The sequence below is a fragment of the Schistocerca cancellata genome, chromosome 6 (genome assembly GCF_023864275.1).
Source record: "Schistocerca cancellata isolate TAMUIC-IGC-003103 chromosome 6, iqSchCanc2.1, whole genome shotgun sequence".
NCBI classification, from domain to species: domain Eukaryota; kingdom Metazoa; phylum Arthropoda; class Insecta; order Orthoptera; family Acrididae; genus Schistocerca; species Schistocerca cancellata.
The window spans coordinates 306,533,303-306,605,391 of NC_064631.1; the positions used below are offsets into that span (position 1 = coordinate 306,533,303).

Genomic DNA, 72,089 nt, shown 5'->3' on the forward strand with positions numbered 1-72,089 from the left:
ACAGTAACATGCCTTTCTATGTTCAAATGTGTGTGAATTCCTAAGGGACCAAACTGCTGAGGTCATCAGTCCCTAGACTTACACACTACTTAAACTAACTTATGCTAAGAACAACACATACACCCATACCCGAGGGAGAACTCGAACCTCTGGCAGGAGGGGCCACACAGACCATGACATGGTGCCTCTAACTACACGGCCACTTTGTGCAGCTCCTTTGTATCAGTGGACACCATACTGAGCATCTCTTTTAGCAATGGCTCACTATTGCAGGTTGTATGCAACAGCAAGCAGATTACATTAGAAGCTCTGCTGTTTCACAATAACAGATCAATGAAATGGATGAAAAAGGGGGAAACATGATGAAATCTGGAGACGTCAACAATAGCGAAATGCAAAACCTCACTAAAATTGGCGAGAAGTCACAAGGAAAAAAGAAAAGAATAAATAATAAAAAATATATTTATTATTGTGGGTAGCAGGTCTGAGGGTTGATAAGTGTGAAGAAGGGGGACGGCAGATTTGACTGGATGAGGTGGAATTATAGGGTGCAAGCCAGTGACAGATACAGAAAAACTTTGAGGAGGGTGCGGTAAAGGTATCTTGAGCTACCTTTACTTTTACCACAATAAAAAATAATCAAGTCTCTAGCAAAGTTTAAGAAAGTTTTATTTAAACTGATTATTCACATATACAAGACAGTGTCATCTTATGATATAAAAAATGTTACAATTGTGGTTCTCTTCCTTAAATGATGAATTCTATGTGCCTATTCTTCCTGGAAAATTGGTTAATTATGTTGTCAATAGGACAATCAATGTCAGGATGAGTGTTCAACAGAGCTAAGCCATTAAGTCGAGCGTCCTACAGTGTTGACCTCAGCCATATTGTTGTACGCTGCAATGTTGAAAAACTTCTTTCTACTGTAGCAATAAATGCAAGTAGACAAGCAAATATTTTGTAAAGCATGTGCAAAGTAGGATAGTCAGATCTGGGACAAACAGACAACGCTTGCATAACAGAATTACAATCATTAAGGGCATTTATGATCCTTTCCTTGTATTGATGATTGTCTCCCATTAGTCTCTTTTAATCACAAAGAGTGATTCTTCTTCAAAGAATGGTAGTTCAGTTAAGCACTGATTCAATTTGTGTGCCAGATCATTACTGTCATGTTTCAGTAATTGTGAGGGCACAAGTATGTTGAATTTTAAATGATAAATATTTCCCAAAATGTTCTCTCATGTCAGTCACAACATGGTACAATGTTGGAATAAAAACAGTTCTTTTCCAATATGTCATAGCATCATCATTGTGATCACAGTTTTCCCTGCATCTTTGCCTGCTAGTAAGACAAGGAATACTCATCTCAACATCTAACTCTTCCATAACTGCCTTTGCCTCTTCAACAATACGAGAAAAGTGGCCATCAGCATTAGCTCTCATGCTGTCATACACCTTGAGTGTCAAACATAATTTTGCTTTTGTCGGCTGCGGTGGTCTCGCGGTTCTAGGCGCTCAGTCCGGAACCGCGCGACTGCTACGGTCGCAGGTTCGAATCCTGCCTCGGGCATGGATGTGTGTGATGTCCTTAGGTTAGTTAGGTTTAAGTAGTTCTAAGTTCTAGGGGACTGATGACCACAGATGTTAAGTCTCATAGTTCTCAGAGCCATTTGAACCATTTTTTTTTTTTTTTTGCTTTTGCGATCGCAATGTCCAAGCTAGGGTCTTGTAAGATTTTGCTGACTGGATATGTTATGCTCATAGTGTCACTCAGTGTAAACAGAGTGATAATAAACTTGCAATTAGAGAGAGCTTGAAGGAGAATATTGGCTTTGGCAGCCGTTGTTCTATCTCTCCAACACTGTATTTCTTTAAGAACTTTGCAAACTGTTCCGAGATCAGATCAGCTGCGAATTGAATAACATCATCATGTCACTCAACCCATCTCGTTTGACAATGTGACTGAAGCGAGTGCTACATAGTAAAGTACAACTACTCTAGAACTTGATTCAGTTGAGTCGACTGATGGAAGAAACAAACGAGTGGGCAGACTGGCAAGGGCAGTGTGGGGGTAATGCGGGCAGCCCGCAACGGGGTGGGGGGGGGGGGGCACACACCCCATATGTATCTGCTACTGGTGCGAAATGGGATGAGTGGAGAAAGTGTGTGAGGGGGGGGGGGGGGGGGGCGGGGTCATAGGATGAGATATAAGATCGTGTGGCACCAGAAAGGTGCAGGAAATAACATACAAAAATATGGGAGGTTGACACAGGGAGAGCGATCAATTTGAAAGCATAGGATTAATTATATCAGTGGAAGTAATGTAGTACATAAGATGCTGCACCAACTATGAGCATGGTATTGCAGCCTTCTGTTGTGCGCTGCCAAGACAGTTGATACAGTGTGATCATAAGTAGAGCATGCAGTGCAGTTTGTAGGCGAAAAGAGAAACATAGGAAAGAAGAGAAAGGACAGACATTGAGTATAGTGATGCATCAGAATATAGTGACAAAGGAAAACAGCATTGGGTTAGGTTTGAAGAAAAGCTGTCAGGCAAAAATCAAACAGTGGAAAATCCAGAATGGAATGTAACAACATTATGAAAAGGAAAGTTGCTATTCACCAAATAGTGCATATGCTGAGTCGCAGATAGGCACAACAAAAAGAGTGCAACAAATAAAGCTTTCAAAAGCTTTCAACCATTAAGACTCTCTCTCTCTCTCTCTCTCTCTCTCTCTCTCTCTCTCTCTCAATCTCTCTCTCTCTCACACACACACACACACACACACACACACACACACACACCTCTCACGCAAATAAAACTCACACACATGACTGACATGACTGCAGTCTCAGGCAGCTGAAGCCACACACTGCAAGCAGCAGCAGCACCAGTGCATGATGAGAGTGGCGACTGGGTGGAGGTAACGAGGAGTCTGGTAGAGGGAGGGGGGGGGGGGCGGGCGGGATAGTATAGTGGGGGTGGCAGACAGTGAAGTGCTGCAGGTTACACAGCGGGCCAGGGAGATGTGGGAAAGGGGGAGGGGAGGGGAAGTAGTGGAAAAGGAGAGGAGTAAAACGATTGGGTGTGATGGTGGAATGACAGTTGTGTAGTGCTGGAATGGGAACAGGGAAGGGGCTAAGGGGCTGGGTGGGTGAGGACAGTCCCTAACGAAGTTGAGGCTAGGAGAGTTACGGGAACATAGGATGTACTGCAGGGGAAGTTCCCACCTGCGCTATTCGGAAAAGCTGGTGTTGGTGGGAAGGATCCATATGGCATTGTCTGTGAAACACCATTGAAATGAAGGATGTCATGTTTAGCAGCATGTTCAGCAACAGGGTGGTCCACTTGTTTCTTGGCCACATTTTGCCGGTGGCCATTCATGCGGACAGACAGCTTGTTGGTTGTCATGCCCACATAGAATGCAGCAGAGTGGTTGTTCAACTCGTAGATCACATGACTGATTTCACAGGTAGCCCTGCTTTTGATGGGATATGTGATGTTAATGACCAGACTGGAGTGGGTACTGGTGGGAGGATGTATGGGACAGGTCTCACATCTAGGTCTATTACAGGGGTATGAGCCATGAGGTAAGGGGTTGGGAGCAGGGGTTGTGTAAGGATGGACAAGTATATTGCATAGGTTTGGTGGACGGCGGAATACCATTGTGGTAGGATAGTGGGCAGGACATTTCTCATTTCAGGGCACGATGAGAGATAGTCAAAACCCTGGCAGAGAATGCAATTCAGTTGCTCCACTCCTGGGTGGTTATGAGGGGAATGTGCCTCTGTGGCCGGATGGTGGGACTTTGGGGTGTGGTGGGAGAATGGAAAGATATGGCACGGGAGATTTGTTTTTGTACAAGGTTGGGAGGATACTTACGGTCTATGAAGGCTTCAGTGAGACCCTTGGTATATTTTTAGAGGGAACGCTTGTCACTGTAAATGTGATTATCATTGGTGGCTAGGCTGTACGGAAGGGACTTCTTAGTATGGAATGGGTGGTAGCTGTCAAAGTGGATGTATCGCTGATGGTTAGTAGGTTCAATATGGACAGAGGTACTCATGTAGCCATCTTTGAGGTGGAGGTCAACATCTATGAAGGGGGCTTCTTGGTCTGAGTAGAACCAAGTGAAGCAAATGGAGGAGAAGTTGTTGAGGTTCTGGAGGAATGTGGATAGGGTGTCCTGACCCTCGATCCAGATCACAAAGATGTCATCAATGAATCTGAACCAGTTGAGGGGTTTAGGATTCTGGTTTTTTTTATAGATGGCCCATGAATAGGTTGGCATAAGATGTACCATGCGGGTGCTCATAGCCGTACCCTGAATTTGTTTGTAGGTAATGCCTTCAAAGGAGAAGTAATTGTGAATGAGGATATAGTTGTCATGGTGATTAGGAAAGAGGTTGTTGATTTGGAATCCATCAAGCATTGGGAAAGGTAGTGATCAATAGTGGTAATGCCATGGGCATTAGGAATGTTAGTGTAAGGGGAGGTGGCATCAATAGTGATGAGCAAGGCACAATGTGGTAAAAGGGCAGAAACTGTGGAGAGTTGTTGGAGGAAATGGTTGTTATCTTTGATATAGGAGGATAGGTTCTGGGTAATTGTTGAAGGTGTTGGTTTACAGGAGCAGATATTCTCTCAGTTGGAGTACAGTAACTGGTCACATTGGGATGACCTGGATGGTTCAGTTTAGTGGTAGAGGTGAGTAGAGAGATGGACTCCTGGGAGAGGTTATGGGATGGGCCTAAGGATCTGAGTAGTGACTGGAGATCCTGCCAGATTTCATCCACAAAAAGAACAGTAGTCCACCATCTAAAACAAACCTTGCCACAGTGACTCCATTCCACAAATCCAGCAGGATCTCCAGTCACTATTCAAATCCTTAGGCCTATCCTAGAACCTCTCCCTGGAGTCCATCTCTCAACTCACCCCTACCACTCCCTGCACTCATAACTTCTTCATGCTTCCCGAAGTCCATAAATCAAACCACTCAGCTTGCCCCATTGTGGCCAGTTACTGTGCCCCCACTGAGAGAATCTCTGCTCTCATAGACCAACCCCTTCAACCTATTACCCGGAACCTACCCTCCTATATAAAAGATACCAATCATTTCCTTCACCAACCCTCCACAGTTCCTGTCCCTTTACCACATGGTGCCCTGCTCATCACTATTCATGCCACCTCCCTTTACACTAACATTCTTAATGCCCATGGCATTATTTATGACAGCCTTTTTGTTGTGCCTATCTGTGACTCAGCATCTCAGCTATATGGTGAGTAGCAACATTCCTTTTCATAATATTGTTACATTCCATCCAGGATTTTCCATTGTGGAAGACATAAAGAATATGGTTTTGGAAAATCACCAGTTCACCATCAGAAAGGTTGCTAATGATGTTGGCACATCCTTTGACTCAGGCTAAGCAATATTTTTGAATGTTTTGGGTATGAAACATGTAGCAGCAAAGTTTGTTCAGAAATTGTTGAATTTCAACCAAAAACAATGTTGTGTAGGCATTACTCATGATCCTGAACTTCTGAAGGAGTACAGTTTTTATGTTGAAACCATGTCCTAATTGTCCTAATGGGAACTGCCTGAAAAGCCAAGACTGAAAAAAATCAACAAGTTCGATCACTTATGATGGTTCTTCTCATTGTTTTCTTCACTTACAATGGGATAGTGCTTCATGACTTACTGCCTTAAGGTCGTTTGGTAAATAAGGAATACTACCTGGAAGTTATGCACCATTTTCTTGAAGAAATTTTCTGAAGAAATGACCAAAATCGTGGCAAAATCACTCATGGAAATTGCATCATGATAATGCTCCTGTTGACACCTCAATGCTTGTTCATGATTTTTGGGAAAAAACAAAACCGTTATGTTGCCTCAGCCACCACATTTGCCATACATGGCCCCCTGCAACTTCTTTTATTTCCAAGGTTGAAGAGAACCGTAAAAGGATGTCATTTTGCCACCAAGAGTGCCAGAATTGCTTCCATGATTGGGAAGGCACTTGCACAAGTGTATTATACCTGAGGGAGGTTCCTCTGAATGGGACAAAGTTGATGCTGATGAATAAATAAAGATTCTTTAAGAAAAATAAACATTCCCGTTACTTTTTGATCATACTTTGTATGACTTCATTTTGCTAGTATTGCAGTGTCTATCTTTTTGGAAGACATTTCACCCACATTATAGGTGTAAATTGTTTCCAAGGTTTCAGAAGCAAAATAGACTCATACCAGCTCATCATCATAGCCACCATCACCAAATTTCAGTGTAAGCACAATGCTGTATGTCTGTGTCTTGGCACACCTTATGTTGTCTCGCATTTATTTAAGTGCCACATCATCTGTGGTTCTTCACTTACCATATATATACATTTTAGATCATTCTGCTGTTGACATATTTATCTGAACTGCAAAAATATAAACATTTATGTTACTTCTGACAATGATTCTGTGTTTGGAAGACCTACAGAAAGTTTATTTCTAGGTGTTCCTGTATGTGTTGACAGGTTTTGGAAACAGTATACATTTCTGCTTTTGCATGCTATGTACAGTCAGACCCTGATATATTGAAGACCTAGCTACACCAATTTTTTTCTTCATTCCCTTTTCTTGGAAGCCAAAAACCTTAATATTTTGAAGAAAACCCACCATTATATCGAAGTTTTTGGTAGGCTTGAGAAGGGCAGATTTTACTTCTATACAGGGTGTACATAAATTCTGGGAACACTTTCAATTATTTATTATACAGGAACCAAACATTGTACAGATATCATACATATGTCATTTTGAAGAGAAACCCTGAAAGTTTTTTTTCGTGTATACTACCACAGTGTAGTTTGTTAATTTGCCAATAGTCAGCACTAGTCACAAACCTGCTCCACATTCACTTCACTCACACTGGGATGTCCGCTTCTCATTTGCCGGGCACTAGCAACCTGTCATAATGAATATTGTTGTGCCAGTAGTAAATGGCCTTCCTTGTTGGTGGCTTCTTGGTTATAAACATCCAGTGGACAGCTGTAGCACACTTGTTTTTGTTGAACTGCAACACACAGAAAGCTCGCTCCGCACCTGAACTTGTCATGTTTGTGACTAGCACTGACTATCAGCAAATTATCAAACCAATCTGTGGCAGTATACATGGAAAAAAAATCAGGGTTTCTCTTCAAAATGACATATGTATGAAATCTGTACAATGTTTGGTTCTTGTGCAATAAATAATTGAAAGTGTTCCTAGACTTCATGTACATCCTGTACATATCGAAGTTTAGTGGACAAAAAAAATAAAAAGTCACCTCTATACATCAAAGTCTTTCATATGATACCTCTGTATAGTGAAGTGTGCACTAATACAGAACTCCCAGTCCCTCCTCTGATCTGCATTGCATTGCAGTGTGAGGCATAAGTGTCAGCTATGGCCCCTAAGAAAAAGTGCCTGATGAATGCTGAAAAGAAAAATTTAATTGACAAAGTGAAAGCAGGAATTAAGAAAAAGAAAGACATAGCTGCAGAGTCTGGCAAGCACACTGTTGACAGTAATTAAGAAGGAAGATTGTGTGCTTACCACAGATGAAGGGACAGATTGGAAGTGACAACAAAAAGCTGAGTTTCCAGATTTAGAAGTGTGTTTAGTACAGCAGTTCCGACAACAGAGGAACAACACTGTGAACATTGGGGGACCTATTTTGAAAGATTATTTTGCAGCAGTGTTGGGATAAAATACATTTTGTGCGAGAAATAGGTTGTTAGAAATATTCAGGAAAAGATGCAGTATTGTTTTTTGAAGAGTGAATGGGAAAAATGTCAGTGTAGATAACAAAATTTGTGATGAATGGAAGTTAGAATTGCAGAGGATCCTTCAATACTATAAACCAAATGAAGTTTTTAACACAAATGAACTTGGGCTTTTTTACAGACGTCTTCCAGACAAAAATTTTGACTTTTCAAAGAGAGGAAATGTCGTGGGGGCAAGCTACGCAAAGATTTCGTTACCATTCTGTTAGTAGCAAATATGACTGGCACAGAAAAACTAAAGCTGATTATGACTGGAAAACTAAGACACCACAATGTTTTTTGGATTGCAAGTCATTCCCTGTGGAGTACACTGTGAACAAGAAAGATGGATAACTTCAGAAGTGTTTTCCAACTACTTAAAGGATTTTGACAGGAAAATGACTCATGAAACTCATAAAATTTTGTTGTTTGTAACAACTGAAGTGCTCACAATTCTATCCCTTCATTAAAATACATAACTGTGCAATTTTTACCACATAACACTATGTCGAAATTGCAAAATCAAGGAATAATCGAGAATGCCAAATAAAACTACAGGTATGAAACGGTCCAAATGATGCTCCATAGTAATGATGACATTTTAGATCAGTGGTGCCCAATCTTTCTGGGATTATTACCCCTAAGTTCAATCAGATGCAAGCTATAAGCTAGTATGCTGCCCCCCCCCCCTCTCCCCCGCCCCGGCGGGAGGAGGGCGGAGACAAATGGAACTGTTTATTTCTAACAACCCTTGTTTACATGACGATGAAGCAATTCTTGGTGCATCGTGAGTGCTACCGAGAATTCCTTTTTGGAAAAGGAAGCTAACTCTCCACATTGAAGCTAGACGACACTTGTTATAAAACCTGATCCCTTGGCACCACTCCTCTCCTCACTGACACTTGCTTCACCCACACCCTGCATATCCACTTAAAATCCTCCAAATTAAAGTTTATGCTCTACATTTGTTGTTTGTAAATCACTTGATTGCAGGGCTCTTTACTTCAGAACTGGCAGAAATTTGAAGTCTTCAAGCTGTGAATGCTAGGTGTTTCACTGCTGCCACTAATAATAATAATAATGTATATGCAATACTGCAGTGTAATAGCTGTTACATACACTGAGGTGCCAAAAGTCATGGGACAATGCCTAATATTGTGTCTGACCTTCTCTTGCCTTAGTGCAGCAACTCAACATGGTATGGACCCAACAAGTCGGAAGTCCCCTGTAGAAATACTGAGCCATATTGCCGCTATATCCATCTGTAATTGCAAAAGTGTTGCCAGTGCAGAATTTTGTGCGTGAGCTGACCTCTCAGTTATGTCCCATAAATGTTCAATGGAATTCATGTTGGCTGATGTGGGTGGCAAATCATTAGCTTGAATTGTCCAGAATGGTTTTCAAACCAATCGCAAACAACTGTGGCCAGGTGATGTACTGCATTGTCATGCATAAAAATTCCATAATTTTTTAGACCATGAATGGCTTCAAATAGTCTCCAAGTAGCCGAACACAGCCATTTCCTCAATGGTCGGTTCAGCTGGACCAGAGGATCCACCCCATTTCATGTAAACACAGCCCACACCATTATGGAGTGACTACCAGCTAGCAGAGTGGCTTGTTGACTTGAAACGTACCATTAGCTCTTACCAATTGATATTTAGACTCATCTGACCAAACCATGCTTTTCCAGTCACCTAGGGCCCAACTGATATGATCACGAGCCCAAGAGAGGTGCTACAGGTGATGATGTGTTGTTAGCGAAGGCATTCGCGTTAGTCATCTGCTGCCACAGCCCATTAATGCCAAATTTCACTGTACTGTCCTAATGGATACATTACAGCGCGATCCGCTGCGAAAGGGTACTTCCGGTGCCGCGCCCAGGAAGTTGCGTCACGATAAGGCTTATCGCTGTGACGTAGGGGCCTGTATATCTCGCTCGTGAGGCAACAGCATGCTCATTCTACTTGAGGCAGCTGCACGTAACACACAGCCACATTGATTTCTTTGGTTACTTCACGTACTGTTGCTTGTGTGTTAGCACTGACAACTATACGCAAACGCCTCTTACCTTGGTCGTCAAGTGAAGGCCGCCAGCCACCGTGTTGTCCATGGCAAGAGGTAATGCCTCAGATTTGGTATTCTTGGCACACTCTTGACACTGTGGACCTCAGAATATTGAACTCCCTAATGATTTCCGAAATGGAATGATCCATGCGTCTATCACTATCATTCCACATTCAAAGGCTGTTAATTCCCACTGTGTGGTCATAATCACATTGGAAACCCTTTCACATGTATCAGCTGAGTACAAATGACAGCTCCACCAATGCACTTCTGTTTTACACCTTGTGTATGTAATACTACTGCTATCTGTTTATATGCATATCAATATCCCTTGACTTTGACACCGTAGTGCAGTTTACTTCGTGCTGCCCTGCCAGTTAGTTCTTTTATTTTCACAAAGTGCACAATGAAGCAATTACTGGTCTATTCCAGGAACTAGCAACAACTCTGAAAACACATTTTAATAAGATTTTTCTATATATGTGATTTATATTACAAAGAACAAGGTATGTGTTTGGTGGTTTGCCTATGTGAGGAAAATGTTGTTCACAAATTTGTTTGGCAAAGTATAATGTCCAGCACACTGCATCCTTTTGTAAACACTTGTATTTTAAAATAAATTGCAATTATTGGTGACTTATGTAATCAGTTTTACAAAACAGTGTTAATAGCAATCATCTTTAAAGATTATTTAGCTCCATGACTGAAACATAATTGCACCGCTATGTTTTTACCCCTCAGAAAATTTCATTTTACGTCTTAGGGGGTAATTACCCCCAGCTCAGGAACCACTGTTTGAGATGCTATGAGAATGCTGGATAAAGCATGGAGAAATGTGGGGGAGCAAATGATCACCAATTGTTTTCAAACCTGTGGATTTTCGACGACAAATGAAAATGAATAGGTGGTGAGTTTAATACTTATGTATGTTAAATATTAGTTTGATTCTGACATTGGGTTTTGGGAATTTTTATTAAATAGCCCCAATACTAATGGGAGATATCCCCTGTCAGTATACTGGAGTCCAAATGGACAAAAGTGGTGACTCAATTTAACACCATTCACATTCATTTTTAAGATTTCATGGATGTGGACAATGATGTCACAGTTGCAGTATCACTAACAGAAGCTGAGATTGTTGACTCTGTGAGGACAGAAAATGAAAAAGAAGGTGGCATTAAGACGAAGATATGGAGGAGGAGGGCAAAGCAGTACCGCCAGTGACAGCCAGGCAGGCCAAAGCAGCTCTCAAGACAATCAGAGCATAAGTGGAGAAGTGTGAGGAGGTAGAGGATAATGTGTTCTCAGCCACTGTAATAATAGACAATGAAACAGCCTCACAGGTGATCAAAAATTTAAAGCGAGCCAAAGTTATGGATCACTTTTAAAGCCAATGATTTCTGGAAATTTTTATGTACATACTGTGCATTCTTTTACTGAATTTAATTTTTTTATGTTGAAAGTATTTTGTTTTAAACTTATAAATTGTTGTCTATTCCGAAAGAAATAAAGCAGAAAGCATAATTTTTTTTTTTTTTATTTATGTTACTGAAACTCAACATAGGCCTATATCACACACAAATGTGAAAAAAATCACAGTACAGGAATAAAAGGTCGTGGGTTGTAAACTTTTTTTTCCTTTGTTATATTGAACCCTTGATATAACGAATGACTTTTGCCTTCCCTAGAGATCTGATATATAGAGGTTTGACTGTAATTATGTTACAGTAACACTAGCTTTCAGTAACACTAGCTGCTGAACTGGGCTTGTTGCAAGGGAATCACTTACTATGAAAGCAGTTTTGATAAGAACTGGAAGGAAAATTATGCCAGCTGTGAATTCATAGCCCTCTTCCGAGTGGAACCATAGAAATTTGTTTTGTACATATTTGGTAATATGCTTGACTAATGCCTACAACAAAGAGAAAGAGCCAGTTCCTGTTCAACTAGATTAGTGTGAACATGTGGATCATGTCATGCTGCTTGAATATTTAGCAGTAATATATGATGCAATATGAAATGGAATGAAAGTGTAAAATCAATATTTGAGAATGTGAATGCAAAACTTTTATCATCGGAAGGGTCCAAGCAGTGTGTCTGTAAAGGAAAACGCATACAAGCTACTAGTGTACTTATTTCTGAAGCGTTGCTCCACAATTTGGAGTCTCTATCAAAAGTGTATGACAGCAATTACTAACAAATTCAAGACAGGACCGTAACACATTGGTACAGGTCATACTAAAATGTAACTGAGATGTTCAGGTGACTTTAAAGAGAGTAATTTTTTCATCATTCAACACACAAATTGTATAGGACAGAATGTTGCTAATATTGGTACAACGTGCCCTCTTCACTGATCAGGCTTGCTTAGTCTATGTAGATGTAGATTCTATCACTGAAATGAAAACGAGAAATAATATATGTAGTTAACAGTCTTGGACCACATGAAAGCTTTTAGAAAATTAGGCTTAGGTTATCAAATCTGCACATACCTGACAGTTCAGTATCAATGAGGCTTTGTACAGAGAGAGAATATTTGGGTAAGTGCTCATTCACTATATATGAACAATCTATGCATTGTACATAAACAATTATTCATTTGACTTGTTTCTATTATGCTAAAGAGAAGAATGACATTAGAAAGAATGATATCATTTCTAAAATAAAAAAAGCTGCTGCTGATTAGAAAAACAGTTGGTTTTTGGGGACATAATTCCCAGTCTCAAGTGTTTTCATTATGTTATGAAATTTTCTAGTGATATTTGCTCTGTCTGAGTACCTGCACAATTTTGGTAACCTCTGGAATTTTGAAATTGTTGTTGTGAAGAAACAAGCAGATATCCAGTACTCTTCATGAGCAGTTTTCTTTATGCTTCCCTACCCATAACAAACTTGTTGGTTGTTGAGGTATGATAACAGTGGATACATGGAGAATTCATATGTGTCTGCAGTCACCTGTCATTGCGTTATCCTATGTCACATCCCCTACCAGAAAAGACATCTTTGTGCCCCAATTCTATACTGATACTGTTTTGCATGTTGGTGAAAAATACGTGACTAATCACTGCCCATATCTTGGACTGAAGTTCAAGCTCCGAATCTTCCCTTAACTAATGTCTAGTGCATTTTTAAAAATAAAATTCTAATATATATTCTTCTTAGAAGAGTCCTCTCTTGCTTCCTCCTTCACCTTTGTCATCCTCCTGCTTTACATGAGGTAGATCCCTCTCTTTCTCATGTCTGAGTGACCTGCCCTTCCCTTTTAACTTTCCCACTGATAGGAAAGCACTAATAGCTCTGAAATTCAGAATAGTTTCATGTACTTTAACATGTGTCATCGGCAGTACTAAAAATTTGACCTCCAGTATGTTAGTACTGGCCAGGAACTGTGTCATATGTTTATAGTTTTCTCAATTTTTTGTCTGTAAATTTTTTCTCTCATTTACTAATTTCAAACCAAATGAATGGCAATGTTTTTATATATCATATCCATTTTGGAGAGCACTAATAGTTGGATGGTTTGATGATCAACAAGGGTGATTTAGGACTCATATGACACAAGCTGCTTCTTGAGGCACCACACTTAAGAGGGGAGTCTGAGGTGTTCAGGTGCAAGAATTGTATTCCATGTGTATCACAATTAGTTTTGAAAACTGATACACATGGAAGTGTACAACGGAAAAGTTGCTTGTGTGGAAAAATGTCTCGAATTGGCTCGGGTGACTAAGAGTTACAACTATCTATGTCACCCCTTGGATTTTTTTTTAAATTTTTTATACTTTTCTCATCTGTCATCTATGGCATTATTTTCTTTACATGGAGAATGTCAAGTCGCTCCAAGTTTAGTATTCTACATTAAGTTATACAGTACCTCCTCGTGTTAGTAGCTGGGTAAGTTAGTTCAGGAGTAGATCTCAATACAACTAAGCCTTCTGCAGAGCTGTGGTATTCAGACAAACCTTTTATTGAAGCGCAGAGTTTAAACACAAATTAACAATAAATAGCTGCAGTGAGAAACATTTTAATGGCAGTCCTTTGAGGAACGTATGATATTTGGTGTTAATGAAAGTGAGCTGTGCTGCGGCTCAAATTGATGCTGTTTGTTGGTTTCCACCCTCTGTTGGGGGCCAGACTGTATCCTTTAGTTGGCAGGGTTGCGGTTGTTTGTCTTCTTCTCGTCTTGACTGGCGATAGTCGTTTCACAAGCATTGCCTGTCTGCTAGTGGCAGCAGAGGCGGTTATCAATATGTAGTAACTGTTGCCATACCTTTGGGTCGCCATCATTGTTTTTCCATGTTGTGTGAGTGTAGCAGTTCATTGGGTACTCAGGAGCCAGGTCCGTGCAGTGCGAGAACACGCCAGGACCGCTGCGTGCATGGACTGTCGGATGGAAGGGTTGTGGTCACGAGAATGTATAACCTCCTCGTAAACCAGATCTTGCAGGCTTTAAGATGACTGCATTTCAATTCAAGTAGAGAAACCTCCACCATTGTGACATCTCGTGATTCTCCAGTGACTTGGGTTCGTATTGCTGCTCGTAGTGACGCCGAAGCATAGAGCAGCGAGTGGAGTGCTTGGGGAAAGCGGATCTGATTAGCCTTCCTCGACTTCTTATTACTATTTTCTGTGTTCAGCTTGTTACAATTTGTTAAGTTCAACCAGTGGTATTTTTCCTGCCTGGTGGCTGCTAACGTCCCAGTTACGTGTCTGGGGGTTAGTGTACTTAACGGCAGTGTACATTTCCTTGCCTTGCGCTGCTGTCTGGTAAGGCGTGTAGCTTTTACAGCTTTCTTGATTGTAGACTGTTTGTGATTCTTCTACTCTGGTGGTAGTGATTCCTTTCTTGTTCCGGGTGCTCTAAGCACATTATTCTGGGGGCGTAGTGCAGTCCGCCAGTTCCGCCTTTGGCTTGTTGTTCCATTCTTGCATTTGGTTTAGTGGATGTCAGGTAGCTTCAGCAAGATTATAATTAGTCATTCTTGAGACTGCCACTAGTCTGAGTTACCATCTTGTGAAGTCAATGCAACTCTTGGCTGCCTATCTCATTGCTCGCAGAAGTGTTTGTTGCCGGACCTTCTCAGAGGTCGATTCCTGGAGCACCATCTGTAACTGGTCCTTGTGTTTTATTATTGTATTATTTATTACCATACCTTGTAATGCCTACATTAAAGGTTATGTATGTGTAGTAAATAGTTCCGGTCGCCTTCTGGAATAAATTTAGCAGTGTAAGGGTTGTGTTACAAGGTTACCATCATCTTATTTCACTTGTTTGGTGGTTGTTGCTTGTTTCTTTTAATTAACCTTTGCTTGTATTTGCTGTTTTACAGCAGGTTTCAAAATTTTTATATAATTGCCATTCCTGGCATGTAAGGCCTTCAGCCATGATTGTGGTCGTTTGCTTTGAAAAAATAATTTGATATTTGTATTTTAGCAGTAAGCCCTAAACCGTGTTTACTGCCATTCCTGGTGTCTGATACCTTCTGCTGTGTTTGTGGCCACTTACTTTTTAATATTTCAATACCTGTTAGTTGTAATTGCAGCAAGTTCTTAAATATTCTTAATTTATTGCCATTCTTGGCATGTAAGGCCTTCAGCCATGACCACAGTGGCTTGTTGTTTTTCAAACATTATCTCTATCTGTATTTTATGGTGGTTTGCTAAATTGTAACACACTGAAAACACTATTATTTACACAGTTGTTTATTCCTTCATTAATAATGTGTGGTATTTTTTTTATTTATTGAGAGTCTGGAATTACTGTTTTAAAAATAAGTGTGTGTAACTGTAAAAAGCAACCAATAGTAACTGATTACGGCACCATCCACAATCGTAACCGAATCCTCTCTTCCTTTGACTACCAGGTTTCAGTAAGCTCCCACATTGAGTCAAACAATTTGCGGTAACTACTGACCACAATAACATTAATTCTGCTGTTTGACATACATTCTATTTGACTGATGTTCTGTAGGTTTTCATATGCTTGTTCGTTGTGTTACTGCCTCAAGTGAATAAAAGTATTTTATGATTAATTGAGTGTTGGTGATTTCTGATTCCCCCAACAAATGACTAAGAGACTGAATTTGCCACATTGGTGACCCCAAACTCATTTCATTGCTTCGCTTGTTTTTTTCGGTGATTGTTTACTGTGTTGCACCTTGCGAACAATGAGCTTACTGCCATTCAACTTGTTGCGTCTGGTGTTCTCGCACCACCCTCCTCCTTCGGACTGTATTGCTCAAGTGCTTTACCCTCTCCAAACTGCTATTGAAATGGAACAAGAACCCTAAACACTTCATGTGACACAACTGAGCTCCCTAACCTCTTTGAGCTCACAATGGCATGAATCCAGTACTTTGCCTTCCATGCTTATGCGACATCACACTGACACCGGCACCACACGAGTTCAACAATCTGCTGCTCACGTGTGTTTCAGAATGGATCTCACCACTCAGTGAGAGACAAGTGCTTTTCATACTTCATTGTTGACCTTCAGTGGCCACAAAACAGTGAACTATTTCACTCAACATACTACGCAAGAGACAGTACATCCTCTGATCATGTATTCTACACACCTTCCATTACCAACTATGACAGCCACAGCTGTACCATCTGTAATGGTTGACAATACTTCTATACCTCCTGTGTTATGATATCCCACCCCTCCCCACAGGGTCTTGCACAATGTATCACACAGTGTGCTCAATCTGCTCATTCATATGTTATGGCTACATTCGGCAACAGCGGTCATCTCTGTCCCACTGGTCAACAATATTTCCACATCTACCACATTGTGTTCTGCATGTGATCACCATCATGTCTCTCCCATGATGACTCGGATGGTGATATCCTGGGACACTTGGCACTCAATCAAGATTTTGCCGCTCCTCACGGTCCATCCCATACACATCCTGCAGACCTTCCACTCCCATTTTCCCTCACACAATAGGTGCTGACTGGCAGGTTTCCTATATTATGCCCCCCCCCCCCTCTTCCCTGGTCAAAATAAAAGCCTTGGGTTGGTAATTCTTCAGTCTTCACGCTATTATAAACGATGACATGCTTTATCTGTCTCATCAGCCATCTTCACGAGCATATGGAATTGATCAGTGATTTAGTCTGGTGCCTGCCCTCACACCACAAGCACTCTATTGCAAAAGCCACCTTCATTGAGTGTTTATCACTCCCATAATCCAAAGTGTTAATCATATCATAAATGAAAAGAATTTGTGATCATGCACTCCATTCCAACTCTGGTGATACCTATGTGCATTGGTCAATGTACAATTTTGTGGCTTGTCAAACTTATGTACAAGCTACATTGCAATTACTATTTATGCCTGAGATCCTTTTGAGATTAAGTTGTGTCTTACCGACCAAGCTTACAGCATTCTTCGGCAACAGTGTGTACTCATCAACACGGGTGCCAGCGAGGAAGATAGGGTTGGTACCAGTGATTACCCTTATGTCATCCTCCACTTTGGCTGGCCAGCAGAGGCCACATGTTTTCGCAAGATGACACACAGCCATGTGGCAGCGGCCTTTGTGCATGCCTGCACTGAACACCTGACCCCCCACTGACCTTGGCCGAAGTTTCATGGCAGACTCCAATGACGGCACACAGCTGCACTGACCAGCACCACCACCTCATTGCACCTCACCAAGCAACAGTCAGCAAATGCAACATCCACACCAGGCAGTCAGTTCACCTGTTATCTTTATTAAAGCAGATGGCATGCTGTGATGTTAGTAGGTTGTTTGTAGTTAGGTAGTTTGTTAGCTGGGCAGGGACTATTTATTCTAAGGTCTTAGTCAGTGAAGTAAGAATGCAAATAGGTTGGTAATCAGAGGGTTATGTGGCATCACCATTTTTGGACAGTGGCTTAACTAATCCCTTTTTTCGGGACTCAGGGAAAACACTTGTCGTTCAGGAGGGTTGAAGATATCTGTTATAGTGGGCAGTAATGCATCAATACGAAGCTTCATCATGCCATTGTGTCTAGCAAACAGTACTGCAAGTAACAAGCTTCAGATGGAATCTGTCGTGGTCACAGTCATTTACCCCCATGAAATAATCAATGAGTTTCTGTTTCAGTTGTGGTTGTAGGTAATATGAAGTACCAGTTAAGTTATTTGGCTGGGATAATTGGATCAACTGTAGCTTCTACTTTGTCTGTACCAAGACCAGGCAGGTTTTTGCTTAGGACTATTTTTGTTGTCGGTTAATGTATGGGCTTGCCTTAATTTTACACTTCTCACAGCTTGACTGACTCTGTTCTGCTTGTAACCTATATGATTCTGAGGCACAGGATGCAGTTTTCATGCCCAATGTGCAGCGTCTCTTGAGATTCAAGAGTTGTTTTAGTTCATCAGTTAGCCAAGATGCTATATTTATGATACAGTTGAGTAAGTTTGTTGGTAAATCCATGAAGTTTTTTGTTTATGTTGCAGAAGGAAATAGGAGATTAACATTTTAATTATTGCGTATTATTACCTATTACATGATATACTGAATTAATTTTATGGCAGAATGCACACACAAAAGAAAGTTATGATTAGGCAAGCTTTCGGAGCCAGTGAAGGGGAAGGAAGAGTGGTGAAGGAAAAGGACTGGAGAGGTATAGGAAAAGGGGTAGATTTCAGGAAAGTCATCCAGGACTGCGTATCAATTTTTAGACATTAAACAGAGTAATGTGGTTTCATTTTCTGTCTGGAATTACAGCTGCAAGTAAATTTTGTAACAAAACTTGTCATGTGCACTTCTACAAGGATTCCCCACAGTACACTAATGCTAACTTCAACAGTTTCCAGTCAAAACTTATGTGCATACTTTTTCCAATGAAGAGAACTGCATCTACCCAGAGATGGTGATGCCTTAGCAAAAGACGAAGTAAGGTATACTCATTAACAAATCAGTGTTTTTCTATTTATTATGCAAATACAATGGACATGCAAATCAAGTTGACACTAACAGAAACTTTTTCCAAAAATGTTTTTATTCATTTTACAGTTACACCAACCAAAAGAACTATCATGTTTCAGTACACAGATGTCCCATACTGCACATATTTTGTCTATGTACTGTAGGGAAAATTGAGTTTAACTGTGATTTCTTGTTTGTACCCCTCATTCCAAATGACAGTTGCTGCTTTACAAGTAGTCAGAATGCAAGTAAGTTTGGAAAGGCATATCCATGAACAGGGATGCATTGGAAGTACGGAAGAAGAGAGTTCAGCATCTCGTCAATGATTAAGTCACTAGATACAGAACTTAAGCTCAAATTTGGGGAAAGAAACTGGCTGTGTACTTTTCAAAGAAACCACTTAGAAATCTGTAAACATAAAATGTAGTAAGGGGGAAGGGAAAGGACGAACAGGAAATCATGACAAATAGCTGCACAGCGCAATGACAAAAGTTGAAAATTTGCGCCAGACTGCGACTCAAACCAAGATTTACTACTTCTCATCATGAGTGCCTTACTCTAACCACTTTGGCCAACCAGACACGGCCGCCAACTGACCAAATTTCCAACTTGTTGCCTGCTGCATTGCAGCATTCCTTGCACATTAACCTCTACTCACAAATCCTTTTCCCACAGGAGTTTGGACAAAGATTGTGCATTCACACTAAAACAAAGGTTGAGAAGCCGTTGCCCTCTGTTTTAGAGATGTATATATCTGAGTAATGTCTAACAAAACAGACACCGCTCAGATATTTACTCAGAAATTTGATTGGAGAGTGGGCTCCACAGCCACGACAAATTTAAAGAACAATATTGTTTTGACCAGGCTGCTCTACTACCCGGTTTCAGCTGTATGCACATTCTCAGCTGCGCCTACTAACATAAGTTGGGAATGTGCACACACTTAGAACCATCTAGCAGTGCTTAATAAAGTACTCATTTAACCCAACAGCCTGGTGAAAACCATGTAAAACCTAAACCTTGTTGGCAGGCCAGGGACCTGAACCATCACCCTCCCAAATGTAGATGATACTCTCCACACACACCGTTCAAGTGCACTTTTCATTACAACTTCACTCAGTTACTGTCAATGTTTCTTTCTAATTTAAAATATGGCTGTCTGTTTTTCTTCCTTCTGTAATTACGTACAATAGGTCATACCCAATTCTGAAGAAATGGCTTATTTTACAAGTATAAAAATAACTTGCAAATGTACTGAGTAATGAAAACAGAATGTATTTGAAACAATACTTGATATAGCGACACAAATGTAAAGAAAAATTAATTCTAGCAGAAGTGAATACTATGTGGTCCATTTAAATAATGCATTAGACAAGAGTGATCTAATGCTATTGTAATTTGTTTTAGCATATTTAAATATACCCTCCTCTCTCTCTCTCTCTCTCTCTCTCTCTCTCTCTCTCTCTCTCTCACACACACACACACACACACACACACAGTATTATCTATTGTATATAAATCTCTCAACAAAATAAATAATAAATATTTCACATTTAACACAGGCTTATTAGGTAACATAAACATGTTCACACTCTATAATGGTATCACAGTTGTTAAATAACATTATAAAATACATTTCACAGGGCTGTGGCACAACACTCTTCCAACAGCTTCTGAAACTTATTTAGGAAAGTTAGGTTTTAGGTCAGCTTTATTTTGGAACTGTAATGTATTATCAATTATTTGGAAGAGTTCTGGAGGTTGCGGTATTCTTCCTGTTTCCAATTTTGACCACACCGGAACATCTAGAAATAATAAATTAACCATTTTTACTCTTCTAGACATTATTGACAATGCAGGAAAATACTTCAGCCTGTACTCACCATTAAATGTTATTTCAAAAGCTCCAGTGGACATCAGCATGCTTTCAAATGAATTGCACATAAAATACACCATCATGGAAGAATAAATCTTATTGTCAATGCACCATGACCACCATACTGGTTGAGCAATTTGAAATATTTCAAAGATGTTGAAACCAGTAATAATTAAAAATATGAGGGAAAGTCTGGAAACAGACTAAAAAAAAGAGAGAGAGAAACTGTCAGTTAACACTACACAATAAGTACAAAATTTTACAAAGCTCACAAACTGACAACAAATCCAGAGCAGTTATGTTCTACTATATGATTTTTAATTCAGCCACATCATCGACAGATATCAGACGGACTGCTTTTCTCTGTCTACACGGTGCACTAGCAGACACTGGACCAATGCCTTTTTCATATCCTTGAGTGTCCGGAACTTCTGCAGGGCTATACAGCCTTGTTATATTGGATGGGCTTATCTAAGTAACAGTGACACAACTATTGACTGCCAAAACTGTGCAGTTATGCACAGTGAACAGTATGTGTGTAATGTAAGCTCGAACAATAGCTGTCATATTGCAATTCATCTGTTATTGTAGCTGACCCATGTACGACTACATTAAGACACTTACAGCACCATCTATCAGTAAAATATTTGTTAGATTTCTTTTTTGTTCCATGATGTTCCCCCCCTGCATCTACAATATTCTGTTCAAATCTGACATCATTCTGAGTAGTGGATTTCTTTCTACAGTGTTTTAAAACTGGACCTTTACTTATGGACACCCTGTACACTGTTCATCTCTTTTTGCATTTTTCAAATTTACAAATCTTATTATATCACAAACCTTAAGAAGTAACTGATTTTACCAGAATAAAAATAAAATAAACAAATAAATAAGACTGACAACTGTCATTATGTGATTTATGGACAAATTATTCTAGACCATTAAACAGCATGTGCCAGTGACAACTTAATCCGTAACACTTAAAAACATCCATTTTGTATTTTATTTCAATTAGAAACTCTACACAAAATGCAACATTGCAAACAAAATACACTAGAATCACCAGTGACTTACCAGTATCCTAGATATAACCAGACTTAATCTGGGAGGCTGATAATTCTCCCCCTCAACACGAATATGGGGATACTTTTGCTGTATTATATTAGCATACTCTTGAAATGCTTTCTCATATCCACACGAGTAGCTGAAATTAAATGAAATATTGTTTACTTCTAACAATAAGTAACTACACAGCAAGTCAACATAGAAATAGTGTGTTGTTTTTTCGTCAAAATGGGTAGCAATATGTCAAATCTCTATGTGAATATGTATAAACTATACATTTCACTTACGATATGGAAGCAATTCCCTGCAAGAGACAGCCACAATAGAATGGCACATAAAAATTACATTTGCAACAATACTGCAGGGACAGAAGCATTGCTATTACCCATTTACACCAGCAGATTAGTGAGGAATCTGCCCACTGCATAAAGTCATCCTGTGTACGGCACACTATGAGAGGCCGTTCAGAAAAATATGAGCCACATTTTCCCACAGCTTCATCTATGTGTTTTGCATGTCAGAGGTGATAAAATACTGTGTCCTGCATATTTTATGACATTCAGATCAAGTAAATGAGCTGGCCAGTACTTTCGTGCCATATCCACCTCATCTACTATCTTAACATTGTAGGCAGTTCTGCGAGGCATAAATCCTTCCAACCACGAAAATAATGGCAGGATGCAGAGCACATCACAACTCAGAGAAGTCTTAAAATATCTCTCTCGAATCTAAGTAAATACCATTCTAATGAAGGCATGCCTCAACTGCAAATACCTACTGTGACTTCACACTGTCATGCCACCTGCATAAACAATGGCATTTTGGTATACTCAGGACATTTATTTCCAGGTCAGCTGGTGTCAAAAACACTTAATAACCTGAAACACAATAATTCAAAAACATCACCCAGGCTCACTGCTATTTGTTCCAGTCACAATGTCTAGTACACCACTGCAATCTGCCATGACAGTGGGCAGAAGTGGAACACCCTGTTTGGACTTTGAGTATGCACTGTGACACTGAAGTCATAGATAGCTCTGGAGCAAATACGAGTGCCTGAAGTATTTGCAACTATTCTTCCTCGGTTAACAGCAAGTTTTCTCACCTGTGATATCACAATTTTTCTCATTCCTATTGTACGCATAATGGTGGAATCACTTTCACTCACCTGAAGTTACCCAGCTGTCTCCACCCCACAATCATAATACTTAAAATCAGCTCCTTCAATTAATGGACTAGGCTTTTAAGCTTGTTCTGTCTTTACAAATTCCTTCCATCTCTTCTGAGGTCTTCCAATGTTTCTTCTCCTGTATGGTTTACAATCTAAGGCTAATTATCAGAAATATGTTACAGTACTTGTTTATTTTCTCCAAGACTGCATCTACCTCTACTTCTCGCGATGGTGTTTTGTTTATTTTCTTATATGTTGTTTTCTACAATAACCTCTTTTTCTTCTTGGCACTGTCATTCTGGTGCTCTGTATTCAACATAGGTTCTTTCCTTGGCACACACCACATGGTGCCATTGAAAAGACGTAGATAGACCATAGAAATTTATAGAACTGTATTCTTGAATCTTGGCACATTTTTTTCTAAAATGTGTAATGGATAGTGACACACACACACACACACACACACACACACACTGAGGTGACAAAAATCATGGGACAGCCATATTCACATGCGTAAATGATGGTAATATCATGTACACACAGTGTAAAAGGACAGTACATTGGCAGAGCTGTCATTTGTACTCAGGTGATTGATGTGAAAAGATCTGCGATGTGATTATGGCTGTACACAATGGGAATTACCAGATGGATGTTAAATGTGGAATGGTACAAGAAGGTTAGTAGAAGCGATCCACAAAACTACTGTCCAATATCCTCAACACTGGTCTGTTGTACAATCTTAGAACATATTCTGCACTGAAACACAGTGAGGTATCTTGAACAGAATGATCTCCTCAGTGCCAACCAGCGTGGATTTCGAAAACACTGATCTTGTGAAACCCAACTTGCACTTTTCTTACATGACACACTGAAAGCTCTGGATCAAGGCAACCAGGTAGATGCACCATTTCTTGATTTGGTTCGTTGGTTTGTGGGATTGAAGGGACCAGACTACAAGGGCCATAGGTCCCGTTTCTTGATTTCCGAAAAGCATTTGATTCAGTATTGCACCTATGCTTATTGCCAAAAGTATGATCATATGGGATATCAAGCGAAATTTGTGAGTGAACAGAGGACTTTTTGGTATACCTTAGTGTAACACTTTGTATGGATATGAAATGGAATGATCACATAGGTTCATCATGGGTAAAGCAGGTGGTAGACTTCAGTTTATTGGTAGGGTACTGGGGAAGTGCAATCAGTCTACAAAGGAGATTACTTACAAATTACTCGTGCAACCAGTTCTAGAATACTGCTTGAGTGTATGGGACCAGTACTAGGACCAACAGGAGATATTGAGCATATATAGAGAAGGGCAGCACGAATGGTCACAGGTTTGTTTACTTCATGGAAGAGTGTCACAGATATACTGAAGGAACTGAACAGGAAGACTCTTGAAGATAGACAAAAACTACCCTGAAAAAGCCTATTAACAAAGTTTCAAGAACCGTACTCTACGAATATACTACAATTCCCTGTGCATTGCTCACATAGGGATAATGAGGATAAGATTAGAATAATCGCTACATGCATTGAGGCATTCAAACAATCATTCTTCCCACACTCCATACATGAATGGTACAGGAAGAAAATCTAATAACTGGTACAATGGGACATACCATCTGCCATGCACCTTATGGTGGTTGGAGCTAGATGCATGGGACATTCCATTTTGGAAACTTCAATATTGCAAGATCCACAGCATCAAGAGTGCACTGAGAATACCAAATTTCAGGAATAATCTCTCACCATAGACAATGAAGTGGCCGACAGCCTTCATGTTACAACTGAGAGCAGTGTCATTTCATTTCATAGCATTGTCAGTGCTAAGGGACTAGCAATGCTGTGTGAAATAAGTGCAGAAATCAATGTGGGACATTTGATGTGCATATCCATTAGAACAGTGCAGCAAAATATGGCATAAACGGGTTACAGAAGCAGACAACTGGTGCGAGTGCCTTTGCTAACAGCATGACTCACCTGCAGTACCTCTCCTGGGCTTGTGTGACCATATCGGTTGGACCCTAGATGACTGGAAAACTGTGGCCTGATCAGACAGGTACCCATTTCAGTTGGTATGAGCTTATGGTACGGTTCGAGTGTGGTGCAGACCCCATGAAGCCATGGACCCCAAATTGTCAACAAGGCATTGTACTACCTGGTGGTGGCTCCATAATGGCATGGGCTGTGTTTACTTGGAATGGACTGGGTCCTTTGGTCTAGCTGAACTAATCATTGACTGGGAATAGTCATGTTCAGCTACTTGGTGACCATTTGCAGCCATTCATCGACTTCATGTTCCCAAATAACGCTGTCATGTCACTGGACCACAATTGTTCACAACTGGTTTGAAGAACGTTCTGAACAATTTGAGCGAATGATAAGGCCATCCACGTTTCCCGACACGAATTTCATTGAACATTTGTGGGTTATAATTGAGAGGTCAGCTTGTGTCAACAAATCCTGCACTGGCAAAACTTTCACAATTATGGATGCCTATAGAGGCAATACAGCTCAATGTTTCTGCAGAGGACTTTCAACAACTTCTTGAGTCTGTGACATGTTGAGTTGCTGCACTGTGCCAGGCAAAAGGAGGTCTGACATGATATTAGAAGGTAGCCCACGACTTTTGTCACCTTAGTGTAGATGGTATTTCTAAGCATTAAGTCTAATTTGACAACCCAAATAGCTGCACAACATTACTTGCTCTAATACCATGTTATCTAAAACAGTTTTACATTGGACTGGATCTTTGCTACAGTCCAAAAAGCATTTTATTTACATATAGTCCAAAATATCACCTGCAGCATTTGCATGCATATTTACTTAGTATGTTATACAAGTAGATGTCAACTGGTACTTTAACTGGCATAACTGAAATATAATGTCTGAAGATGACTAACCTCAATCAAAACCAGAACCGTTTAAGCACAGAAAAACTAAATGCAGACTATACATAAATCAAATAGTTCCTTCATTGCAACTGATCGTTGTTTATTTCTCCAAACATCATCTTTAAAATAAAGAATTATTCACTGTGTGCACACTATGACTTGTTATCTTTCACCATTGACATCCTGTTGGGAGTCATGCCCTAAAATTGACTGCAGCTTATTTTACCTAATAAATGATCACTTATGTTACTGTTGTGTATACAACTAAAACAGACATGGGTATCTCATTGTCACATAACATTTATCAAAATGTGTATATAAAATGTAATCCATGCTTCTGCATATTATGTGGAAATTTCTTGTGTAAACAAGTACAAAGGAAACCCCGCAATCAGGGCTTGGAGACCACATGACAGTTGACTGACTACTGTGTCATACGCATTTTTCATCGGATGCAGTAGGCAGGACATGGGATCAGCATACTGCACTCCCGGCTGTTGTCAACATTCAAACCTCGCATCCACTACTTCTTGCTGAAGTAGCTCCTCAATTTGCATCATGAGGCTCTGTGGACCTCAGTCCAGTCCTCCCACCATGGAAAAGTTGCTGGCTGTACCAGGAATCGAACCCAAGATCCCAGCACGAAAGTCTGCCACACTCATCACTCGACTGTGGTTGCAGACATGTAAATGAGACATACTAGAATTTTCAGCAAAGAGTAGGTAACCGACAGCTTGACATATGGCCATAATCATCATTTCTGTCTACAATACTATACACAGATTGACAACTCATTTCGCAAAACTTGTATTACACTTCCTCTTATCAGCAATTTTTTATGTATTGGTGGTTTACAGAAATATTGAGACCAGCTATTGAGTTCTTTATATGCAAAAAGGTATAAATTTATTTTGCAAACTGCACTTAACAATTACATCATTTGTTGAAACCCTATGTACAAAAGTCACTGAAAATACTGAGTCAAACAAAATATCTATTGTGGCTTTCTGCAGTTACTTGCTAAAAGCCCCATTTACAACTTATTTGTGTAATCCTGTTAGACTTATTTCTGTACACTATGAATGATAAGTCAGTATCAGTGAAATGCAATAAGGAAATTTATCTATCTTTTCAGCAGACAGTGACATCTAGCAACCTGATAGGTCCCTACACATGAAGGTATTTCCTCAACAATTCTTTTTTTATTACCCTTGTAATGTCTTTCTGCTGAAAAAAACAAGAGAACAATAATTTTCAAGCTTGTGTCATACAGTCATTGTCTTTACACAATGGCAAGGTGAAAAATTCGCTGCCTCCAATATAAATAGTTTTTTAGGCCAAAAAAGCATTTCTGCATCAAAATAGACTCCTTTCAGTTCAATTCAATTTGTCCAACAGTTTTCCAGTGAGTAATTCTAGCTCTGAAGTATACAACTCTCATCTGCAGCTGCCATAAACTTGTCATTGGAGTTTGATGAATAGTGTAGCTGTTCTAACATTTTTCACTGCAAATACCTCAGTTTTTGCATTGCTAAAGTATCTTTTGTGGGTAGATGGAGAGTCCTAATAAAAGATTACTCCTTTTTTCCAAAAATCATGCCTATCCTTATTTATTTTTCATTCAGATGGTCCAGAAAACTTACACCGTACATTGCTTGACCCTTTTAACAGCAACTGATGTGAAGAATCTCTCTTGTATACCTGAAGCCAGCAGGTATCTTTCTGGCAAGTGAAATCAGCTTCATGTTTGGTGGAAGACTGCCAACTGCCACCTGCTGCTTTGAGAACTGTTTTTTTTCCCCCATTGAGAAGTACTGGACTCACATTTTATTCACAGCAACAAATTCCATGCAAAAAATCAGTTGCATTATTTTTGCAGCTGTCCAACCAATGCTGAGAAATATTTTTGCATTTGGTTCTGATTAGCGTTCAACTAATAAAGCTTTTGCTATGTCTATGGTATCAGCTTGTTTTGCACACTTTATTTACCGATTACCCTTCACCATACTGCCCACTTTATTTTCATCTGTGACTTTAGTTTATCACATGGGCCAGCTTCAACAGAAGAAAGATCACATTTGAATTAGTCATTTTTAAGCGCCAAAAATGAAGGAGCAGACTCCTTAAAAATCGTAATGAGTAAATGCCTGTCAAATACAAAGTATTTTATTAGTATAGCTTCGTAAAGCATGGATATTATGTGCATTTCATTTGTATAGATAAACTGGAATATCGTGCACTCATTATTGGAAATGAAAATTCATCCAAGTTGCTGAAATGTATATGTATTAATATCAATAGTCTGCATATAATTACTTGTTGTGGAATACAACTCATTCTTCACCTTTTAGTACGTATCTGACACTTACACATCCAAACCTCCAGATGTCAGACACTCAGATCGATACCAAATGTTGTATTCCTATAGAGTATGAACCAAAACACCAATTTAGTTCATGCTGTGTGCTGTCATTGAGTAGAACATGTAGAAATGGTAACTGAAAGTATCACCAGAGCTACGGTGCAAAGGAGCATACCTGTCTCATCAAAGCTGATAACAGTCTTGTACACCGGCATTCTGCTCCTCCTTGCATATCTTCTACGGCATGGCTGTGTGCTCCGTGCGGCTGCCTCGAGTCGACTGAGCATGCTGCTGCCTGTGCGCCGAGACCCCAGCGCCAAGCGCCGGAAGTCCCGATAAGATAGCGCGGTCACGTGACTTTTGATTTTCCAGCAACAAGGGCCTAGTAATACTAGGGCCCGTGTTGCGCTCTCTCTCACACAATCGAGCAACTCCACTTCCCCCCCGGGCTCGCTCAGCGGCTAAGTCCGCTTCATGCGCCTATACGGCGAAACACACAGCCATGCTATCCGTTGTAACAACACAGGTACCATAATTCCTGTCAGCAACTACTCCAATTGCAAATGTTCTATAACAGATAAGGTCTCTGTCATAGTACGACTCCAATCCAGCTTTAGGCTTCTCATCGCCCCTCACTACAGCAATGGTCATCCATGAATTACCTGGTACAACTTCATTTGTTGTACAAGAGAAATTAATTTTACAGCCAACAAAAGTTATTGGCCCACTGAGAATCTCCTGTTGAGCAACATCATTTGGTGTCTCATCAAAGCTGATAACAGTCTTGTACACCGGCATTCTGCTCCTCCTTGCATATCTTCTACGGCGGTACGGCATGGCTGTGTGCTCCGTGCGGCTGCCTCGAGTCGACTGAGCATGCTGCTGCCTGTGCGCTGAGACCCCAGCGCCAAGCGCCGGAAGTCCCGATAAGATAGCGCGGTCACGTGACTTTTGATTTTCCAGCAACACGGGCCTAGTAATACTAGGGCCCGTGTTGCGCTCTCTCTCACACAATCGAGCAACTCCACTTCCCCCCCGGGCTCGCTCAGCGGCTAAGTCCGCTTCAAGGTCATGCGCCTATACGGCGAAACACGTGGGTGAGAAAGTGGAGCATTCAAACACCACTGATGACCATTTTTTTGTGAAAGAACATTTTCCTGACATGTAAAAGGACTTTCCCGAGTCTGTAGAAATGTTCTTTTGGCAATCTGCTTTTGCTTAGTTAGTTGAATGTTATGTACTTCTTATTAATCTTATTGTTTTGTTTATTAATAATAATTATTATTACAATTACTTCTGCACATGTGATGTAATTGTTTCTTTATTTTTATGTTCTGACTGTACATTGTGTGAAACTACAAATGTATTCTACAGGTTTACTACTTTCAAAGAAATAAAGCAAAAGCAGGCTTTATTGCTGTAAAATACAAATAGCCCTTTTACACATCATAAACATGTTGTCCCATACAACATTTTCATGCATTAATACAGTAAAAAAAATTATTATCACTGGAGTTTGAACGTGGGACCTTTGGTATGAAAATCTAACGCTCTATTAACTTCGCCATGGGAGCAACGTAAGTTACCTACTCACTGCTACGCTTTTGATGTTCACCCCAGTTCTGGTATTTCTTTTAATTACCATTTATGCCAGTTCCGCTGGACAACAACACATGGTATGAACTGTATCAGAGTTTTGGTTGATACTCTATTGGCATACAATGTTTGGCACCGATCTGTGTGTCTGACATCTGGGTGTAAGAGCTGATTAACATTTCTGTAACACTTTTGTCAATGAAATGTATTCATGGCTCCCCATGGGTACAATATGATCCCGACGCTCAAAAATGTTATGTAACAATATTCAAGAACAAATTGTTTTAAGTGTTATGTACCCAATCTCTCTCTGTACACAGGTGCCATAGTGTCATGTGTTGCTGAGGAAGCATAGTCTGTTATTTATGATCCACAACTGAACTGAGATAAGTGCTCAGTCCTGTTGCCATGATGATTCAAGACAATTGTATGGGATGAATAATCACAGCTCTGATGTATTTATCTGCTCATTATGCACTACAACATTTAACACGATATTATGCTCCTAGACATTTACTCAGTTTCTGCTGGATGGTTAGACACTACTTCTAATGTTGTCTGCTAATTTAGGAAAATACTGCAAGAACAACTATGACCATATCACATTTTCCCAAAGCACACCTAAGTGTATTTTATTTATTTTATTGTGATACATGTTCCATAGATCCATTTTTGCATGGTGACAAATGGATGTGGAACAAGTCAAAACAATTAATTCATTAGTATGTTCATATCATTAAGGACCAGAAACAAAGATTAAGAATACAAATTCGAAAATGATAACAAAAAACACAATCAGTAATTACACTCACAAGCAGACGTTAAGCTGCAATTTTCAGATATAATCTACACAGTTATTTATAAGTAAAAAATTCCATCTTCTTGACTTACAGAACACAAATCAACGTAACAAAGGTAGCAAGATATATTGAAGCAGGAATACACAGAAATACATGGGAAATAATCTTGCTTATCTCTGCTAAAGAATTCATCTAGACTATAGAAACTTTTTTTCAAGCAAGAACTCTTTTAGCTTCCTTTTAAATAGCAAATTATTACCGTGTAGACCCGTGGTCTAGGGGTAGTGTCTTTGATTCATAATCAAAACGTCTTCGGTCCCAGGTTCGATCCCCGCCATTGCCTAAATTTTGATAAATAATCAGCATTGGCGGCCGAAGACTTCCGGCATAAGAAGTCAGCCTCATTCTGCCAACGGCCTTGTCAAAGAGGGTGGAGGAGCGGATAGAGGTTCAGGGCACTCTCTTGTTCTAGGGGTGGGAAATTGCCCCTAAAGGCGGAAGAATCAGCAAAGATCAACGACATGAGGATGCAGAAGGCAATGGAAACCACTGCATTAAAGACACGTAACGTGTATCCACAGGACATGTGGCCTGTAATTGAAGAAGTGTCATTATGATCTCTCCATTGGCAAAAGATTCCGGAATAGTCCCCCATTCGGATCTCCGGGAGGGGACTGCCAAGGGGGAGATTACCATGAGAAAAAGATTGAATAATCAATGAAAGGATAACGTTCTACGAGTCGGGGCGTGGAATGTCAGAAGCTTGAACGTGGTAGGGAAACGAGAAAATCTGAAAAGGGAAATGCAAAAGCTCAATCTAGATATAGTAGGGGTCAGTGAAGTGAAGTGGAAGGAAGACAAGGATTTCTGGTCAGATGAGTATCGGGTAATATCAACAGCAGCAGAAAATGGTATAACAGGTGTAGGATTCGTTATGAATAGGAAGGTAGGGCAGAGAGTGTGTTACTGTGAACAGTTCAAAGACCGGGTTGTTCTAATCAGAATCGACAGCAGACCAACACCAACAACGATAGTTCAGGTATACATGTCGACGTCGCAAGCTGAAGATGAACAGATAGAGAAAGTGTATGAGGATATTGAATGGGTAATGCAGTATGTAAAGGGGGGCGAAAATCTAATATTCATGGGCGACTGGAATGCAGTTGTAGGGGAAGGAGTAGAAGAAAAGGTTACAGGAGAATATGGGCTTGGGACTAGGAATGAAAGAGGAGAAAGACTAATTGAGTTCTGTAACAAGTTTCAGATAGTAATAGCGAATACGCTGTTCAAGAATCACAAGAGGTGGAGGTATACTTGGAAAAGGCCGGGAGATATGGGAAGATTTCAATTAGATTACATCATGGTCAGACAGAGATTCCGAAATCAGATACTGGATTGTAAGACATACCCAGGAGCAGATATAGACTCAGATCACAATATAGCAGTGATGAAGAGTAGGCTGAAGTTCAAGACATTAGTCAGGAAGAATCAATACGCAAATAAGTGGGATACGGAAGTACTAAGGAATGACGAGATAGGGTTGAAGTTCTCTAACGCTATAGATACAGCAATAAGGAATAGTGCCGTAGGCAGTACAGTTGAAGAGGAATGGACATCTCTAAAAAGGGCCATCACTGAAGTTGGGAAGAAAAACATAGGTACAAAGAAGGTAGCTGCGAAGAAACCATGGGTAACAGAAGAAATACTTCAGTTGATTGATGAAAGGAGGAAGTACAAACATGTTCCGGGAAAATCAGGAATACAGAAATACAAGTCGCTGAGGAATGAAATAAATAGGAAGTGCAGGGAAGCTAAGACGAAATGGCTGCAGGAAAAATGTGAAGACATCGAAAAAGATATGATTGTCGGAAGGACAGACTCAGCATACAGGAAAGTCAAAACAACCTTTGGTGACATTAAAAGCAATGGTGGTAACATTAAGAGTGCAACGGGAATTCCACTGTTAAATGCAGAGGAGAGAGTAGATAGGGGGAAAGAATACATTGGAAGCCTCTATGAGCATGAAGATTTGTCTGATGTGATAGAAGAAGAAACAGGAGTCGATTTAGAAGAGATAGGGGATCCAGTATTAGAATCGGAATTTAAAAGAGCTTTGGAGGACTTACGGTCAAATAAGGCAGAAGGGATAGATAACATTCCATCAGAATTTCTAAAATCATTGGGGGAAGTGGCAACAAAACGACTATTCACGTTGGTGTGTAGAATATATGAGTCTGGCGATATACCATCTGACTTTCGGAAAAGCATCATCCACACAATTCCGAAGACGACAAGAGCTGACAAATGCGAGAATTATCGCACAATCAGCTCATGCATCGAAGCTGCTTACAAGAATAATATACAGAAGAATGGAAAAGAAAATTGAGAATGCGCTAGGTGACGATCAGTTTGGCTTTAGGAAAAGTAAAGGGACGAGAGAGGCAATTCTGACGTTACGGCTAATAATGGAAGCAAGGCTAAAGAAAAATCAAGACACTTTCATAGGATTTGTCGACCTGGAAAAAGCGTTCGACAATATAAAATGGTGCAAGCTGTTCGAGATTCTGAAAAAAGTAGGTGTAAGCTATAGGGAGAGACTGGTCATACACAATATGTACAACAACCAAGAGGGAATAATAAGAGTGGACGATCAAGAACGAAGTGCTCGTATTAAGAAGGGTGTAAGACAAGGCTGTAGCCTTTTGCCCCTACTCTTCAATCTGTACATCGAGGAAGCAATGATGGAAATAAAAGAAAGGTTCAGGAGTGGAATTAAAATACAAGGTGAAAGGATATCAATGATACGATTCGCTGATGACATTGCTATCCTGAGTGAAAGTGAAGAAACGATCTGCTGAACGGAATGAACAGTCTAATGAGTACACAGTATGGTTTGAGAGTAAATCGGAGAAAGATGAAGGTAATGAGAAGTAGTAGAAATGAGAACAGCAAGAAACTTAACATCATCAGGATTGATGGTCACGAAGTCAATGAAGTTAAGGAATTCTGCTACCTAGGCAGTAAAATAACCAATGACGGACGGAGCAAGGAGGACATCAAAAGCAGACTTGCTATGTCAAAAAAGGCATTTCTGGCCAAGAGAAGTCTACTAATATCAAATACCGGACTTAATTTGAGGAAGAAATTTCTGAGGATGTACGTCTGGAGTACAGCATTGTATGGTAGTGAAACATGGACTGTGGGAAAACCGGAACAGAAGAGAATCGAAGCATTTGACATGTGGTGCTATAGACGAATGTTGAAAATTAGGTGGACTGATAAGGTAAGGAATGAGGAGGTTCTACGCAGAATCGGAAAGGAAAGGAATATGTGGAAAACACTGATAAGGAGGATGATAGGACATCTGCTAAGACATGAGGGAATGACTTCCATGGTACTAGAGGGAGCTGTAGAGGGCAAAAACTGTAGAGGAAGACAGAGATTGGAATACGTCAAGCAAATAATTGAGGACGTAGGTTGCAAGTGCTACTCTGAGATGAAGAGGAAAGGAATTCGTGGCGGGCCGCATCAAACCAGTCAGTAGACTGATGAAAAAAAAAGACGCTTAATATTACTTGGAAATGCACTGCCGATTTTTGTGTTTGTGTGTTTTATATCTTTTTGTAATAGCGACAAATTTTTCAGGTCACAGTGTATTTCACATTTTCTTCCTGTGTTAGGACTCACTCATTTCATTCTGAGAGGGGTAGTGAAGCATGAATTTCACGATCAAAAAGAGATATTGGGAGTGGTTAGTATCCTTATTTGCTTAAAAAGGTTACGACATTCTTTGAAGCACTCCACATGAAATTTGAACAATGTTTTTCTGACTTGCAAAGAATTTTTTCAACAGTGGTTAATTGCCCCAGAAGATTATTACACAACACATAAGTGAGTGGAAGTAGCCAAAGAAGGCAGATTCTGAAACACTCATGTCCCCAATTTTGGCAAATGTTGCTGAGCTAAGCCTTTTCATCAATGTTTATCTCTTGTGGGCTTTTGTGACCAAAGTGGAAATGAATGTAAATGATTTTGCTGAGGTTTATTGAGACAGAGTTTATGCTGAGCCAGTTTAGTACATCTGAAAGTAACTAGTTCGCCTTTAGCTCTGTGTCAGTGGATGTTTTATTGTCTATCACAAGACTTATGTCATATGCAAACATTGTAAAGTTGCTTGCTTTGTAGGTAGGTGGTTAAGTTATAAGAGAAATAGCAGAGGACCCCCGACACAATCTCATAGAACCCCATAATCTACTGTTCCCCAGTCAGATTCTAACTCTCCTACCTGCGTGTTGTTACCATCTAACACTATTTTCTGCCCTGTACATAGGATCTGAGCCAATTGTTCTTTTGTCTGCAGATTCTACAGATGTGTTTGTTGCCTATAATGCTAACATATGACTTCAATTTCAAGTACAATAATGCTGAACATCACACTGAATGGATGCAAAGACAGAATTTTAGGTTACAACAAACTTTTTGTAGCAAGGACTGTGTGAGGTCATTAGTCTTCAGAAGTGATTTTTAATGGAAACTTTTCTGCAAGTGTACACCTTCGACAGAATCCGTTATAATCAACTATTATTGGTTTTCTATCTTCAGCTTATGGCAATGAAAAGAATTGTTTTACACCACACACATTTCACTTAACAAAGCATCTTCTGTGATCAATTTCATTGAATTACATTCATTTTCACATTCACGTATCTACAGAGCCTACGTAGCGAACATTTTCTGATCTTCCACAGTGAAATTCAGCCAGAAAGAAGAGTAAGTAATGAGTAATGTACGGAATGCAAGATTGTCAAGGTGCCAGATACTGATTTTGTTTACAGTGTTGACAACAACAGTGACAAAAGATGAACATCTTCCAATGATGGTAAAATGAATGAAGTGAGTGAGTTTGATTGCAATATGATTTTATCCAGAAGTGGAAGGTAAGAGATGAGGTACTGACAGGATTGAAGCTGTGGAGATGAGTTGTGAGTTGTGCTTGGATAGCTCAGTTAGTAGAGCACTTCCCTGAGAAAGTCAAAGGTCCTGAGTTTGAGTCTTGAGCCGGCACAGTTTTTTAATCTGCCAGGAGGCTTCAATATGATTGCAATTGTTCACAAATTCAGATACTCTATCAGAATTTCAGTTACAACTGCACATTATACTGTTGGGTATGGTACGATATGGAAACAACACACAAGTACTAAACTTTCACACCACCTTCATAGGCTTAACTCTTTGACAGCTGTTTATGAGTTAATTTCCCATGCTCCGCGACCCTTTGGGTGTTGTCGACCAGAGTTTAAACAAGGCCTTTGAGTTTTTCTTCAACATTACTGAGAAGTTAGCTTGCTAATGACCAGTACAGATCTGAGCGCAGACCGCACCGTATCCCAATAGCTTTTCACTTTTCTCACTGCTAAGTTATTTTCAGATTCTTTGTCTGTTGTGGACTCAGTTTGCTACATTAAGCTATGCTTTAATTCTTAATGTTCTTCAGGGCTTGTGCCTTGATTGCACTGTGAAAGAGATAGTCGAGATATTCAAGAAGAGAAACAGTGAGAAAGTATGATTGGACATTGAAATAAGTGATAACTCCTCCACAGATTCTGATAGCAACAGTTTCAAGCCATCTACGTGTTTCGGCAAAATTATCCAATAAATCTTTCGAGTATGAAAGCAATAGTAACTTTTGGCAAATGTTAAAAAACTATATCAGAAATTATTGATTGAAAAGCTATCTGTACATTTCTGTAGATTAGTAAATTTATTGAAAAACTTCAAAGTCAGAAACTAATTTTCACATCTGCAATAGTGCTCACCTCGGCAGTGACAAATTTTAAAGAGTGACAAAAGGAGAATTTGTAGAAAGCACTCCACAAATATTTAGTGCAGTGTGACCCAGGCCACTCTGCTAACATCAATCCAGGTAGAAGCTCAAACACATGTTATTCACTGCATGTAGATACATTAGGTAATACTGAATTAATGTTCAGCTCAGCATGTCTGCAGCAGACAACAATTTAAGAAATGAATTAATAGGTACCCACAAATCATGAAGTGTACTGTATGAATGAGTCCTCATGAATTCAGTAATTTAGTGCTCTTTGGAGTTTACTACTGGCCGATGGCAAAATGAAAGTAGGTGCTTATGAAAAGATTGTAAACAGGCTTCCCAAAATGTAGTGGCCATTTGAAATGGAACATTTCCTTGTATCATCTTGAAAATACTCTTACTTACAAACAAAAACAAGTGTATCATAGTTCAAAGGAAATATGATACATATAATGGCCTCGCCTGCTCAAAGCCATTACCTGGAGTCCACTGAAAAATCTGCAAGACAATGTAAAATGTTGATGGAAGGCCAAATCAATTTGTTCAAACACTTGGCAAAATTAATACCTGTGTTTCAGGAAACTAATTTTGCCTGCAATGTACTAAAAGTTAGTGGAAATCATATCCAAGATTAAGCACTGCAGTAATAGCAAAATGCTATATGCTATGAACTATGTAAACCCCAGTCCACGATTTCCCAAACTGTGTTCCGCAGAACACTGGTGTTCCACGGGCAGTGAATAAATGCTCCACAAAAACATGGTGTTTTTTACGTGTTTTCTTACTTTTTAATATTGTATTATAGTTTCTGTGTTATCAGTTAGGAGTTAAAATTGAAGTAATCACTGAATAAAGCATTTTTTCTCATTTCTGAAAAAAAATTATTAACCTTCAAAGTAAACAAGGTGTTCCATCAGTAGAAAAGTTTGGGAACCCCTGCCCTAGTGTGATATATGAGACGAACTAGAGACTGAAATATGATCAGGTTAAATAAATAAATGAATTATAGCTTTATAACTGGCAGTTTGAAAATGGAGAACGTGGGTATCCAAATACTTTTGGCAACATAATTTGCAATAAATGAGTTCACACCAACATTCACTGGATGCAAGACAAAAAATGCTATGGAAATAGGTTGCAAAAGGGTGGTGAAGAGAGGTACATTCTTTTGCCCAATTTGCATTGCTGCTGTCTATCAACAAGAAAACATTAATAGAAGCTTAAGTTTTATCTCTAACAATTTTATGCAGTGAGTGATGTTCAGGCAATTCCTCTAAATTACACCAGTATGGTTTGTTTATCAATTAAGAAATGAAACAAAAAGGATATTTGTAGCCTGTTTGTTCATGAGAATACCTTATAGCCCCCTTGTTACCATAAGAAATTCTGAAACCTTTTATGATGTCTACAGAAACATTTCATTAAACACCTCTACATTTCATTAAACACCTCTAAGCATGTAGCAATAATTGGTTCAAGGCTGAAGTGTGTGGTGCCTCTGGTACAAGGATTATCCTTGAAGTTACTCTCAGTATCAATTTATCTCTCTGTGTGTGTGTGTGTGTGTGTGTGTGTGTGTGTGTGAATGGATGTGTATTTGTGTTGCTACATATAAAAAGTAATTCTGTGCACTTAAGTTCTGTGTACATTATTTTATATGGTATGTGGTGTATAAGCCTTACCCTCATAACTGGGTGACTCTGACTATGAAGAACAAGTATAAATGAAGACAGTTTATTTTGCGAACAGTTGAGTTTGGTGCCATAACAATAAAAGACTCTCACGTGTAGTCATGTGCCATCAACAATGACATTCAAGAAATTCAGAATGAAATTTAGGTTTTGGCTCATTAGGAGGTAAGAGACTAAATGCCAATGTCATTGATCCCTCAATCAAGTGGTTGTTCATCAAGATGTCCTTCAGGAATATGACCAGATGAGCAAAGAGTGTATGAATGGTAAAACTCAGGCACTTAAGGCAATACTGATGTCAGAGTAGACAAATGATTTATGGAGAATTGAAATGGATTGCTACATAAGTTAGAGTAGATGAATGGTCTGCCAGGGCTCAGCTATGGTGAGAGGAATCCCACCAGCATCTGACCCCTGTCAACCCCATTAAGAGCAAAATCAGTTACAGAGTAAAGAACACCTTCTAGTTGAGATCCAGATCATTACAAGAGAGACAGCTAAATATGTAATGGACCATCAATAAAAAAAACCAAGATGACAGAAATAGGTAGCAGTGGGTGTCCCCAGGGTTCTGCATGCAGAGGGAGCAGGCCCTCCCACAGCCATCACATGTCTGATCCGTCTTAGGCAAACTGTTAAGGGGAGGGGGGGAGGGAGGAAGAGCACTCGCTATTCAACTGAGAGCTATCTATAAAACAAGATGTACTAAAAAGGAGTCAAATCACATCTAAAAGCAATTACAACACAGGAAAGAAAGGGTGACAGATGTTACATCTGAGAATAAAAACCACTGCTACAGAGAAACTGGAGAACCATTTCAATTTTCTGTCAGTTGTCCGCCAAGACAAGAAGCAAAAAATCTGAAAGAACATGATTACTGTGGGAAGCCAGAAGGAGGTGGCATTCTACAAGAAGCAACTGTCTGCAAAGCTTAACAATCACAATGTGGTGGTGACTTGTTACATAAAATATGAGGAAATAGTGTGTTGTAGTTCCGGTAGGTGACAGTAATATACAACGCAGTTCCACTGAATGATCAAGTTACAGGTGTCCAGGTTATATTTGAAGAAGCCAGGAGAACCAGTCATGCCCCAGAATCACTGCCTGTCACTGGTGGGGATGGAACCACATCAACGAAATTTCGTTTACAATCTGACTGTGAGAGGCGATCTGGCTTCTCCGGGGTTACTGGAGTAGCCTTATCCCGATTCTTCCTCTCCTCCTACTTTGCAACCTTTGGTGGCCGAGATTCATGTGAGGGCCTATGCATGGGGGGTGTGGGGACAGATGAAGAGTGGGCAGTGCTGCGTTGCCCAAGTTGCAGCTGCTACAGTCCTCTGATCTATGGGCAGAGCGGTCCCAAGAGGGAGTTGTGTTGTCGGTGTATGCTGGAGGAGGAAGCTGCTTCTCTGGCTGGGTACAGGATGTGGTTCCTAAACACGGTGCTGCGGGTACCACAAGCATGCAGTATGCAGTAGTTGTTCATTTGTTTGCTTTGAAGTCAAAAGTGAGGTTCAGTTCAGCCTAGTTACCCACATAGTCCAGCACCAGCTGTCACTTGTAACACATCTGCAGGGCAGCAAGATACATATTTAGCTTACTTGTGTTTTCTTCGTAGTATGCATTGCTTATATTTTGTGCGAATTTTGTAAGTGTAAATTCAGGCAGTCTGCAGCTCAGTGTCACTTCTTCTGAACACCCAGCTACACAGGAAGGTATCAGCGTATATTAGTGATGTGTCAGGAGGGTAACCAGTTGCATATCTATGTATATGTTGGCTATCATAGTTTACTTTTTCAGTTAGTCTTGCTACATGCACATGTTGTGTGTGAATGCAGGAGGAACTGGCTGCAGTTCACGAACACGAACTACATTCATGTGGTTTTGGCTCTGATTAGCCACCTTCAGGGGAGTAGTGGTGGCGGAGAGTCTTGTGCATTGCTTGGGACACCTCAAATGTTGCTTGTTTTGCCCGTGGGCTCTGCTGCCAAGGGGCCTCCTAGTGTACCCAACGTGGTGGCTCTGCCTTCGCAACAGGGTGAGTGGGGGTGTGAGCTTCAATGTTAGGTGCATATGGAGCCCCTTAGGAAGATCCAGTGATGGGAAGAAAGTTAAGTGCACTCAGTATGTCTGCTGGAGGGTCTAACCTGTCACGTGGGGGCAGCCTTGCCTGCAACTATCGAGCACGTACAGTGCAGCTGTCTGCAAATGATGCCTGTCACATCCCTGAATCCCAATTCAGTTTTCCAAAAAGCAATCTACGGCATTGGCCCCTTACTTAGCCTGCGTTTATTGCGAATCTCTTGCCCAGTGCAAAGTTCCAAGTGACTGGAAAAAAGCAGTGGTGACTTCTATATACAACATGGGTAAAAGAATGGACCCGAAAATTTCAGACCAACAACTTTAACAGTGGTTTGCTGTAGAATACTAGAACATACTCTGTGTCCCAGTATAATAAATTTCCTGGAGACCGAAAAGCTTATGTCCCTCAATCAGCACTGTTTAGAAAACACAGCTCATGTGAAACTCAGCTTGCCCTTTTCTCACATGTTACACTGTGAACTATGGATGAAGGCAACAGGCAGATTCCATATTTCTAGATTTCCAAAATCATTTTACACGGTACCTCAAATGCAGACTGTTAATGAAGGTACAAGCTTATGGAATAGGCTCCCTGATGTGTGAGTGGCTCAAAGCTTCTTAGGTAGTAGAACCCAGTATGTTGTCCCCGATGGCAAGTGTTCATCAGAGACTAGAGTATTGTCAGGAGTGCCCCAAGAAAGTGTCATAGGACTGTGTTTAATATCTACATACATAAAAGAATTAGTGGACAGGGTGGGCAGCAATCTGGTTGTTTACTGTGGTGTATGGGGTGACTGTAGGATGATATAAGTTGCTAGACAAAATTTTTTGTTGATGTGATGAATGGCAGCTGGCTCTAAATGTAGAAAAATGTAAGTTGACATGGATGAGTAGGAAAAACAAATGTATAATATTTGTATAGAGAATTAGTAATGTACTGTTTGACATAGTCGTGTTTAAATACATGGGCATAACATTGCAAAGCAGAAATGGAACAAGCATGTGAGGATTATCATACTGTGATTCACCTGTAAAGGAAACCATGTATATGACACTAGCACGACCTATACTTGAGTACTGCTCGAGCGTTTGGAATCCATACGAGGTCAGATTAAAAGAAGACATCAAAGCAATTTAGAGGTGGGCAGGTAGACATGTTACCGGCAGGCTCGAACAGTACACGAGTAATATGGAGATGCTTTGGGACTTCAAATGGGAATCCCTGGAGGGAAGGTGACATCCTTGTTTGAGGAACACTAGTGAGAAAATTTAGAATTGAGAAGTGGCATTTGCATCTGACTACATAACTATTCTATTGTTGCCAACATAGATTTCGTATAAGGACCATGAAGATAAGGTATGAGACATTAGGGCTAATATGGAGGCATATACACAGTTGTTTTCCCTCACTCTATCTGTGAGTGGAACAGGAAAGGAAATGATTAATAGTGGTATCGGGTACCTTCCATCACGCACCACATGGTGGCTTGCAGAATATGTATGTACATGCAGAGGAGGGTGGAGGGTAGTAGTTTGGGGAAAAATGATGTAGATAGGGCGATGGTTGTGACTTTCGCATAATGGTTCATCAAGCCAACACAATGTAGGAATTAGCATTTGCCTTAGTATATGACAGGCAGGCAATAGATTTATATTCTTGTATCTTCTTATCTTTCCTAAAGAATGGGCAAACATGCAGGATGGTGTTCTTTACAACTGATACACAAAGGCAGATATTCACAAGAACTACCTTCTTGGAGTGACCATCTGCTGTTTCCACACTTTGGATCTGCTGTGCCGCAGGTTGACATATGACTAATGTGTACGCTTCGGAAGCACCTCATGGCTGGTGGGTCACACCTGTACCCTATGACTAATTTTTCCTAGGAGATTTTCTTCAAAAATTAAAATGACAATGGGTGTATCTGTAGGATTTTCCTTGGGATCATTTTCGTATGTGCTAGACAAAACGTATGCCTTGCCATTCAAAATTTGCCCATAGTTCCTCATCTGTCTGGAGTGTAATGTATTTATGTAAGATGATTCCTTGAACCTCATTCAAAGTTTTATGTGGAGTAATGGTCATTAGTATATAACCTAATTATTTACATGTCTGAGTTGGTCTAGATTGTGCAGCATAGGCGGCTTTAATCAGTAGTAACCCATTGCGCATCTTCAATGTGTTCACAAAAATTAATGGTTTTGTCACAGTAAAAGTATCTCCCAACAATTCAAGTGCATATCAGGTATTGGATAAATCGTTTCCTCCCAATCATCTGATTTGTCCCACTCTCCATGGAATAGCCAGAGTCGGAAAAAGAGTATGATTATGTGTCCAAACTGAATCTTCTAGACTGTCTGATGAGATAGCCAGATCAGTATGCTCCTTGAATTCGTTGAATTTGATACGTCTGATGTGCAAAAGTCTGCTCTGATTCCACTCACTCTGATTGACGGCTCTCCCCACAGGCACCACCTCTCCACTGCAAAGGCCATCTGGAACGACGGCCATAGCTGGGAGTCTTGTTGCTCCAGGAAGATGGGCATATATTCCCTGGCATGTATGGTGAGCTAGCAGCTCAGGCATCAGCAGTGAGATCACTGTGTTGTCAGATGGCTCTACCAAAAGGGTTTGTTCTAAGAACTGTCGAATTTGCACAGCAGCCAGTATCATTGGATGACAAGCTAGCATCCTGCCATCAACGCGATAGCAGAAAGATGTCACTGGACCCTTAAGGCAGCTCTAAAGCGCCTAAATGAGACACGGACAAAGGCCCTTCCCTTGGTCCTTTTGGGCCTTCATCCATTATACACGACAGACACCAGGGCATTGTTAGCAAAGATGGTTTATAGGGAGCTGTTACGTATCCTGGCAAACTAGGTCAGAGTTGCACTGCTGCCACCCACAGTGGAACTGCCACAGTTAGTACACCATTTACAAGACAACGAAGCAAAGATTGGTCACCTGCCTGCTTTTCACCATGTAACCCATTTGAATGGAGTATTTCAAATTGTCGCAATTTATTATTTTAGAATTAAATAAATGAGGAAACAAATTTTAAAAAAGTTTACTCAGATCCTGCAGCAATCAATCCTGATGATTACGTGAGTAGGGTGTCCTACGTAGTATGAGGAAATTCTAATGGCAACAGAGCTGATAATTACTACTCTGAAAGTATTTTCTGTGTGTCTAAATTACAGCCATGAATACCACAATTACCCTCACATCAAATTTTCTAAAACAAAGAACGCCATTCCTGATGTGTAAGCAAATAGATAACGTAGGATGTAGACAAACAGATAGATTGAAAATTACCAGGGACTGGAGGAAGTGGTGTTCTGCTGTTATATACATTACATGTGCACATTAAATGCCAGGTTGGGCATGACGAGGCCAATATGAAACAAATGACAAAATAAAAATGGGAGATCTGCAGAAACAAATGTGAATGTAACAGAAAGACAAAAAAGTATAGACAGAATTGCTAAATCAAATGATGTAGATTACCACATGAAGAAACAGCAACTAACACAAATTATGATATGCTACTGGCATTAACATATGCCTATGAAAATTTAGACAGAATTTGGACTCTGATATCAGATTGTATGCTAACTGAGAGGTGTTTCATCAGATTATTTGATAAATAAAAACATAATACACCACCAATGACAGGGCAAAATATAATAAGGATGTATTTTATCAAGTGAAGATAGTAAAAGTATCTGCAATGTTTAGTAGGCAGTAATTTCAGTTTAGAAGTTTAACTATTAAGAGAAAAGTAATGGCTTATTTTCTTGGTGCAGTGTTTGTAAACACTATGAAAATTTAATGAAGAAAAAAAAAAGACTAAAAGTGATATACAACAAGAGGGCTTTACAGGATCCACAGCTGCGGAAGTGTTATCAGCACACGAGGAACAGAAAAGCATAAACTAACACCATGGGAAAGTAAAACTGAGAAAAGATGCGGACATCTGGTAGGTCTTATTACCATTAATAGCAGTGTTCCATCAGAAAATAACAACTACAATAAACATCCCTACCCCATTTCTGTGAGACAGATACAGTGCTCAAATTTTCTGTATGCACTGTAATGCACATTTGAAACTGTATACTTTATATAGAAAGGGGTCACTTGCTGACATTTCAAGTCAGATATTACCCATAATTTTTGCTTGTAAGATACATTGAACAGCAACTAACAAATTGGGTGTCTGAGCAATGATTGTAGGCTATGTCAAGAAGCAAGTGGAAGCCTGAGTGTCTGGGCCGTAATTGTGAGTCTGCAACCACACAGAAAGAATTATCACTTCCTGCAGTGAAACAGAGTTTCATTAGTCTTGAAACCAGCACATAAAATTTCATTCGAATAACGATTACTGTGTCAATTGCTGGCGACACTGTGCCGTAAGTGAACTGGGTAGCATAAAAATGAATAGTGTATTAGGGACGCACTTCATTTCCTTATTCTGGGCTGGACAATTTGATTCCATACTTCCTACATCCCCCGCCCACAGGATTACCACAGGAGACTTACAAACACGACACACTTCCTCAAAAACACTAATCACGTTTTGAGCGTGTATTTTACACAAATCACATACGTTCATAGCAAAGACACACTAAATTCAGAAACTGATGCCCTTAATTACCAGTAGTGAAATTTCAAAACAGGTCCGGTCAGTCTGTCAATTTTTGTTACTGGTATTTGTTTTTCTATGCTTGCACTGGTCGACGAAAAGAGATCTTTAACAGACACATATGCAAAAATTGTAAACAAACAAAATACGGCACAAGCACCCCACTGTGCCATAACGCTAAATCCCTACCATGTGACACATTCATAATAACCAGAGCTACTACAGCGTGAAGCTGTACACAAACCAATGATGTTAATAGCAAACGAGATAACACACCAGCAGTGATCTCTTTAGAGACACCAGTGATGTTTCCTTAACAAATGTAATAATGTTCAAATACCGTTCACTAAAAATCACATCTGTTGTAGCTCATACAATATAAAAATCTATACGGCAGGTCAACTTGCTGTTTCGATAATACCAATTGTTATCAAACACTAAATATAATGACACATAAACAAAATGTTCGCATCTATCACATCTGTGCACCTGAACATAAGCATGCGACAACTATCTGGCAATCACCTTCCCTACATCTACTTTTTTATTATACAGACCACCGTACGGGTGGGGAGGGTGTGATAGAATAATTTCCCTCCCTTCCTGTCCTAGTCGCAAGTGGTATGGCCGCAAATGGCTTTACACCCACTGCCCTTGTGGCACACATTTCTTGAGCATTTATATGACTTTCTCGTGTAGACTAAACAAACCTGTAACTACCTCACAGCTCACTATTCAACATTTTCTTCTTCAATTACTCGAAGTTGATACGGGGTCCAGACCGACGAAGATCAGTCAAGAGTTAAGTGTTCAACAGTGCTTAGTAAGCAATCTTCTTCGTGAGCGACTTGCACAGCGCTCTTCCAGTAGCCTTTATGAGACAGCTGTCATTCCACCATGCGGTCCTTCCACCTTAAATCGCTCTGAACAGTTACATACTCCTTGATACTTGTCAGCTGCGTCTGATTACAGCTACTTACCACTGACTTTCCGTCTATTTAGACGTGTTGTACCACGTTTATTTACGTCATGAGTCAGCTGTCAAGCTTTGCATCAAATATTGGTCGTCTGCAACTTAGACCACAGATGTGCATGCTTTTCTCATTACAATTTCCTAAACTTTTATGTTTCGACAACATTTTTATACAGCTCTGTCAGCAAAATGTGGTATAGAGGCCTACTGATTTATCTGCGAAAGGTATATGAAATAAATGCAGTACAAATACAAATACTTCCACTAACTTCAGAGATTATTACATTATAGCACTTTCAAAGAGTTTTTATTAAACAAGGAATAGCTTTAATTAATATAAAACTTGTATAGCTTTAATATTTGTCTTTATTTAATTAAAGTAAAATTTATGGTTTATCGCAGTTAGACCCAAACAACAATGTTGGCCTTGTCAGACGTTTCTCTATGATGTATAGTAATGTGATCCTCTGTTGAAGTGTATAGTATACCCAGCTCTCCATTGATCGTTTTTTCTTGAAAGAAAAAATACTTAATTTTAAATAATCAGAGCGTCAGTGAAATTCAAGATTTTTTGTCAGTCTCACTCTAGCTTGATTGCCAATCTGAGGAATCGATACTTGCATCGGCTTTCTCATTAGATGAAGAGACTCACCAGATGATTTTCTTTACAGCATAATTTAATCTGCAGTGTTACTTTATCTTTTTTCTAGCCACAAAATAGCTCAAACAACATGAAAGATCACAACACTGGATACTGAGCAAACCATCAAATTACATAAAAAAGCTACAGCTAATAAGGGTAACTTTTTCTTACATGTCATGGTATCTTTGTACCCCTTATCAAATATGTTTCAAATAGCTGCTTCTCCAACTACTTGCATTATATTGTACTAAAAGTAAATTTTATCACCTCTGTGATTTCTAGTTAATATTTCAGCTGTATTTCCAACTTCCTACAAGCTCTTAGGCTTTTGCTTATACCATTAATTGCGCTGGCTGTGAAGAGAGCTTCAGGTGACAGTAATTTAAGTTGAACTATGCCGGATCAATACAAATATCTTGATATTTTAAAGTAAAGGTTCAGTAATGAATAACACTGTTTTTATTTCTAATTTCCTTATTGCATGATCTTAATTTTACCAGAGCTTTAGATATAGGAAAAGTTGTTTGTTTTTTAAGAGTGGTCTAAGATTATTATGAATGACAGTGTAGCTTTGGACCAGCTTTAAAACACAAATTTTACTCTAATAGGTCATAGTCAGTATACATTTGCACTTTTCCAAGTAGTCAGTTACTATAGATGTAAAATGTCAGGATACCTACTGTTATATTTATTTTTTATGTCCAGTAGTTCCAAAAAAATTATAAAAAGTGGTACAAAGTTACCCTGAACCGCTGTATATATTTCTAATATTTCACTGTTAATATTTGAAAGATACATAATAGCTATTTCAGCTGTGCTATCAATATATCAGAGTCTTTGTTTCGACTTTACTATGTGCTCCATGATAGTAGAAACAAGTGAACTTGAAAGAAATCTTACCCTAAAGGTAAGATCAAGTGCATCATATGTCCAACTGCTCAGCAGTGAGCGAAATTAAGTTCTAATGATAGATAACTTTCGTTTTCAAAGTCGTAGTTCCTTACTATGGCTGTCAGCATTGATCCGCTTACTTCAAAACTAAAACAGTGAAATAAGTTCATTGCACATATTTTTTGATTTATTTTAATTATGTTCTTTCCAAAAGCTAAGTTCCAAAGCTATCTTGAAATTATCTTTCAACTCTCCACTAAAGCATACTGTTGATCTGCAATGATAAGTGATCCATTGTCTATATAAAGGGCAGCAATAACATTTTTCTCTCCAATGACCTTCACGTGTAAACAAAGTCCTGCTTCACTTGTCTTGAATCAAAATGATAATAAAAGGGCACAAAACGGTTGTTACGACATGTTGGAGCTTGTTTGAGACCAAACAACGTCCTCTTTAGCTTGCGTATTATATATACAGGATGAGTCGCCTAGGACATAAAAACCCCATTATTCCGGGGACATTGCATGTATCGACAAGCAAAGTCTGCGAATAATAGCCGACTATGGGGCCCATAATTTGGTACATGCACAATAATCACAACGTTTATATTGACTGGGATAATGAGGCAAGTACATGTTTTTTAAATGGGATGATATACTTTTTTTACCATCATTCGAACGCTCTAGAAAAGACGCTTATAGTGATGTAACGCATGTTGCTATTGTGATTCAAACTTTGCTTAAAAGACGCTTGGGAATATTGTACGATTGAAGGTCGAGGCGGTTGGAAGCGCCTATAGACTGTAAACACGCCTCGCGCGATCCGCGGGCCGAGTTGCCGTGTTTTATGCAGCATGCACGGCCTACGATACATAGGTAAACCCTCATCCGCCCTCTTTTAACCTCTTTTAAGCAAAGTCTGAATCACAATAGCAACATGCATTACATCACTATGCGCATCTTTTCCAGAGCGTTCGAATGATGGTAAAAAAGTATAGCGTCCCATTTAAAAAACATATACTTGCCTCATTATCGCGGACAATATAAACATTGTGATTATTGTGCATGTACTAACGTATGTGCCCCATAGTCCGCTATAATTCGCTGAAAACCGCATGCTGATACGTGCAATCGCCCCCAGAATAAAGGGGTGTTACATCTTAGGCGACTCACCCTGTATATACACTGAAGAGCCAAAGAAACTGGTACACCTGCCTAATATCGTGTGGGCCCCCTGCGAACATGCCAAAGTGCCGTGACATGACATGGCATGGAATCGACTGTATAAAGTAGTGCTAGAGGGAACTTACAACATGAATCCTGCAGGGCTATCCATAAATCCAGTATGACGGGATGTAGATCTTTTCTGAACAGCGTGTTGGGAGGCATCCCAGATGTACTCAATAATGTTAATCCCTGGGGAGTTTGGTGGTCAGTGGAAGTGTTTAAACTCAGAAGAGTGTTCCTGGAGCCACTCTGTAGCAATTATGGACATGTCGGGTGTCGCGTTGTCCTGCTGGAATTGCTCAAGTCCGCCGGAATGCACAATGGTCATGAATGGATGTGGGTGATCAGACAGGGTGCTTATGTACGTGTCGCTGTGCATGGTAGACGTGCGGTCCAGGGCGCCTTGCCATGGTTCGTGCGGGTCCGCCCCCCCTCCCCTGCCTGAGCTTTTAGTCCTCCCTCGGGCATCGGTGTGTGTGTTGTCCTTAGTACAAGCTAGTTTAAGTTAGATTAACTAGTGTGTAAGCCTAGGAACCAATGACCTCAGCAGTTTGGTCCCTAGGAACTTACTACCACTACTTACATGTCACCTGACAGAGTCGGATCTAGACATATCAGGTTCCAATATAACTCCAACTGCACACATCCCACACCATTACTGAGCCTCTACCGGCTTGAACAGTCCCCTGCTGACATGAAGGGTCCATGGATTCATGAGGTTGTCTCCATACCCATACATATACATCCACTTGATGCAATTTGAAACGAGACGCATCTGACCAGGCAACATGTTTCTACTCATCAACAGTCCAATTTCGGTGTCGATGGGCCCGGGAGAGGTGTAAAGCTTTGTGCTGTGCAGTCATCAAGGATACATGAGTGGGCCCTCGGCTCCAAAAGCCCATATCGATGATGTTTCGTTGAATGGTTCACACACTGATACCTGTTGATGAACCACAGTTGAAAACTGCAGCAATTTGCAGAAAGGTTGCACTTCTGTCACGTTGATCGATTGTCTTTAGTCATCGTTGGTCCTGTTCTTGCAGGATGTTTTCCCGGCCGCAGCGATGTCGGAGATTTCAAGTTTTACCAGATTCATGATATTCACGGTACACTGGTGAAATGGTCGTAAAGGAAAACCCCCTTCATTTTTACCTTGGAGATGCTGTGTCCTATCGCTTGGGCGCCGACTATAACACCACGTTCAAACGCACTTAAATCTTGGTAACTTGCCATTGTCGCAGCAGTAACCAATCTAACAACTGCGCCAGACACTTGTTGTCTTATATAGGCGTTGCTGATTGCAGTGCTGTGTTCTGCCTGTGTACGTATCACTGTATTTGAATAAGCATGCCTATACCAGTTTCTTTGGCGCTTCAGTTTATAACTGCGTATGTGTGTAATTATATATATGATTCCTTCAAGATATTCATAAATACAAAAATGTAATGGATAAATCATAATGTGTAATGTACATCTCAATTGCACCAGGACATAACATTGAAAAAATTGTGTTTCACTTTTGCTTTTGGATTAAATGTGTAACCAATGCCACGAATTTGATTAATTCCTTTAGAGACTAGTCATGTCCTATACTTGTCAACACTGTCACCTAGCTCGAATTTTATTAGAAAAATCCATTTACAAGGAATAGCTTGGCTAGTTTCCAGTTAATAAATTATTTGCTGTTAAGAGTTTCTTCACAGGTTTCAAGATAATTTCTTTTGACATATTGGCTATTGCCTTCCTTATCAGGGTCTTGGGCCCACATGTGTTTTCCGATTTTTTCGACATTTTTCCGGTACAGGTGGATGGCATTGTCAAAGATCCACCCTCCATGGTTGGTGGCGGACTGAATAGTAAATTGTTGACAGTTTCACCACTTGCACTGGCAGAACATCGGAAAAATCATCAAGCAAACATTGGCCTAAGATCCCAAGACAAAAACTAAAAGGAAGTAAGTGGCTATGAAAGCTTTCACAGTTTTGTATTCTTCTTTCGTTGACATTTTTGTACACATGATGAAATCAGTTAGATATGGACATTCTTTTGTTCTAGACCACTTCCTAGCTACCGCTGAGGTGATTTGAGATGGCATTCTTTTTCTTCTACACTTCTTCCTCTTCATCTACTTGAGTTCCTTCCTCCTCCTCTGTTGAATGCTTGATCTGAATCTGGTGCACAATATCAGATATTAGGAAGTTCAATTTTTTTTTGAGTCATCAGTCTTCTGACTGGTTTGCTACAACCTGCCATGAATTCCTCTCCTCAATTATTTGCTGGATGTATTCCAATCTCTGTCTTCCTCTATAGTTTTTGTCCTCTACAGCTCCATCTAGAACTGCAGAAGTCATTCCCTGATGTCTTAATAAACGTCATATCATTCTGTCCCTTCTCCTTGTCACTGTTTTCCACATATTCCTTTCCTCTCCGATTCTGTGCAGAACCTTCCCATTCCTCACCTTATCAATCCACCTAATTTTCAACATTCGTCTGTGGCACCACATGTCAAATGCTTCGATTCTCTTCTATTCCGGTTTTCCCAAAGTCCATGTTTCACTACGATACAATGCTGTGCTCGAAACGTACTTCCTCAGAAATTTCTTCCTCAAATTAAGGTCTATGCTTGATAATAGTAGACTTCTTTTGGTCAGGAAGGCCCTTTTTGCCAGTGCTAGTCTGCTTTTGATGTCCTTCTTGCTCTGTCTGTCATTGGTTACTTTGCTGCCTATGTAGTAGAATTCCTTAACTTCATCTACTTTGTGACAATCAATCCTGATGTTAAGTTTTTTATTCTGCTACTTCTCATTACTTTCGCTTTTCTTTGATTTACTCTCAATCCATGGTTCACACACTGATACCTGTTGATGAACCACAGTTGAAAACTGCAGCAATTTGCAGAAAGGTTGCACTTCTGTCACGTTGATCGATTGTCTTTGATCAGCAGATATGTAATTCTTCTTCACTTTCACTCATGATAGCAATGTCATCAGCGAATTTTATCTTTGGAATCCTTTCACCTTGAATTTTAATCCCTCTCCTGAACCTTTCTTTTATTTCCACCGTTTCATCTTTGATGTTCAGATTGAACAGAAGGGAGGAAAGACTACACCCCTATCTTACACCCTTTTTAATCTGAGCATTTCTTTTGTCATTGTCCACTCTTATTATTCTCTCTAGGCCCTTGTACATACTGCATAGTATCCATCTCTCCCTATAACTTATCCCTATTTTTCTCAGGGTTGCGAACATATTGCACCATTTTACATTGTTGAACTCTTTTCCTAGGTCGACAAATCCTATGGACATGTACCGATTATTCTTTAATCTTGCTTCCAATATCAACTGCAACGGCAGAACTGCCTCTCTGGTGCCTTTACCTACGTTGAAGCCAAACTGATCGTAGAATGAAGGCTTTCACGACCGGGTGACATGGATGTTGATATACTTTCCGGGATGTGAGGTCGTGGTCCAAGAACTTTTCTGCTCCTTACGTTTCGTCCAGCGCAGTTCTGGACGAAACGTAAGGAGCAGAAAAGTTCTTGGACCACGACCTCACACCCCGGAAAGTATATCAACAGCCAAGCCAAACTGATCGTCAGGTAACACATCCTCAATTTTCTTTTCTGTTCTTCTGTGTATTATTCTAGTCAGCAGCTTGGAAGCATGAACTACTAAGCTGATTGTAAGATGGTTCTCGCACTTTTCAGCTCTTGCAATATTCGGAATTGGGTGGTATCTATATCTTTACTATTATTGTTGCTGTTAGATGTTGATTTACTGTTGATTCAGATAAGAACAGCCCTATCACTGAACTGTTCACAGTAACTCAATCTCTGCCCTACGTTCCTGTTCATAATGAATCCTACTCCCATTATACAATTTCCTGCTGCTGTTAATATTATCCCATACTCATTAGACCATAAAACCGCGTCTCCTTTCCATTTCACTTCACTGACACCTATTATATCTAGGTTGAGCCTTTGCATTTTCCTTCTGAGATTTTCTAGCTTCCTTATCACGATCAACCTTCTAACATTCCACGCCTCGACTCGTAGAACGTTATCCTTTCGTTGATAATTCAATCTTTTTGTCATGGTTACCTCCACATTGGCAGTCCCCTCCTGAAGATCTGCATCGGAGACTATTCTGGAACTTTTTGCCAATGGTGAGATCATCATGATACTTTTTCAATTACAGGCCACATGTCCTGTGGATACATGTTATGTGTTTTTAATGCAGTGGTTTCCATTGCCTTCAGCATCCTCATGCCATTGATCATTGCTGAGTCTTCTGCCTTCAATGTATTATTCACAATTGCCTGTTTTCTTCCTTATTCCAAGTTCTGTATCATTTATCTCCTATATATGTCAGTAAACATCCTTTGACTGTGCTTTATTCATTTCCCTTGGACGCTAAACTGGATTATAAGCATTATAAGCATAACATAAGAACCCTTGACTTCATGCCTAGCTGTAGTGCATGTGGGGGTTCACTTTCAATAGACGATTTTCCAGTTTGATTTTAAATGTATACTGAAGCTCCTACCAACTTTGTCCACATTGTTGCTGGGAATCTGGCTTCTTTATGTGAATATTTTCAAAATTCTTGCCATTTCAGTTGTTGTACATATTGCCCACTCACTGCTGCCATTCTATTGATTTCCATAAGTAGCCATTAATCTCTGCGTCTTCTCTACTTTCTATTTTGTTTCCCAAATTTATTTTTTTCAAATCCACCACCACTGACAGTAAGTATTTCTATAATTGTATTATGAGGTATTTTGCTGTTCATGATAGGTGACAGTGTGAGTGTGAGGTTCTTAGGCTGAGTAGGTGACCAGCATTCGACCACAGTCCACTGATTTACTTAACTTTATTCAAATCATGTTACATATGTACTCTTTAGCAGTCAGTGTCCTTGCAGCCTACTGATGCATACATAATGTGGAAGCCCAATGTGGAAGCTCATTGGCTGATGACAGCAATAGCAACCATCTGACCACTAGAAAGACCCACTTTTATTCTGTGTGGACAGTTGACTCATGTGGGTGGTGACCTGACAGTGCAGACTCAGCAGGGACAGAAACATGCATTCCACATTGGAGGGTGAACAATTGCTTGCCTACTTCCTTGTTCTCTTACACCCCCCCCCCCCCAATGAAAATGAGCTACCAGGTGGCTCATCAAAACAATTCTCAACCAAATAACATTGTTACACTTAATTTGCAATTGGTGGTATGTCAACTAAAATGTGTTTGAGCTTGGGAGGTGCAGAGGGCCTTAACCACTTTAATACAAATAAATTTAAGGTGATCAAAAGTAACAAAATGATTGCCAAAGCTCTAGTTAGTCTAACTGAATGTTTTAAGGTAATAGTACTGTGATTAACTTGTTGACACTGGTTAATACTATTGAAAGCATGAATTAAATTCGTATTGTTACCACTAAAACTTGTAACTTGAACTGTTTGGCTGTATAGTTAGTTTGCTCCACTTAAACTAAAGTTGAATGAATTCATTGGCTGGAATTAGTAAGTATTATTGTTGAATACTGTAGCAGTGGGAGTTAGGGATAACTTGCTTTTGGTGTACAAGGTGCCCTGGGATATGGGGTATTTGGAAAAAGTCTCTTGACAGCTCATAGTTTTCTATATCCTTTGCTGAGTTGAAAGAGTAGATGATCCCAGCTGTGAATCATTGTAGGAAGGCTCGAGTGAGTGTTTTTAGGTTCTTGGAACGGTAGTTCTGGGGTTGAAGATTCATGAAGAGATCTTTCTCACAGCTGTATGCACAGCTGTTGTAAATTACAATATTCAAAGTGCAAACAGGTTTTTTTGTTTGCCCAGGTTCACTTAAAGTGGTTTGTCTGGTACTGAATATAGATATGGAGGGGTGCCCAGAATGTTGCACATTTGTACACATGGTAAACTTCAAAGTGATACGCTAAGGGAACAATGATAATTAGGGCCAATTCATTGTCCATCATGATGACATCTACATCACTCAGTTGGTTGTGGAGTATAAATTTTGCATATTGACAAGGAGGATCATGATCGCAGGATTAGTTAGTTACCTTTCCATAGCCTTTAACAATGCCAAAAAGTCTTTAGGATGCAGTAAAACGCTGCTCAAACGATTAGTTGCGATAGTTTCAATGGCCTGCCTCAGATTAAAAGCATCCAGTCACGCATTTGACAGGCTACTGATTAATCTAAACAGCAAAGTTTTTAGTCCTACATGGGCGTTCAAGTTACTGATTTCTTTTCAGACGGTTCTAGGCGCTCAGTCAGGAACCACGCGACTGCTACGGTCGCAGGTTCGAATCCTGCCTTGGGCATGGATGTGTGTGATGGCCTTAGGTTAGTTAGGTTTAAGTAGTTCTAAGTTCTAGGGGACTGATGACCACAGATGTTAAGTCCCATAGTGCTCAGAGCCATTTGAACCATTTTTTCTTTTCGGAATTCCTTTTTGAGTCTTGTAGCTTCACTTTAGAGATCCCTGAAATAAGCTATGAACCATTTAACAATCTTACCAATAAAGAGGGTATTATTGCATAATGCATAGTATCACTGAACACTGAGCAAATTCCATACTATTAGAATGTACTTATCCCCCTAGCTGCTCTGTTACTCATCAAATCTTTGTTAGTTTTTGTTCCAAAAACAGTTCTGAGTATAGTACGACCAAATTTAAAACATGCCTGCTTGTGTCTGACAAGATTATTGTGGGGTAAAGATCTAAAAAGCAATCGATTTTCCGTCTATACGCTGTAAAGGCTGGCTGAAGTTACCATAACCAAACTAGGGTAACATGACATCCCTGGATCCCATATTGCATGGTTGACTGGAACTGCCTCAACAAGAGTCATGATTTCAAGCATGTTCTGAAATTGTTCTTCTACCTCACATAGGTTATAATTCAAAATAAGTTTAGAATTACCACTAGCTACTACCATACTTTTTTGTGGCTCAAAAAGAACACCAGGATGATGTGGGAGGATTTTAATGGACTAACAAAATTTAAAATAAAAATAATTGATCAAAGCAAAACTAGAATTGGTATCCTTAAACATAAAATGTTGAAGTACAGATGTTAGTTTCGGCAATAAGGGCAATGTTAACGTTGGCTCACTTGGTTGTCACAAGAAGTGACACATTGTCATTTCCTTAAAAGCCCAGCTGTACACTCGCATACTACTGTAAGCCACGTATACCCACTTTGCACATGCTTAGCACTGCCTCAGTCATAGTAGATACCATGATGAGGTGGTGCTTGGGGTCGCACCCAGACTCATTCGGCGGCTACTTGGTTTGTCAGCGTCGAATTATGGATCTCGGCGTCGATGGCACACCAGCTCGTTACCATCGAGGGGTGGGGGGGTGGGGCGGGGGCGTCCTGTAGGTGTCTCAGCTGCTTTCAGAATCTGCCTCGGGGTCGTTATTTTGGTTCATTGGCTGGTTCTGAGTCTGGTCTGCCCAGATATGACTTTGCACGTGCACTATGACAGAGCAAAACGCCAATTGGAGTTTTAATGTGACTGGGGAGATGATTTCAAGGACTTTATATGGTCCTTTCCAATGCAGTTTGAATTTCTTAACGTGACCCTTCTTCAGCATGGGGTTGTATTGTATGTTAACTGGGGGTCTAGAAACGACAGGGAGGCTCTGTCACCACTGCAGCCACAGTGGTCCACAACCACACGATGACTATCACAGTCTACTTCACCCCTTCGCCGCCCCACACCAAACCACTCTTGCAGGGTTATTGTGTGGTTTGGCTCCTGGTGGACCCCCTCAGGGAATGTCTCACACCAGACGAATGTAACCCCTATATTTGCGTGGTAGAGTAATGGTGGTGTACGTGTACATGGAGAACTTGTTTGCTCAGCAATGGCCGACATAGTGTAGCTGAGGAGGAATAAGGGGAACCAGCCCGCATTCGCCGAGGCAGATGGAAAACCGCCTAAAAACCATCCACAGACTGGCCGGCTCACCGGACCTCGACACAAGTCCGCCAGGCAGATTCTGTAAGGTCGTTGAGTGCTGCTCCTCCTGCATGTATCCTACGTTATACTAACGGAGTTGCTGCAAGATTATCCCACTCAAGGAATGCATCAGAGTAGCACTGAAGAAATTATTTCCCGATCCTCTGGTGGTAACTGGTTTAATTTAGTAACCAGTTCTTCTTCGAATGATCTGCGTGCTTTGTTAGTTGCCCCTTCCCTACTAACATTCAGGGGATAATATCTGTACGTCTTTCTCCTTGGTAGGGATTTCTATCACATCTTATGGATCTGTCTTCGATAGTGTTGCATCAATACTGTGCGTGGCAATTCTGCATCTGTGTTACTCATTTTAGCAATCCTTATTGGAACACAATTTTCCGTTTGGTTCGTCCTTAATGACACTGACAGCTCTTGCTACAGAGCAATGCCTTTGGTCTAGCAAGTCACCGTTTACTGATGGCTCAGTTAACAACAAATTACTTCCTTGGCACTTCGGTATCTTTACGTAGATATACAGCGTTTTTCCTGTCTGCGGTGGAAGGGGGCGGGGGGGTCCATCCACTTTCAGTCAAATGTACGTCAACTCGGAACGGTATACTTGTGTCGCTGCTCGGTTACTCAGCGGCACTGACATGCATTTGAGTCTGACTTCTTTTAAGAGTTCCCATAGCAGCCATAATCATTATGTCCGAATCAGATTTCTCTTTTTGCTACATATATCTGAGTGTGGTTAGCTGAAAGGAAATATAACCCTAGTATACTTTCGTAGCGTTCCTCTCTGCGCCTTATCACTGGCATTTCGGCCTCATATTCATCTTGGCCTATCACGAAGCTAATCACAACTTCTCTTTATCTGTGCACCCAGTTCCCTTATAGCCTTTTAATGGAACAGCTCGGTTGCCTCGAGCTTATTTCCTTAACTACATGGCATCACATCAGAGAAATCTGACCTCCTGTATCAACTAGAAACGGACATCTTGTCCATGGTAAATTGCGTGAACAAGCAGAGCTTCCGAACTGTCATTCGTGAAGCTCGCAGTAACTATTTCTTCTTGGGGCGTAGCGTTCCTCTCTGCGCCTTATCACTGGCATTTCGGCCTCATATTCATCTTGGCCTATCACGAAGCTAATCACAACTTCTCTTTATCTGTGCACCCAGTTCCCTTATAGCCTTTTAATGGAACAGCTCGGTTGCCTCGAGCTTATTTCCTTAACTACATGGCATCACATCAGAGAAATCTGACCTCCTGTATCAACTAGAAACGGACATCTTGTCCATGGTAAATTGCGTGAACAAGCAGAGCTTCCGAACTGTCATTCGTGAAGCTCGCAGTAACTATTTCTTCTTGGGGGCGGAAGTAGTGGAGGCCCTTCTGTCTTCCCTGTTGTTTAGCGTACTCCATGCATTCCTAACTCTGCATTTCCGTGCTATGTGGCCTATCCTTACACGAACGAAACATCGAATCTCCTTCCTGCGAGTATTTGTAGCCTGTTGCCAGTTCCCATGATAACTGGTTCCTGACCAAGCTTCGAACACAAGACGATCTAGTTTTACGGTCCATTTGAGGTTTCCACAGCTCTTCCACAAAACGAACTGCGGTTTGTATGGCTTCTTCAAGTGTCTCACAACATGCTAACCTAACTGCACGACCGACTTCAAAACTGTATGTAATGCCCTTTGCCCTGATTCAGACAATTTTGCGTCATTGTGCAAATCGTTCTCACTGAACTCATACGTTTTAGCTTTAACTTTCCTACTGCGATTAGCAAAATGCTCAATAGATTCTCCATCCAATATACACATGCACTGGCGTTGTTCCCTGTAAAACCTTCTTCCTTTTGTACCGTTGTACCAGTGTTTGCTTAAAAACTTCGTACGTAGTTGCTCTGCTGCCCGTGGTATCACATGTAACAAAATCGAGTGCATCATCTTGCGTTCGCAATTTTGCCTCGGTTACTTCATCCGAATCATTCCAGGCTCCTGAAATTGCGCATTTTCCAATTTACTAAAAACAACGTGTACATCCTCATAAGTTTTCGCACGAAACACTGGAACTGTAGGGATCAAAGGATTTCGGTATTAAAAAAAAAACTGAAGCTGTAAAATTAATTATTCCTTTCGTTCACACTGTTTCATTTAACCAATTGTTGCACACTGTATGAGTATTATAAAGGGGACTTGGCTGTAAATATTACAATAAAGATAAATTAAAGTTTATTCTTTAATCTGCTTGCAATTGAAGTCTACCTGCAGCTAATTGAGATCATGGTTTCAGTATGATGATGTCATATGCTGGCTGTTTTAACTATGATGAAAGAGCTGCAAACTCTCTTCCATGATTTAACAGTTTTTATGGTGTGATTCCTGTACACAATTGTTTATAAATTTCTGCTGCTGCTGTAGCTATCATACTTCACTGAGGACGAATTTCCTACAGCGAAAACTTTCGATTCTTCATTTAGAAAGTTTTTCATGTACACGTACACAACAAACTGTGACAACTTTTTGTGAAGACAGTCTGTCTTACGTTCTGCGGTGGTATAAACTTGTTTTGAACATACCCAGAGTATCAAAGAAAAAATCGAGGTAAAAAGTTATACAAACGATAGTTACAATAGCGTGAACTGACGTCAGACGTAGCAATTTTACATTGTTTTAGACTACCACAACACCAGAGATTCAATTTGAAGTTTCCTTTAGTGCATAAATGCACTGGATGGGAAACACAAATATTCAAGCATCAAAAGACAGCGTTCTTTGTTATTATCATACGTAGCGTTATTTTCCCCTCCGCCATGAACCATGTACCTCGCCGTTGGTGGGGAGGCTTGCATGCCTCAGCAATACAGATAGCCGTACCGTAGGTGCAACCACCACGGAGGGGTATCTGTTGAGAGGCCAAACAAACGCTGGCTCCTGAACAAGGGCAGCAGCCTTTTCAGTAGTTTCAGGGCTAACAGTCTGTATAATTGACTGATATGGCCATGTAACATCAACCAAAACGGCCTTGCTCTGCTGGTGCTGCGAACGGCTGGAAGCAAAGGGAAACTACGGCCGTAATTTTTTCGGAGGCATGCAGCTTTACTGTATGGTTAAATGATGATGTCGTCCTCTTGGGTAAAATATTCCAGAGGTAAAATAGTCCCCCATTCGGGTCTCTGGGCGAGGACTACTCAGAAGGACGCCGTTACCAGGAGAAACAAAACTGGCGTTTTACGGATCGGAGTGTGGAATAACAGATCCCTTAATTGGGCAGGTAGGTTAGAAAATTTAAAAAGAGAAATGGATAGATTAAAGTTAGATATAGTGGGAATTAGTGAAGTTCGGGCGCAGAAGGAACAGGACTTCTGGTCAGGTGAATACAGGATTATATATACAAAATCAAATAGGGGTAACGCAGGAGTAGGTTTAGTAATGAGTAAAAAAAAATAGGAACACGTATAAGTTACTATGAACAGCATACATTATTGTAGCCAAGATAGATACGAAGTCCGCACCCACCACAGCAATACAAGTTTGTATCTCAACTAGCTCCGCAGATGAGGAGGAAATTAAGGAAATGTATCACGAGACAAAAGAAATTATTTAGATAGTTAAGGGATCTGAAAATTTAATAGTCATGGGCGATCGAAATGCGACAGTAGGAAACGGAAGAGAAGGGAAAGTAGTAAGTGAATATGGATGGGGAGAAAGGAACGAAAGAGGAAGCCGCCTGTAGAATTTTGCACAGAGCATAATTTAATCATCGTTAACACTTGGTTTAAGAATCATGAGAGAAGGTTGTATACGTGGAGGAGACCTGGAGACACCGGAAGGTTTCAGACTGATTATATAATGGCTAGACAGAGATTTAGGAACGATTTTAATTTGTAAGACGGACGTTTCTAGGGGTAGATGTGTACTCTGACCACAGTTTATTGCTTATGAACTGCGGATTAAAACTGAAACTGCAAAAAGGCAGATGGGACCTGGATAAACTGAAAGAACCAGTGGTTGTAGAGGGTTTCAGAGGGAGCATTAGGGAACGATTGACAAGAACAAGGGAAAGGAATACAGTAGAAGAAGAATGGGTAGCTTTGGGAGATGAAACACTGAAGGCAGCAGAAGATCAAGTAGGTAAAAAGACGACGTCTAGGAGAAATCCTTGGGTGACAAAAGAGATATTGAATTTAATCGATGAAAGGAGAAAATATAAAAATGCAATAAATGAAGCAGGCGAAAGGCAATACAAACGTCTAAAAAATGAGGTCGACAGGAAGTGCAAAATGGCTAAACAGGAATGGTTAGGGGACAAATGTAAGGATGTAGAGTCATATATCACTACGATTAAGATAGATACTGCCTACACGAAAATTGAAGAGACCTTTGCAGAGCGACGTGTGCACAGTCATCATTCTAGTAATATAGCTTTACAAGCAGAGCGCGGTCCTACATTGAGACAGTCAAAGTTGCAGACGTGAAAGCAGGCACTCAGAGACCCGGATTCATCATCATCGATCCGGCGTGTAACTGGTGCATCAGTGACCACAAGGACCATTAATAGGCGGTTCACAGAAAGGGGTCTGAGCTCATGGCGCCCCTCGTGTCGACCACCATTGACGTCTCTACATCAACAAGCCTGTTTGCAGTGGTGCCTGGCACGTTCAACATTGAACCTCATTGTCTTCAGTGATGAGTCGCGCTTCAAACTGAGTCCCAATGACCAGTGAAGACGTGTCTGAATTCTAGGCACTGATGTGCAGGCAACTAATTCGTTACACCACAGGTTAGAGGCGCTACATTGTTGAACTAGCGCCCGCTGGCTGCAAGAGAAATCTAAGGGATATCGAAATGGATGACTGTCACGCCAGCGCCTGGAAATCAGTGAATGGTTGCCTCTGTACAACAGCGTTGCCCCCAGGGGCCTTTTCGTGTCGATTCTGACCGGCGACTCATAAGAAAGCCGCATAATTTCAACGCTGGGTTCAAAAAAGGTTCAAATGGCTCTAAGCACTATTGGACTTAGCATCTGAGGTCATCAGTCCCCTAGACTTAGAACTACTTAAACCTAACTAACCTAGGGACATCACACACATCCATGCCTGAGGCAGGATTCGAACCTGCGACCGTAGCAGCAGCGCGGTTCTGGACTGAAGCGCCTAGAACCGCTCCGTCACAGCAGCCGGCAACGCTGGGCATAGCGGCTCTGATCTACAATGTAGGGGTGTCGAGAGAAGGTTTGAAGTGTGTGTAAGAGAGGGTGTGACGACCTTCCCATTGAGTGACAAGTCCACGGCGTTGGGCAGAATGTTGGTGATATTTGGTGCCGTTATGAACTCATTAACTCAACTTATAGCTCACCCTATACTTCTGAACTTTGGTCTTGCTTTCTGCATGTGTCACCACCTTGTCTGAAGTGTCACCGTGCCAGAGCGTGACGTCACAGGACGCCACTCTTTTTGCACCATTACAGAGGAAGGTTGTAGGTACCATTGAGCCAAATTTCATATTTCTGCATGGCAATGGGAGACAATTATGGGATTTCGAAAAAGTGACCCTTAACAACGCTGTGTAGAGCAGTAAATCAGTGGAGGTTATGGGCCGTATAACGAATTTATCTGAAGGTCACGGTGTAAACTGAAGAATACTCAGTATTGTAGAAAACTCAGTATAATGTCGTTTATTGAAACTGAACTACACTTCTCGAACAATCACTATATACACACAAAGAAAACAAATAACATGTAGACGGCTATTCATCAAGAGCGTCGGTGAGGTCCGTCGGAGCTAGTCCTAGCTCGGCGAGGAACTGGCTGTACTGCTGCTGCGCTGGCCTTATAAAACCGGCGGAGGTCGGCAGAGTACTCCAACTTTCTCTGTGCCTGTGAGGCGACATCTGCAGAAAAAGGTTCGCATTAGTCTCTAGCAAGTTCTGTTTATTTTGAAGAATTGTTTTCCTCTTGGTTGGGCCTGCAAGTGCTTGTGTATGTTATATGGTACACAGGGATGTCTTGAGTGTAGTCTGCCTGGCAGGGGCTGTTTGTGGCAGACGTAAGATAAACGATAAATTATGTTGCGCTTAATCACATTAAATAAGTAACAGAAATACCAGCCTTCTTACCAGTTCTTTACTGGTGTTACTGTTACCCATAGGGACCATTAGACATACGCAGCACTTCCTCAGCCACAATTTTTGAAAACTTCTCTTTACGTAACGAATGACTGCAAGTCTGAAATCTGTATCACAGCTGCGCTGAATTCCGGAGATTGTTGGTGATTTTTTTCACCGTTACCACTCACTGCTGAAAATGAACTTTTACTCTTCAGTTAGAGAAAAACTGTCTTGTGTAAAACGTCGTAGAGTCCGCCCAGGATACGGGTCCAATGTGCTGTGACCAGTTTTCGTCCAATGCACTGGGCGAGTACATTCGTTTGTTGGGAAGGGGAGGTCGGTATTGTTTGCCTGCTCTCGGTCGGTCGTCGTCACGCTCCGGTGACAAAATCGAGGCGCACGCCCTGTTGTCTGTCTCAAATAATTTTACAGAACCTATGTGGTAAAAAAAAAAAATCATTTCTGCGTTAATCACAGTTTTAAATGTCAGCTTCATGTTGACGTGTCCAGCATTTCGTTAACGGTCATATTTATTGTGTTACTTGCACTTGAGGAAGACACTGCACGAAATTCGAAAAAGTTTGCAATGAAAAATAAGCGTCGCTATGTCTTTACCTTTGGTGCATATTACGTAATACGTGGTTTCATATGAAAGTTAGCTAACATATTGTACTTTTCTTTTGAGTTGGGTGGTGGTCTCTATCTGTTACCAATATCGAGAAAACTGGAAACTGATGTGTTGCAACACACTCACTTGCGATCGCAACGTCAGCGATAAAGCCAGAATGAAATATCCGCAACATTCCTCATATTTCGTAAACGTTTTGAGATGTCAAAATGAGATTTTGGCAACTGATTACAGGCAAAGCGGAGAGTATTTTTCCATATATTTATTAGGCAAAACTTCTTTATTTACATGTTACGCCCCTAACTACAGACTTTTCGATGAAAGAAGGTAATTTTTAAGGGCCATCGATAGCTGGTGAAACGAGAAATGCTGTGGGTTTTGGAACAAATTAAGTAAAGACATTACACGTTTATTTTTGTACTGAGGATGCGCTTTTTCACAAGCTATTGACCTTACTTTTCTTCAGTCCCTCACGTAATAATCCGCTGTTTCAGAACTCTCTCGCAACTGCGTCACCACAACAAGTTCGTGAGGGGACATTGTGTAGACTTCGCTGAGTTATGGCAAAAGAAATAAATTTTAACATGGAAACAAGAGAAATGTATATTTTACTCAAAATTCGCTATTGATTACGCTTCTTTGTAATTTACAAATGGTTAATAAGCCAGGCGAAAATAAATCGCTGCATTTGTTGCATTTTCAGTGGAATTCTTTTTAAAGACTGTCCAAACCAAAGGTGACAGTAGATGCTTTTGAACAGTCACTACGAAAGTGTGGGTGTGCAGGGGCTCCACTTAATATTTACAAAAATGTGAAGACAGGCTTTAGTTTCTAATGGTATGTCCCCTCAGTCTCGGCCTTTCCTCTGTAACGCCTACCCACAACCCCCACCACTATTGCTTTCCCCAAGCGTATGAGTACTATGCCGACTGCGCACCTGCTGGGCCACGTTTTTTTATGCGGACTCAGTGAGGACGATAATTGTCACCACCTGAATGTAATGTTAACAATTGTTGGTGGTTGCTAGGCATTATCGATGTTCTTGGTGCACTTTGAACCAAGGAACGACTATTAAACATAAAATTTTTATGATGCGAAAATGTACCAGCACTTGTAGTGTCGCACAGATAAGCTATATTCTAATTTTTCGTTGCTGAAAAGTGCGCTCTATATTCAGGCTAATATGGTATTTAGCCGGAAGACATTTCTAGTCCAGCAAAGAAGCTGTACCAGCTACAGACGAAGATCTGGGGTCCTTTTGGAATCGACCGATTTGTTACAGAACCTTGTAAGGTGTCTATAATTTCGCACCTTACAAGCACTCATCTACATACTTTGCCGTGATCTACAACCACAATTAGGTATCATTTGACAGGTTGTACATCGTATATACACTCCTGGAAATGGAAAAAAGAACACATTGACACCGGTGTGTCAGACCCACCATACTTGCTCCGGACACTGCAATGATCACACGCACGGCACAGCGGACACACCAGGAACCGCGGTGTTGGCCGTCGAATGGCGCTAGCTGCGCAGCATTTGTGCACCGCCGCTGTCAGTGTCAGCCAGTTTGCCGTGGCATACGGAGCTCCATCGCAGTCTTTAACGGTAGCATGCCGCGACAGCGTGGACGTGAACCGTATGTGCAGTTGACGGACTTTGAGCGAGGGCGTATAGTGGGCATGCGGGAGGCCGGCTGGACGTACCGCCGAATTGCTCAACACGTGGGGCGTGGGGTCTCCACAGTACATCGATGTTGTCGCCAGTGGTCGGCGGAAGGTGCACGTGCCCGTCGACCTGGGACCGGACCGCAGCGACGCACGGATGCACGCCAAGACCGTAGGATCCTACGCAGTGCCGTAGGGGACCGCACCGCCACTTCCCAGCAAATTAGGAACACTGTTGCTCCTGGGGTATCGGCGAGGACCATTCGCAACCGTCTCCATGAAGCTGGGCTACGGTCCCGCACACCGTTAGGCCGTCTTCCGCTCACGCCCCAACATCGTGCAGCCCGCCTCCAGTGGTGTCGCGACAGGCGTGAATGGAGGGACGAATGGAGACGTGTCGTCTTCAGCGATGAGAGTCGCTTCTGCCTTGGTGCCAATGATGGTCGTATGCGTGTTTGGCGCCGTCCAGGTGAGCGCCACAATCAGGACTGCATACGACCGAGGCACACAGGGCCAACACCCGGCATCATGGTGTGGGGAGCGATCTCCTACACTGGCCGTACACCACTGGTGATCGTCGAGGGGACACTGAATAGTGCACGGTACATCCAAACCGTCATCGAACCCATCGTTCTACCATTCCTAGACCGGCAAGGGAACTTGCTGTTCCAACAGGACAATGCACGTCCGCATGTATCCCGTGCCACCCAACGTGCTCTAGAAGGTGTAAGTCAACTACCCTGGCCAGCAAGATCTCCGGATCTGTCCCCCATTGAGCATGTTTGGGACTGGATGAAGCGTCGTCTCACGCGGTCTGCACGTCCAGCACGAACGCTGGTCCAACTGAGGCGCCAGGTGGAAATGGCATGGCAAGCCGTTCCACAGGACTACATCCAGCATCTCTACGATCGTCTCCATGGGAGAATAGAAGCCTGCATTGCTGCGAAAGGTGGATATACGCTGTACTAGTGCCGACATTGTGCATGCTCTGTTGCCTGTGTCTATGTGCCTGTGGTTCTGTCAGTGTGATCATGTGATGTATCTGACCCCAGGAATGTGTCAATAAAGTTTCCCCTTCCTGGGACAATGAATTCACGGTGTTCTTATTTCAATTTCCAGGAGTGTATGAATATTTAAAGAGACTGACATTGTCACATACACCTTGTAAATAATTGTTAACGCTTTAGCATGAAAGGTGACGGAGTGTCTTTATTATCAAAATGGCGTAATGAGTGGTTGCCTATACTGGTAGAGGTTGGAACGCCAGTGGAGATGAAATGACAGGCAGAACTAAAGCCCTGGGTGGAAGGCCCGCACATGTGTGTTGGTCCTGCTGAAACACAGGAAGTAGCAAAACCTTGGGGGGACCTGAGCGCTGGAGCATAATAGAGTCACAGCCGGCCGGTTTGTAGCCGGACTGGAAGGATAACCGGGAACTCTGCAAATCTTGGACGCAGCTGAGAGGAACGAGGAAGCGTCACCTCGGAAATCACGCAGGCTGGGTTATTCCCAAGGATTTTTACTCAGAAGCATATCATTGTACAAGTATAGGTCCAGAATCGTGTAAGTTCGCAACAGTATAGTGCCTAACCGTTCTAATTATAAACTCTCCTGAGAGCAAAGACAGCAAGATTTCAATGCGACAATCTCTCATGGTTACCCTACGAGTTTTATTAAATTTCGCTAGGTACGAGGAACATAAGAATAATGATATTGCAACTGAAGTGCTTTGGACACCTTCTTATCTATCTCTCTTATCTTATCAAGATACGAGTGAATATTTATGCAGTTTTGTCAGACAATACTTCATCGTAGATTACTGCATTATTTGGAAAACAACCGAGGCTACTATTGATAATGTCCGAAAGGTCATCAATTCGAGACAATATGAACAGCAATGGTCCCAACACACTTCCCTTGGGCCAACATGAAGTTACTTCTACATCTGACGAAGACTCTCCATCCAACATAACACGCTGCCTCCTCTCTACCAAAAAGTACTCAATCCAGTCACAAATTCCTCTTGGTACCACATATGATTGTACTTTTGACAAAATGCGTAGGCGTGGTATTGAGGCAAATGCCTTTCTGAAATCAAGAAATACTGTGTCTATCTGCCTGCCTCGTTCCAAAGCTTTCAATATGTCATGTGAGAAAAATGCGAGTTAGGTTCCACACGATCGATGTTCTGAAGGTCTGGCCACGCAACATTGTTTGGGTCGTTCGGTGGACCGGACGTGAAAGACTGTTTCGGGCGTTCTTCAGACACGGACATGTATCTCTGTTTCCACATCTACATGATTACTCTGCAATTTACATTTAAGTGCTTGGCAGAGGGTTCATCCAACCACAATCATACTATCTCTCTACCATTCCACTCCCGAACAGCGCGTGGAAAAAACGAACACCTAAACCTTTCTGTTAGAGCTCTGATTTCTCTTATTTTATTTTTATGATCATTCCTACCTATGCAGGTTGGGCTCAACAAAATAGTTTCGCATTCGGAAGAGAAAGTTGGTGACTGAAATTTCGTAAATAGATCTCGCCGCGACGAAAAACGTCTTTGCTTTAATGACTTCCATCCCAACTCGCGTATCATATCTGCCACACTCTCTCCCCTATTACGCGATAATGCAAAACGAGCTGCCCTTTTTTGCACCCATTCGATGCCCTCGGCCAATCCCACCTGGTAAGGATCCCACACCGCGCAGCAATATTCTAACAGAGGACGAACGAGTGTAGTGTAAGTCGTATCTTTAGTGGACTTGTTGCATCTTCTAAGTGTCCTGCCAATGAAACGCAACCTTTGGCTCGCCTTCCCCACAATATTATCTATGTGGTCTTTCCAACTGAAGTTGTTCGTAATTTTTACACCCAGGTACTTAGTTGAATTGACAGCCTTGAGAATTGTACTATTTATCGAGTAATCGAATTCCAACGGATTTCTTTTGGAACTCATGTGGATCACCTCACACTTTTCGTTATTTAGCGTCAACTGCCACCTGCCACACCATACAGCAATCTTTTCTAAATCGCTTTGCAACTGATACTGGTCTTCGGATGACCTTACTAGACGGTAAATTACAGCATCATCTGCGAACAATCTAAGAGAACTGCTCAGATTGTCACCCAGGTCATTTATATAGATCAGGAACAGCAGAGGTCCCAGGACGCTTCCCTGGGGAACACCTGATATCACTTCAGTTTTACTCGATGATTTTCCGTCTATTACTACGAACTGCGACCTTCCTGATAGGAAAACACGAATCCAATCGCACAACTGAGACGATACCCCATAGGCCCGCAGCTTGGTTAGAAGTCGCTTGTGAGGTACGGTGTCAAAAGCTTTCCGGAAATCTAGAAATACGGAATCAACTTGAGATCCCCTGTCGATAGCGGCCATTACTTCGTGCGAATAAAGAGCTAGCTGCGTTGCACAAGAACGATGTTTTCTGAAACCATGCTGATTACGTATCAATAGATCGTTCCCTTCGAGGTGATTCATATGTATATGCTCCAAAACCCTATTGCAAACCGACGTCAATGATATAGATCTGTAGTTCGATGGATTACTCCTACTACCCTTCTTAAACACTGGTGCGACCTACGCAATTTTCCAATCTGTAGGTACAGATCTATCGGTGAGCGAGCGGTTGTATATGATTGCTAAGTAGGGAGCTATTGTATCAGCGTAATCTGAGAGGAACCTAATCGGTATACAATCTGGACCTGAAGACTTGCCCGTATCAAGCGATTTGAGTTGCTTCGCAACCCCTAAGGTACCTACTTCTAAGAAACTCATGCTAGCAGCTGTTCGTGTTTCAAATTCTGGAATATTCCATTCGTCTTACCTGGTGAAGGAATTTCGGAAAACTGCGTTCAATAACTCCGCGGGGCGGACATGTCGTACTCTATAACAGAAGTTGTCAGAAAAGTTACCGCATAATTAAGAAAGCTATGTCGTGTGTTGTAAAAGACAGTGTAAAACGTGTGACTATAAAAAATGTAACAGAACATGATACAGTTCTGAAAAGTGTCCCCTACCGCCATTGTCAGCACTACAGACTTGCCCTCTGTAGATACGGAGACTAACCTGGGCAAGTGGCATCCCATAAAAAATACCACACTCACAGGTTCGAGATGGCAGCATAGCATCCCACGACCGATGAGCTGTCTTTTGCGCTGGTGACACAACTTTAGAAGACGACAGGTTGGTGGAAAGAAAGCTTATTGGCTCTTAATCTATCTGTCCAGATTTCTCCAGCTTCCAGATCTGACTTCCAAAGGACACACACAATTTATACTGTGATGAGAGCATATTCTTTAGCTCTTTTCTAAAAGACTTTCAGCGGGCTGCTTGAATTCGACCGAGCCGATTGCGGCTGGTATGCTTTGACGTGCCGAAGGAATTGTGACTTGGCTTCAGATAATCTGTAAATTTAAATACGAGGTTGTGGTAGGAGAAATATAGTAATCGTCAAAAGAGATTTGAACCCGTTTAACTTAATAAGTAATTCAGTGCAACGAATTTTTCTATTCTACGATAGTGAACCTTATATTAAAAGACTGAGCTGTATTTTGTTAGCGAAGAGTCAATAAATTATATCATACTACCAAATTATATCATACTACCAAAAACAGAGATATTGAGTTTGCACTGATGTGTTTCTCTTAAGAATATACGTTATACTTCTTTAAGAGAAGTTTTCTTGCTTAATTTTATAGACCAAGTAACATTTGTATGAAGAGGGAAATCTTTGCAGGAGCATACTACTGAAATCTCCTGATGAGCTTACCTGGAAAATATCAAGACAAAGCATTTCTGTACCTACATCTATATTCCATAGATCGTCTGGTGGTGCGTTGCGGATGGTTGTTTGTGTACAACTGTCACTTACCCATTTTCCTGTCTAGCTGCGATTGGTTCATGGGAATGACGATTGCTGGAGAGCGTCCGTGTGGGCTCGAATCTCACTAATTTTACTTTCAAGGTGTTTTCGCGAATGATGTATAGGAGAAAGCAATATATTGGCTAACTTTTTTTAGGGATGTCCTCTCTCGGAACTTTGACAGCAAACCACATCGTGATGTAGAGAGCCTCTCTTGCAGCATCAGCTACTGGAGGTGGCTGACCATCTGGAGGACACTTTCCTGCTTGCTAAATGAATCTGTAACGAAACGTGCTGTTCTTTTTTGTGTCTTCTATGTTGCCTCTATCATTCATGTCCGGTGCGTATCCCAGATTAAGGAGCGGTATTCGAGTATTGGTCGAACGAGTGTTTTGAAAGTTACTTCTTCTGTGGGTGGACTACATTTCCTGTGAATTTTCTGATGAATCTCAGTGTAGAATCTGCCTTACCGGCGATTAGTTATTTGTGGTCGTTCCACTTCAAATCGCTCCGTACGCATGCTCCTTGATATTTTATGGAAGTAACTGCTTCCTGTGACTGTTTGGCAATCGTGTAATCATACAATAAAGAGTCTTTCTGCCGGCTTATGTGCAATCGTTACATCTATTTATGTTGAGGGTCAATTGCCAATCCCTACAGCAAACGACGATCCTCTACAGATCTTCATGCATTGGACTGCAATTTTCTAGCGTCGTGACGTCTCTTTATGTAACAGCACCACCGGTTAAAAGATTTATGGAGCTTCAGACGGTATCTACAAGGTCATTTACATATATTGGGAAAAGTAATGATCTCATAACAACTTCTTGGTGTATGCCCGAAGCTGCTTTTACAACTGAAGACTTCTCTCCGTTGGCAATGACATACCGGTACTGTGTTATATTTGCTAGAAATTCTTCAATGCGAACAAACAGCTCGCCTGATATGCTCTACGTTCGTATTTTGTTCATTGCGTGGCAGTGTGGAACTGTATGAAATCCCTTACGGAAGTGAAGGAACAAAGCTAAAACTTGGGTGCCGTTATCAACAGCTTTACAGTTCTGGTAGATGATCGATGTTTTTGGAACTCATGTTGATTCCTATAGAGGAGTTTTCCGGTCAGAAACGTCATAACGCGAGCGTAAAACATGTTCCAAAATTCAACAACAGACGGACTCCTGAGATATAGGCCTACAGTTGTCTGCGTATGTTCGACGACCCTGCTTCAAACTGGAAATGACTTGTGCTTTTTCCAGTCATAGCGCAAAGGTGTCCAAATGGGTGGTTTTGCTCCACCACAATGCCCAAGCTATTTCTGCACGGGACATAGTCACACGTTCAGCTTCTTTGCGATTCCAAATTTTGGCTCCCCGCCTCCCCAAATTCTTTTGACTACTACATCTACGTTAACATATGTACTCCCCAAGCCGTACTACGGTGTCCAGCGAAGAGGATCCTGTACCACTGCTAATCACTTCCTTCCTTGTTCCACTCGCAGACAGAGCGAGGAAAAAACGGCTGTCTCTATGCCTCCGTATGAGCCCTAATTTCTCTTATCTTATCTTCGTGGTCCTTACGTGAAATGTGTGTAGCCAGTAGGATCGTTCTGCAGTCAGCTTCAAATGCCAGTTCTCTAAATATTCCTGGAAAAGAACAGTTCAGAAGAATACTCAGAATGGCTGCTATGCAATTTAAATGTCCCCTATTACATTTTATTCGTATGGCTCACATGCAGTTTAAAATTACAGGTATATAATGTTAGTAATACTATATATAACAGGAATATGAAAACACAAAACTTTGTATAAAACTGTCATTATCTGGGTTTTTAATCCATACAAGAGCCGTATCATCTGTTTTTTTTTTTTTTTTTTTGTGAGGTCGCTCCAACTCCCTGGTAGGAACGCAGGGTGAATTCATCTCTAATGAGCTTGATTGTCTGTTTCAGAGCCCCACAGTCACAAACCGGAGACTCTGCGCATCGGCCATGCCCAGTGCGACATTTGTTCAGTTTGACCTACACTTTCCTGTCGAGCTCTGTGCCAGCATTATCACCACCATACTTTTGGGACCACTCACGCTCTTCAGGATTTTCAGTAAGTTGACGGTTCTGGTTCCACATGTCTCTCACCCCAGTATTACTGGGATCTAGCTCTTCTGCTTAGGCCGCACGGGGTAGCCGCGTGGTTTAAGGCATCTTGTCACAGTCCGCGCGGCTCCCCCGTCGGAGGTTCGAGTCCTCCCTTGGCCATGGGTGTGTGTGTGTGTGTGTCCTGCTT

At 41.0% G+C, this 72,089-nt stretch overlaps 1 protein-coding gene across 2 annotated transcripts; it reads right to left on the reverse strand.

The window, feature by feature from the left end:
- Positions 1-20,034: 20,034 nt before the first annotated feature.
- LOC126191408 (thioredoxin reductase-like selenoprotein T homolog CG3887) lies at positions 20,035-45,018 on the reverse strand. 2 transcript variants are annotated; one of them, XM_049932275.1, is made up of 4 exons: positions 44,805-45,018; positions 21,733-21,862; positions 20,666-20,861; positions 20,035-20,587 (listed from the first exon to the last, which is right to left on the reverse strand). In XM_049932275.1, the coding sequence occupies exons 1-4, from the start codon at positions 44,963-44,965 to the stop codon at positions 20,463-20,465; spliced, it is 612 nt and encodes a 203-aa protein (XP_049788232.1). In that variant the 5' UTR covers positions 44,966-45,018; the 3' UTR covers positions 20,035-20,462. The 2 variants fall into 2 exon arrangements, with proteins under 2 accessions (XP_049788232.1, XP_049788233.1); XM_049932276.1 differs by lacking the exon at positions 44,805-45,018 and adding an exon at positions 42,595-43,171.
- Between the last annotated feature and the right edge of the window lie 27,071 nt (positions 45,019-72,089).

What these genes read in the sequence shown, in the direction of transcription:
- LOC126191408 (XM_049932275.1), bottom strand. Translation starts at nt 44,965, where the DNA reads ATGGCACAGTGGGGTGCTTGTGCCGTATTTTGTTTGTTTACAATTTTT. An exon ending in GTTTTGAAATTTCACTACTG is followed by an intron (nt 21,863 to 44,804) that starts GTAATTAAGGGC and finishes ATTTAATTTCAG; the next exon opens with CTACTCGTGTGGATATGAGA. An exon ending in TGGTTATATCTAGGATACTG is followed by an intron (nt 20,862 to 21,732) that starts GTAAGTCACTGG and finishes TCTTTTTTTTAG; the next exon opens with TCTGTTTCCAGACTTTCCCT.